Raw genomic sequence first — 72,089 nt, 5'->3', positions numbered from 1 at the left:
CCTTGGTTATATAAAATCGACACTTGTGGAGGGTGTGACCTAGGGTCGTTTATCATACTCCCCCTCTTTTCAAAAGATGTACTCATTTACTATAAACTAAATTTTTATTATTTAATACTCCATCGTCTGTCCCAAAATAGCTGACACGATCAAGTTTAATTTATATACATGTCAATGCATTAGTTTGACTTTACTTTTGTGTAATTAAATATTAATGAAATTTACCTTTAAAATTATATTATAAAACTTTATGTTAATAAAAATCTAACAACATATTTTATATATAAAAAAAATGTATTTATTATATTAGTAAAAAAATTTGGTCAAACCTTATGCATATATAGTGAAGAAATAAAATCTGTCCTAGTTATTATGGGAAGGAGGGGGTAATATGAAATTAAATATATATATATATATATATATATATATATATATATATATATATATATATATTTTATTTTGACAAAAGCTGAATATATTTATGTAATCAGGTTTACAAAATACGAAATAAGACTTACCAATACCAACTTCAAAATTAAAACAACTTGAAAATTGAAAATCTGGCTTTTAACACTTAAGCCTTTACAACATTTGATATTGAAAACAATATTAAACTGAAATTGGCTGGACATGTTGAAAATCTGGCTTTTAACACTTAAGCCTTTACAACATTTGATATTGAAAACAACATTAAACTGAAATTGGCTAGACATGTTGTAGATGAGGACCTCCTTACAGAAACATAATGCACACCATAAAGAGAGTAGCGAAGAGAATCGAAACTGTTTGACCATGGCTAATTTTTCCTTACTTGGCGGGATCAACTCATCATCATCAAGTAAGTTCTTCAAATGGGTCACTTGAAACTGTGACCTTTCCTTCAATAACTTTCCTTGTTGGTAAGAAAGCTTTGACAATGTCGAGGCTTGATATGTCTATTTTATATAGTGATTTACCCCCGTCTCTTGGTCATAATTAGGAGTATTTTTGGCTCTTTAGAGCCACTTTTATTACTAATGTGTGCTTTCTAGTGTTTTCATAGTTTTGGTAGCGTTTTGTAGGAAATTGCATATTTAGAGCTTTTTCCTAGGATTATTTGGAGCGACTACGAGCATTGGAGAAACACGACCATCTTTCATAGCCCAAGGCAGGTTAGAGTCATCAAACTGGTGATTAAGGGCTCGACATATGAGAAGTCGAGGCATTGGACCGAGTGATTAAAGCCCCAAGGAGGAAATTAGCGTTTGGGCCAAGTTGTTAGCCCAAATCGAGAGTCCAAGGTTGTCCAAGTGGCCTTGCCTGGTCAGGCTCCTCGCCCCAAAGGCGCTCCCGGCCAGGCGGGGCGGAAGATCAAGAAAGGGCATGCTTCGCCCGATCTATTACCAACCGGGCGTGAGAGATGTGCAATGAGAAAAAGGCGGGCTCGACCGGGCGGAGTTGGCGCCCGATCGGGCGCATGTCTCGAAGCTTGATTTCGGCGATTTTCTTACTTAGATTTTAATTAGGATTTTTATGTTTGTATAAATACGTTTTAGTTGCTTTGATACAATTATCTCTCTCTTTCATTAGTTTAATTTTTTTTCCTAAGCTTAAACTTCTCTCTCTCTACAACACTTGGTTTAGTTCAATTCATTATTTCAGTTAACTTTGGTAACAATTTCTTCCCTCTTTATTTCAGTAATTTATTTGCTTTTGTTCATCATGTTGTGCTTAATTGATTTGATTATTTTAGATTTAATTATGTGTGAGTAGATTATTTTCTAAGGTTGTGGGGATCCATAAATAATATGAAGGAGTAATTTATTATTGTTGATTGTCAATGCTTGATTAATTTCCTATTGATTGATTTAATGCTATACAATTAGATTAGGCCTGGTTTAATTGTATGAGTTTTGTAATATTGATTTGAGATTCGACAGATGAGAATTGATGTTTAGGCTTAGTTTCAATAGGCAGGTTAATTTATAAATGGTTAAGTCAAGATTGGAAAGATGCGATTTAATACCGGTAGATTAATTCTATGATTGTAATACGTAGCGAAAACCCTTTATGATCTAATTAATTAATGCATTGATGATTGATTATTGTGTTTTACCCTGAAATATTATTTATTGGTGAACCTATACCCTAGGCTTTTATTAATTGATTTTCTCCTAAAACTTTAATCTCCGTAGTTTAGTTCTTTTCATATCAATAATTTGGTTACCTAATAATTTAGATTATTTAATTTAATTAGGAATAAATCGAGTCGTTTCCCTGTGGTTCGACCCTTCTTCCCTATCTGCTTTAGTTAGAGGATTTAGGAATTATTTTTGATAAGGTGATACGACTTTAGCTTATCAAAATTTTGGCGCCGTTGCCGGGGAAACGGTTTTATTTTATTTCTGATTGTTTTTGTAGTCTGGATTATTCCCTCTAGTCTCAGAGAACGCAAGTTCTTTGAGACAAATTTCTCATATTTGTTTGTTTAGTTCTGTATTTATGCCCAGGGGTTCTAGATCAGGTTACATTCCATTCGATCCTGAAATCGAACGATCCTTTCATAGACAGAAGAATCTTTACAGATAGATACGAGACACTTCCAAAGGTACACTAGTAGAAAAAACCAATTTGGAAGCGGTTCAAACCCTCAAAAGGGAAGCGGTTTTGAACCGCTTCGGCTTGGGGGGCTTCCCTTTAGGCTTTGGAAAAGGAAGCGGTTCAAACCGCTTCCCTTTTTGGATGAAAGGGAAGCGGTTTTGGCGCCAAACCACTTCCCTTTAAATTTTTTTTTTAATTTATTATTTATAATAATAATATAATAATTATATTAGTGACCTGTGACAATAATAATAATATTACTGGTTAATAGTAATATATATTAATTATTATTAATATTAATATTATTATTAATTAGTAATATTAATTAATAATAATATTAATATATTATTAATTAATATTAAATACAACAAAAATACAAATAACATGTAATTATCATAAATATCAAAATGAGTAACATCATTTATATATTTAATTAAAATTATTATGTCATTACACCAAAATATATAAAGATAACACTCACAAATACTTCGTACGATTTAATTATAAGTAATTAACGTTAATATATAATTGACATAATAATATTTAAAAACATAACTAATAAAATAATGTTCACAAGTAATCTAAACTAGCTCGATCTCACTAGATGCCATCAAATGTCACGAAAAAAGCCCACATGTTGCGAATTTCATTGATTTCTTTGCTTGTTAACGGGCCTTCCCTTTGAATCTTGCAAACCTTTGGAAAAAAATCAACCAACCATTATTATATATCAGTATATCATGCGTATGACATGAAAAAATTAAAAAAATGTTTCTTTCACAAACTTGTATGTCATGCGTTGACAAATCACATCAAATATAGCAATTTACTAAGTTTTATGACGCATTACATCCAAAATGGGCCATATAAGGCCTATACGACTTCTACTTTGCCCATTTTCTATATTTCTTATCAAATGAAGTGTTTCTTTCTCATAACATGTCAATATTACCTAGTCTTAAATGTCTAATGTTTGAAATCACATCAATATAGCAATTTACTAAGTTTTATAGGACGCATTCCATCCAAAATGGCCCATATAAGGCCTATACGACTTCTACTTTGCCCATTTTCTATATTTCTTATCAAATGAAGTGTTTCTTTCTCATAACATGTCAATATTACCTAGTCTTAAGTGTTTAATGTTTGAAATCACACCAATATAGCAATTTACTAAGTTTTAGGATGCCTTACATCCAAAATGGGCCATATAAGGCCTATACGACTTCTACTTTGCCCATTTTCTACATTTCTTATCAAATGAAGTGTTTCTTTCTCATAACATGTCAATATTACCTAGTCTTAAGTGTCTAATTTATGAAATCACATCAATATAGCAATTTACTAAGTTTTAGGACGCATTCCATCCAAAATGGCCCATATAAGGCCTATACGACTTCTACTTTGCCCATTTTCTACATTTCTTATCAAATGAAGTGTTTCTTTCTCATAACACGTCAATATTACCTATTCTTAAGTGTCTAATGTTTGAAATCACATCAATATAGAAATTTACTAAGTTTTAGGACGCATTCCAGCTAAAATGGCCCATATAAGGCCTATACGACTTCTACTTTGCCCATTTTCTACATTTCTTATCAAATGAAGTGTTTCTTTCTCATAACATGTCAATATTACCTAGTCTTAAGTGTTTAATGTTTGAAATCACACCAATATAGCAATTTACTAAGTTTTAGGACGCCTTACATCCAAAATGGCCCATATAAGGCCTATACGACTTCTACTTTGCCCATTTTCTACATTTCTTATCAAATGAAGTGTTTCTTTCTCATAACATGTCAATATTACCTAGTACTAGGTGTCTAAGGTTTATAATCACATGAAAATTATGTCACATCCACTCTTGAAATAAATGCGATTGCATCCTCATCATAGTGGAACAACGCCTTAGGTAAATTCACTTCAATAGATATACCAAATGGCAACTCACTAACGCGGTTGTGAAGAAAAGCACAAGCCTTAGAGAGCGAACGGAGGACATCAGCTTCAACTAGTGGAGTACAGCTCAAGGCAGAACCTCTCGAGCTCTTCTTCGACAAGTGTTCACCCTTCAACCCTTGTCCTTCTTCCATGCTGTTTGGAGGTTGGACGACCTTGGATCTTGTCTTCTCCACCTTCTTCCTTTTTGAGGGTTGATTTTCCTTTGAAATTTAGTAACATAAAAGCACATGTCATATTACAAGATATGTTATATTTGTTTTTTAAAAAAGGTATTTGATACTTACCCCTCCTATCAACTTCACCCAATCACGTGGCCATTGCACAAAGTTGTCTGTCGAATCTTGTAGCTTAAAGAAGTCATACTCCTCTCTAGGCACCGGTAGTGATAAGTTCTCAAAACCAGGTAGTAAAGAATTGATACCGACCGAGATATACCGGGTACTAGTATTAGACTTGAAATGGACCTTGTCAAACGGTTGTGCGCTACCATACCACACCAACTTCAACTTTCCATCCATGTTTTCCCCGGGGTAAAGAAGCTCACAAGGTGTCTCTTCCTACATATTAGATTAGGACATGAGTTATGAAGTGACCGACGTAAGTCTAATAGAAGCACATTTGATTAGTTACTGACGTTTACCTTAATATCTGGAAAAGGATCAGGTGTTGGATGTGCAATCTCCAATGTGTCTGCATGCATAGGACTAGGAAACTGCAATAGTAAAATAAGTAAATCGCTCTCAACAAGTGTATGGACCACGTTCATATTTTCACCAAATTTGATTGTAATAAAATTACCTTGCTCTTAACAACTGGATCATCCCCGACGCCTTTTGGATGACTACATGAGTCCACTTGAGTATTCGAGGGCAACGGCAAGATAGGCAAGTTCATGTGCTTCAAAATGGCATTGAATTGACTTTGCAATTGTTCTTGCACCTCTTTGCGTATCTCTGCCTTAATTGATTCCTTTTCCTTTTCATTCATACGGTGTGGCAAATTAACACTTGATCTACTTCTTCCCGATCTGGTGTATTCTGGACCCATCACCTTTTCCCACCCTAGTTGTTTACCTCCCGATCCAATAACTCGCCCAAGGTGATATGGTTTTCCAAGAGCTAAGGTGAAAGGATCGTTGTCTATGCTTGGAGTGAGCTTGCCTTCAACCACTTCCGACATATGCTCGAGCTGTAACAACACCAAAAAATTCCAGTTCAAAGTTAGGTTGTAGTTTATATGAAAATACATAATAATAAGGTTGTAATATTATCATAAGTATCATAGATTGCTCACAAGTGCATCTGCTACGACTTTAGTATCCGGACACGAGATGACATACTTGCCGGTGCCCTTGTCGATACCATGCATAGCACACCACCAATCAATTGCACGACATACCAAAGTGAAGACCGTGGACGACAATGGTTTATCAGATGTTGATAGCTTTGATGTGGGGTATAGAACCTCTTTGATCCACTTTGGTCTACTTTCCGCAAATGTCTTACAACCCATATGATGGCTATACAATTTCTTCCCCGCATTGATTCTAGCTTGCTCACTTTTTTCCTACACATTACGAAATGTTAGCATCATTATTTGTATTGAACCATATTTATTTGTCAACTCTAATTGATAGATAGATAACTACATACAAATGCAGTAAAACTAGTTGATTTCGCCACAAACTTCTCCCACTCCATCACCGTTATTTGTGGATATACATCCCATGGTTTCTTCTCAATTTCCTCCTGTTCTCCATTAGCTTTCACTTTTTTCTTTGAACTTTTCCGTCTTGTCTTATGGATCCATCTTGTTCTCAAGGAACTTTTGAACTTTTTGAACCTCTCTTGTACAAATGCGAAAAAAGATTTTCTCTTGGCCGGCTCATCAACAATATTGAACACACTCTGGAACATTATATGAAAACGTCCTCGTTAGGCAATGGCAAAATAAAGAAAAATAATAAAACAAAAAAAAAAAATCGGGACCACAAGCTGTAGCCCAGGCAGCTGCCCACGCCAGTGTAGTAGCCCAGGCAGCTGCCCAGGCCAGCTGCAGCAACCCAGGGAGCTGCAGCAGCACCCCAAGAAACTGCCCAGGCCAGCTGCAGCAGCCCAGGCAGCTGCACAGGGAGCTGCAGCAGCACCCCAGGCAGCTGCATAGGGAGCTGCAACAGGCCCGGGCAGCGGCAGAACCTTGCCACTTGACTTTTTTTTTCTTTTTTTTTTCCGTGCAACATTTGCCACTTCACTTATCATTTACATATACCAAGCTAATCGGAAATAAAAACCACTTACCATTGTATCATCCCAAAACGTCTGAAGCAACCCTTCGGGTACCTCGGCCCAATCAAGTGTAATGGGTATTTTACGAGTAAGTATGCTAATGTGACTAGAATATTGGTGGAGCCATTGGCCAGTAGGTTGATCAAACTCATCCCACTCGAGAACCATGGGAACCCCGGGTTTCTTAAAAACTTTTGTTGCACCCCGTCCCTTTCTCTTCACCAGTGCCTTTACCCCCCCTCCACCAACGGTGGTCTTCAATTGAGTTTGTGTTTGCCTTTGTCCTTGTGAATCAGTTACAAACTCGGTAACAACATTATCCGCAATAGGGGGGCACATTCAATTGATCTCTCATATTCGTCAAGCCTGCGTAGCAACTCATCGTGAGCTTGGTCTTCTGGTTCACCCAAATCTGTCTCCTTATTGATATCATACGCCTCGTCATCAGATTGAGAATTCCCATGGTCTTCATCATCCATATTGTCATCACAATGAAGGTACTCATCATCATTGCCCATTATATATACACACCTAACATCACAAGCAAACCAAATCATTAGTCATCATTAAAGACAATCAAATTAATGGTGAGTACCCAAAATAGCCAAATAGTTACCCAACTTCTTTGTTTTGTAAACAAATTCACATCTAATTCATCTAACAACTCCTAATTGGTTTATATAACATGTTTATAAGTACAAAATGCTCACAAGTAATTGTTTTCAAGCTGCAAAAGCTCCTAGGAGCGAAATAAATTCAAAATGGCTCAAATGAGGTTCTAACTTCCCTAATTCTAAATAGTCATTAAATGTCTATATCTAATTCATCTAACAACTCATATTTCGTATATATAACATGTTTATAAGTACAAAATGCTCACAAGTAATTGTTCTCATGCAAAAACAAGCTTTTAGGAGCAAAATAAGTTTAAATGGCCTAAATGAGGTTCTTACGTCCCTTATTATACATAGTCATTAAAAATCACATGTAATTCATCTAAAAACTCATAATTGGTATACATAACATCTTTATAAGTCCAAAATGATCACAAGTAATTATTTTAATGCAATAACAAGCTTCTAGGAGCAAAAAAAGTTCAAAATGGCCTAAATGAGGTTCTTACTTTGAATAAAGTTGAAATTGCTTACAAGTACTTGATTTCATGCCCAAACAAGATTGTAAGAGCGAATTAAGTTCAAAAACGCAAAAATAAAGTACCTCATTTGAGTATTCCCTCGTTGTGGTCACATCGAATATAATTTGCATCATTGTCTACATCATTTGCTATATCAACTTTGGGAGCAGTGAAAGGGGGAGAATCATCAAACGCATCATATTCTTCCTCGTCTTCCACATCTCCAACCCCTAAAATCCTTCGTTTGCCAGCTAAGACGATAGACCATTTTGGATTGGCTGGGTCGGTTACGTAGAACACTTGCTTAGCTTGTGACGCAAGGATGAATGGTTCCAAACTATCCCGCAAATAGCCAAGGTCTACAAGAGTGAAGTCGTCATGTCTTACGTTGCGCCTATTATTATCGATCCATTTACACTTGAAAAGACCTACCTTGAACTCACGGTAATCTAATTCCAATATTTCCTGAATTCGACCGTAGTAGGATAATAGTGCGTCAACTGGTGATGTATCCTTTGCACTTGCAAACTCTCTTGATGAAGCCACTAGAGTCACACCACTATTTTGAGTCGATGAGGATTTCTGATCCCGACGCTCAGTCCAAAATGTATACCCATTTATGTCATATCCCTCAAATGAATGAACATCTTCCTTTGGACCATAAGCTAGCCACTTTATTGTATCAGAGACACTGTCATCCAATTGACGCATCACTCGATCATGGAACCACGTCACAAACGTCTTATTATGCAACTGTATTAGTGCCCTTTCCCCTTTTGATGGAAATTCAACTCGCAAACTTTCCATGTGCTCTTTTAAATATGGGTGAACCTCCGCAACTTGATGAAGCACAAATAGCTGAGCTTGCAAGAATTGCTCTCGAGTGGGTGAGATCCGTTTCGATCCGATTGTGCCATGGCCATCAAGTCTCCCTTCATGTCGGGAAGTGGGAAGCCCAATATGTTCGACAATGGCAACATACTCTGCAATAAAATTACCAATCTCCTCAGCAACAACCCCTTGAATCATACTACCTTCCGGATGGGCTGGATTTCTAACTTTATCTTGCAATGTATCCATGTGTCTTTCAAAAGGGTAGCACCATCTCATAAAGACTGGACCGCACAACTTAATCTCACGGACCAAATGAAGAATCAAATGCACCATTATGTCAAAAAGTGACGGCGGGAAATACATCTCAAATTTGCACAAAGTAACAACAACATTCGCCTGGAGAGCATCATGTGTAAAAGGATCAAGCACTTTGCTGCATATAGTATTGAAAAACAAACAAAGACTAGTAATAGCTTCTCTAACGTGAGATAATAACTTACCTACATATGCACCTAGAGAACAAGGTGGGAAAAGGATAAGCCAGGATATTCCTTAAAATCAAAAAAGAGACATACATTCACTACCTAAGTGAGATCAAACGTCTAAAAACAGTCCCAACCGGGGACTATTCAAGACTTTCTCCTAATAAGAAAGACCTGATCGGGTATCTAGGCAAATGATGATGCAAGCATTCAATAATTTGCATTCATTTGACATTCAACAACACATAAGTTCACTCATTTATATAGTGCTAATTAGAGTAACTACAAGCAAACTAATGTTACTTTACAATCCATACATTCATTCATAACTATCCATTCATAAATTATATTTTACTAACCAATTTTAACAAACTAACTAGTTAAGTAACAAGTAATATATTCAATAAAAATTACTTTAAAGCTACTTTAATTCACACAACATATAAATATATAACATGTAAACAATTGAACAAAAAATTAACAATATGAAACAATTATATCAAATGAAAGTAAAATTGAGCAACAACTCACCCTAATTTGAGAGTGAGAAAGAGAAGGAATGTGGAGTGAGAGAGGGAGGTGTAGTGGTGGTGCTAGGTACTTATGGCAGGGAGGAGAGGTGAACACCAACAACAAACCCGAGCAGCAACACCATGAACATCACCAGCTTCCGGCTGCAGCAACCCACCCACATGCAGCAACACCACAGCAACACGACTAGCTCTACCACAGCACAACAACCCCGCAACCACCTACGAGCACCAACAACCCCGCAGCAACAACCATGACCAGCAACAACACCCACGAACAGAGAAGGAGTGGTGTTGGTGGTGGTTGAGTCTCGTCGGACTGAAATGAGAGGGGAACGAAAGTATGAGAGGAGTGGAGGGAAATGTGAATTTGGAATGAAAAATGAGAGAAAGGAGATCGAAAAACAGAGAATGGTTTTTGTGCTGGGCGGCAAATTTTTTTAAAAAAGGAAGCGGTTTGAACCGCTTCCTTTTTGATTTATGGAAGCGGTTCGGTTCTTCCCATTGCAAATCTTTGGTTTTTTTTGGAGGGTTTTTGTGGGTTTTTGGAAGCGGAATTGAAAAACAGTTTCCAATATAGGGCTTCCAAATTGGTTTTTTCTACTAGTGGTAATCCACCTTTGGAACCCCCATCTGATTCTAGCGATTCGGATGTTTCTTCAGAACCTGAATCAGAGATGACGACAGCACCACCTCCTACACCTCGCAAGTTAAGCGATTATTCGCAGCCGTCCCTGACGGATTTTCCACATCTTACTCCTACTCCGGCTCTTGATGGAGTGCAATTCGAGATGAAGACCCAATTTATCACGATGATCGAAAGAAAGCAATTCAGTAGTGCTAAGGGTGAAGATCCTAATCTTCACATTGTAGATTTATGTCAGTATTGCAATACTATTAGGTAAGTTGGGGTCACGCAAGACCAAATCAGGGAGATTCTTTTTCCCTTTTCTTTATGTGGTAAAGCTAAATTGTGGTATAATGGATTGAATAGAACTGCACTTGGTATTACTGACTGTAGGGAATATTTCAAGCATCCCACACTTGAGCCCCACTGTGATCATACACTTAAGCATGGTGGCGTCCAAAAGGAAGGAAGCTAGAGCAAAAGAGTCGCCAACAAGTTTTAGGAACTTGTAAACCGTTCACAGGGTGAAGGTTACACCCCTTCACGATCCATGAGTTCGCTAACTCCATAGTGGTCCTGAATCATGACTGGATATTCGGGGATGAAGGTACAAATCCAACCTAAAAGAGATTAAACTTGCCCTAAGTAAGCCTCTACTTTATTCTTCTCATATTCATGTGCGCTTTCTGACTAACATACAATCAATATATTAATCTTAAACCTGTTTAATTTATGTTGGTTGAATATTAATGCACAAACAAATATATTATTGGCGATCACATGAATTAAAATCACATTAGCCTAAATAAAATTATTAATTATCTTATTAAGCGTGATTTCAAATACAAATTCCCTTTAAACCTTCAAGAGAGGGTGTGATCGAGCAATGACAATAATATCAAGCAACATAATAATTAACAACAAATCATCATCATCATAATAATAATATTCAATCTCAATAAAGCATGATAATATTATTAGCAAGATCCTAGGCATGATACTAACAAGATTAATAACAAATCCTAGCATGTCACTAAATATTAAAAATCAAAGCTTTAGCCCTAACATGATAGAAGAAATAGGAAGCAACCTAAGCATGATACTAGAAAGCAATAAATAACATCCTAACATGATACTAGGAATTAAAATAATATAAACATACTTTCTAAAGATATAGAGCAATAAACAACTTACTTCGTTGCCTCGTATCTCTTTCTATCAAAACAATACACACGTTAGTAACTTCAAGGAAAATACTAAATTAAACAATTAATTTAAATAATTGAAATAGGGATTTGGACCAAACCCTCAGAAATTATCAACCTTTCACGTCTAGGGCGAAGGCAACTTCGAACTTGGCTAGGGGCGTCTAAGACTCGTGAATGCGGTCTTTTATTTGAAAAGGGAAGGCTTAGAAAAAGGGAGAAAGAATAAGCTTCTAGCTTAGAGAGAGAAAGAATAGAATTAGATGATTGTTGATTATTGTTGGTGATTGTAACAGGCTAAAGTCGTATCACCTAATCAAAAGTAATTCCTAAAACCACTAACTAATAATAGATAGGGAAGTAGGGTCGAATCCACAGGGAAACAAGTCTTTCTATTCCTAATTAATTACTATAATCTAAATTATTAAGTAACCAAAAGTTGTTATTTAAAGGAACTATACTTCGAAGAATATGAGTAGGGAGAAATAAAAGTAGGGAGAAATCAAGTAATAAAAGACCTAGGGCATAGGTTCACCAATAAATAATATTCCAGGGTAAAACAAAACAATCAATCATCAATGCATCAATTAACCATATCATAAAGGCTTTCGCTACGTATTACAATCATAGAGTTAATTTACCGGCATTAAATCTCATCTCTCGAATCTCGACCTAACTATTTATAAATTAGTCTGCCTATTGAAACTAAGCCTAAAAATCAATTCTCATCTCTCGAATCTCGAATCAATATTGCTAAACTCATACGAATTAAATCTGGCCAAATCTAACCGCATAGCATTAAATCAATCAATAGGAAATTAATCAAGCATTGACAATTAACAATAATAAATTACCCCTTCATATTATTTATGGATCCCCATAACCCTAGAAAGAAAATTACTCCCACATAATTAAATATAAACTAAACAAAGCAATTAAACAAGTCATGATGAAAGAGAGAGAATAAATAACTGAGATTAAAGGAGAAGAAATCGTTACCAAAGTTGAAGGAAACAAGAGATAGAATTAAACAAAGAGTTGTAGAAAGAGAAAATAATACTAGAGTTTAAGAGGAGAGAGAGAGAGAGAGAGAGTAAGGAAAAGGGAGAGAATCCTAAACTCGCTTAACAAAAGTGTATATATACTAAGCTCGAAAATCCTAAGTTGAAACAACTTAAACTATGCTTAAACTTCTCCTCAGAAACATGCGCCCAATCGGGCCCGCCTTTTTTTTCTTCGTGGGCTTCCCTTCTCGCGCCCGGTCGGGCGCACCTTCGGGCGGAGACCCTTGCACCGGGCGGTGACACTTCGGGATACTTTGACTTCTTGTTTGGGCTTGTAACTCGGCCCAAACCAAATATCCTCCTTGGGGCTTTAATCATTCGGTCCAATGCCTCATCTTCTCATAAGTCGAGCCCTTAATCACCGGTTCGATCACTCTAACCGATCTTGGGCTAGAAAGATGGTCGTTCTCCTCCGATGCTCGTAGTCGCTCCATAAAATCCCGGGAAAATGCTCCAAGAGTGCAATTCCCTATAAAACTCAACCAAAACTACGAAAACACTAGAAAACACATATTAGTAATAAAAGTAAACACTACTAATTATGACCAAGGGACGGGGGTAAAATACTATATAAAATAGACATATCAGATTGAAAACGGGGAATAAAGACCCTATTTATAGAGAAAATAGTCCCGAAACGATCAGAAAAGATCGAATTCGATTCGGAGTAAAACTACTTCCATCGTGGAGCGACAGTGTCCATCGCGATGCGATAGTGTCCATCGCGGTGCGACAGTGTCCATCGCGGCGTGATGGTGAACGCGTTAATTTAAAACCGTACGGAGTCCTTAATATAATTAAATTAGACTAATTAACGCCCTACTTATCCTATAAAATCAGATTTAATCTTTTAAAACATTTGTTTTATTTCAAATCAAATTCTATAATTATTAATCCTAATTCCACTAGAATTTAAAATAATCTTCTAGATTATTCTAGAAAATTAAAGTTAATCCTAATGATTTAAGGAATAATAATTAATGGGCCTTCTACTTGATCATTGGGCCGTACATAAAACTCATTTCGGGCCCAATTTAGTATTTTGGCCATAAGTTCCTCATTATTCATCGGAATTGGGCTTATAATATATCATTGGAAAGTTTTTTTCAATCCCCATCCAACTACACCATTATTGAACCCTTATCATGGACCAAACTAAACAGGATTGGAAATTTTCCATAAATAGAGTACGAAAAGAAGTATTTTCGAAAATAGAAAGAAGTATTTTTATTAAAACGACCGCATCACAAGACTTTTCACATTTCACCTTGTTCGATAATCAATGACATGAAAGATATTCATCACTGGGTTTGGTTATTGGGGAGACACAATCAGGTGTCTACACTGACTAGGAAACTCTTGCTTTGAATTTCTATAATAAATATTACCCTACAGAAAGAATAACTTTGTTGAGGAGTGCAATTCAAAACTTTGCTCAAGAGCCAAATGAAACTCTATATGAGGCTTGGGAAAGGTTCAAGGATCTGCAGAGAGAGTGCCCCCATCATAATTTAGCATAGTGGCAATTAATCCAAGTCTTTTACAATGGGATTGAAAATTCATCCAAAAAAATTTTAGATTTTGCAGCTAATGGTAGATTTATGAATCTAAATGTAGATGATGCAGGTCAGGTTATCGAAGAGATGGCGATTTTCATAATTCCCAATACGGGAATCCTAGAGGTTTTGCAAATAAAGGCAAACATAATGTCGATTCACTATCCTTTTTGCAAGATCAATTAACTTCTATTGGCCAAAAATTAGATAATCTTAGTACTGCTATTCCTACTTCCATAGCTAATGTTTCTGCTGTTAATAATTCTAATGAATCTTTTTGTGAAAATTGTGGAATTGTAGGACATTGGGAGTAAGATTGTAGGAGTTTTATGGAGCAAGTTAATGCCTTCCAATTTTCCAAACCTATAGGCAAAATAACCCATACTCCAACACTTATAATCTCGGCCTCCGGAACCACCCATATCTTTCGTACCAGAGTACCAATGTGCAAAATCCTCCACCTCCACAACAACCACAATAACAACCACCACCACAGCAGAAATATTACCATCCTAACTCTGGTCAGAAAACCCAATCACAACCCTCCTCATCTTCTGACCTTGCTTTGATAGAAATTAGAGCGATGCTATCAAATATCGAAAAGCACATGGAAAGTAGGGATACACAAATTGATTCGATCCTAGCTCATAATAAAATTATGGATAATCAAATTGCGCAGATTTCGTCTTCTCTACAAACCCGTCAGCAGGGAGCCCTACCATCACAACCAATCCACCCTACAGATCATGCCAATGTAATTACTCTAAAGAGTGGTTCACACTATGATGGGCCTCCTATGCCCAAAGATGATGAACCTGTTGCTAATCCTGATTCCCTTGTACCAAGTACTAATGTTACTAACCCTGTAGGGCTACAAGAGAAAACTAACTCTTCTAATGTTTCTTTGCAGGGTAAATCTTAGGACAAAGGTGGAGATGTGCAGGGTCCAGTCATCAAACTTCCATTCCCAAATAGACAGTTCCTTTTACTGATTTAATCACTTAGGTTCCTGCATAAACTAAATTTATGAAAGGTATTTTGACTAGGAAAAGGGCCTTTGATGAGGTAGAAACTGTAGCTTTTACAGAGGAATGTAGTGCTTTATTGCAAAATAAATCCCCTCCTAAATTAAAGGATCCTGGTAGTTTTTCTATCCTTTGTCATATTGGTAATGTCTTCATTGATAAAGCATTATATGATTTGGGTGCTAGTGTTAGTGTTATGCCATCGTCTGTGTGTTCTAAACTTATTATGGGTGATTTAAAAGTTACTAACATTACTTTACAGATGGTAGACCGTTCTGTTAAATACCCCTTAGGTATTCTAGAGGATGTTCCTGTCAGGGTTGGTAAATTTTTTATCCCTGTAGATTTTGTTGTCTTAGACATGGCTGAGAATACACAAATTCCCATTATTTTAGGTAGGAATTTCCTCCACATTGCAGGAGCCATAATTGATGTGAAAAATGGAAAACTAACCCTTTCTGTTGGAGATGATAATATCACTTTAAATTTAGGGAAGATTTTGAAAGGACCTATGCTAGAGGAAATTTGTTGTTTAATTGATGTGATTGATATAATGGATAATATTTGTGAAGAAAGCTTACCATAGGTACTGGTAAGAGATCCCTTGGAGGAAGTTCTTTGTGGCGAATTAACTGCAGGTAATGCGAGTATTTGGAGTACAGAGGTGGACGCTATAGAAAAAGCTCTCGCAATTGAAGAACTTGATCCTTTAAAGAGCAAGAAGGTAGTAAAATTAGTTCAGGAATCAAAACCTGCAGAGGTCAAGAAACCTGAAGTAAAACCTTTCCCTTCTCATTTAAAATATGTTTTTCTTAATGAGCAGGAATTGTACCCTGTGATCATTAGTACTGCACTTGATGACCCACAAACTTCCCAACTTCTAGAGGTTCTTCGTACCCACAAAAGGGCAATAGGGTACAGTATTGACGATCTCAAGGGTATTAGCCCTGATTTTTGATGCACAAGATACATCTAGAGGACACTTATAAGCCATGCATTCAACCCCAAAGGAGGTTGAACCCCAATATGCAAGAAGTAGTCAAGAAAGAGGTTATGAAATTACTTGATGCAGGTATTATCTATCCTATTTCTGACTCAAAGTGGATAAGTCCTGTTCAGGTAGTTCCTAAAAAGGGTGAGATGACTTTTATAAAAAATGATAAAAATGAATTATTCCCACTAGAACTGTTACATGGTGGCATATGTGCATTGATTATCATAGATTAAATATCGCCACTAAGAAAGATCACTTCTCTCTCCCCTTTATTGATCAAATGCTTGAGAGGTTAGCTAATCATAAGTTCTTTTGTTATTTGGATCGGTATTCGGGATTTTTCCAAATTCCAATTTACCCTAAAGATCACGAAAAGACTACATTTACATGCCCTTATGGTACTTTTGCTTATCGTAGAATGCTCTTTGGTTTGTGTAATGCCCCTGCCACCTTTCAGCGTTGCATGATGAGTATCTTTTCTGATTTCATAGAGTCTATCATGGAAGTCTTTATGGATGATTTTAGTGTGTATGGTTCTTCATTTGATGCATGTTTTATTAATCTCACTAAAATTTTGAAAAGATGTGAAGAATGTAATTTGGTTTTAAATTGGGAAAAGTGTCACTTTATGGTGAATGAGGGAGTAGTTCTTGGTCTTATTGTTTCTGATAAGGGTATACAGGTAGATAAAGCTAAAGTTTATGTGATTGAGCAATTACCTCCTCCAGTTAACGTTAAGGGGGTTAGAAGTTTCTTAGGTCATGCGCGGTTTTATCGTCGCTTTATCAAAGATTGTTCTAAAATTGCTAAACTACTAACTCAGCTTTTACTCAAGGATGCCCCATTTAATTTTACTGATGAGTGTCTTGAGGATTTTAACAAGATTAATCAGGGTTTGATATCGGCACTTATCATACGTGCTCCTGATTGGGACCTCCCTTTTGAGATCATGTGTGATGCCAGTGATTTCACATTAGGATCCGTGCTAGGACAGAGAAAGAACAAGGTTTTTCATGCTATCTACTACGCAAGCAAAACTTTGGATGAAACCCAAGTTAACTATGCCACTACGGAGAAGGAGTTTCTTGCTGTGATTTATGCTTTAGAAAAATTTAGATTATATCTAGTTAATTATAAAGTTATTGTTTTTACTGACCATGCAGCTTTGAAATATTTAATAGCCAAGGCAGAATCAAAACCTAGGCTCCTCCGTTGGGTTCTCTTGCTCCAAGATTTTGATGTAGAGATTAAGGATAAGAAAGGTGTAGAGAACGTTGTGGCAGATCACTTGTCATGAATCAGGTATGATGAGGATAAGGATTCTCTTCCTATATATGATTCTTTCCCTGATGACCACTTGTATGCAGTCGTAGAGCAACATCCTTGGTATGCCAATTTTGCAAATTATTTGGTGGGCGGTACTCTACCTCCTGACCTGTCTTACCAACAGAAAAAAAAATTCCTTTCTGATGTTAAACACTATTTTTGGGATGATCCCTTTTTGTTTCATGAGTGTGCAGATGGACTATTTCCCAGGTGTGTTCCCGAATGGGAAGTTCACGGTGTTCTTACTAGATGCCACAACTCACCTTATGGATGACATCATGGTCCCACCAAAACGGTGGCTAAGATCAATGAGTCAGGATTCTACTGGCCTACCATGTTCAAGGATGCTAACTCTTTTGTGCAGGTTTGTAACTCTTGCCAGAGGACTAGCAACATCTTGCGGCGGCATGAGATGCCTCAAACAAACATATTGGAAGTTGAAATTTTCGATGTTTGGGGTGTTGATTACATGGGACCTTTCCCATCTTCATGAGGGAATCGATATACTTGTCGCTGTTGATTATATATCCAAGTGGGTTGAAGCCATTGCCACACCTACCAATGATGCCAAGGTGGTCCATACGCTTTTCAAGAAAACTATCTTTCCCAGATTTAGAGTACCTAGAGCGATAATTAGTGATGAAGGATCTCACTTTCATGAGCAGAATTTAGACACCTTTTTCAAGAAGTATGGTGTATACCATAAGACAGGTTTAGCATACCATCCCCAAACTAGTTGCCGAGTTGAAGTTTCTAACCATGAGATCAAGGCCATTCTAGAGAAGGTGGTAGCAAAATCTAGGAAAGATTGGAGTGACAAGTTAGATGACACCCTTTGGGCGTATAGAATCACATTTAAGACCCCAATTGGTACTACTCCCTTTAGACTTGTGTATGGTAAAGCATGTCACCTCCCTGCGGAATTAGAGTACAAGGCATATTGGGCTATTAAAGAGCTCAATTTGGATGCTAAGCTAGCGGGAGAAAAGAGGCTCCTACAACTCAATCAATTAGATGAGTTTAGGTTGATGGGCTATGATAGTGCACGCGTCTACAAGGAGAAGACTAAAAGATGGCACGACAAGATGATCCTTCCAAGAGATTTCAAAGAGGGTGACAAAGTTTTGTTGTTCAACTCTAAACTTAAACTTTTCCTAGGAAAGTTGAGGTAAAGGTGGTCGGGTCTTTTTACTATCAAAAGGGCAAATAAATTCGGTTATGTGGAATTATACGATGATCATGGTAATGAATTCAATGTAAATGGTCAAAAACTCAAGCTATACCATGAAGGGGCTATGATTGGTGCAGTTGAATTACTTCACCTGATTCTGTTCCATCTTGATAAACATATGGTAAGAAGGTCGTGTGGAACCTAGATAAACCAGCGCTTTGCGGGAGGCAACCCGTACTTTCTTGCTTTTTAGTTTAGTTTTCTTTCTTTCTTTCTTTCTTCCTTTTTCTTGTGAGAGGAGAGAGGAGGGAATTTAATTAGTTTTAGAGTTTTTGTACAGGTTTGGAGAAAAAGAGTTAGCAAAATATTGAGAAAAGAAAAGTAAAACTCGAACCCCCTTTTGCTGTAGCACACCTGACCGGGCGAAGCTCCACCCGACCGGGCGCGAGAAGGGAAGTCAAAAATCCAAGAATTTCGCCCTACCGGGAGCAAGACGTGTCGTGTACGGACATTTTGTTCGCCCGATCGGGCGATCTGGCGCCTGATTGGGCGCGACAGATGAAGAATTTTGAAGGGTAAGGCTCGCCCGATAGGGCGAGATGGCGCCCGACCGGGCGAGAGCGCGGCAAAAACTATGAACTTAGATCGTCCGACCGGGCGAGGTGCCACACGACCGGGCGCGACATACTCCGGGCCCCTCTTCTTCTTCTTCTTTCTTCTTTCTTTCCTCCTTATTTCTCTTTCCTCCATTCTTTCTCTCTCTAAAAACTCAAAAATCCTCTACCTTCTCTCTAAGATCTCCTCTCCATCTCTCATGCAAATCCAAAATTTTTTACATATTTTTTCTCCTCCTTTCACCCTCTACATCTCTATACCACTTTTGTTTAATTTTAAACAAATTTTTCCAACACCCATTCTCAAAAATGGCATCAAAGAGGCCAAGAACTCAAGAGGGGCGTGGTTCAAGCTCAAGTCAAGCATATGATCCGGAATTACAACTCTAGGAGTGGCCGACAATCCGAATTACAACACAAACCCAACGGGAACGGCTCATCAAGCTCTATGAGCGCGAGGTAATTCATTCTCGGTGGCTACACCGATCTTCTCTGAGTCTCTAGGTTTGTATGAACATGTTAGACAATTCACGAATGATATAGGAATAAGAAAATTTGTTGATATGCACTATCCTACATATCGTGAATTAACATGTGAATTCTTGTCATCTTTGAATGTTGTTAACACTAAAAATGGTCCTAATTTGCATTTTTGATTCAACAATAGAAATGTTAGTTTAACTTATGTCGAATTTTGCAAATTATTTGATCTTGAACCGCACACCCTACGGCTTGGCATGAAAACTACAAAATGGAAGATATATACTCTATTTTAATTGGTTTACCGACCCCAAATTCCCAACATGCTAGTGCCCGACCTATTCACCATCCCATCCCTAAAATCTTTCAAAGATTTCCGGGCGCTTGTTTTTTAGGTAGGTATGAACCGCACAATGCACAAACCAATGAACTAGCTATCATAGGACACTATGTGTTTGGGTTTGGTAAATTGAACATAGGTAGGTATATCATCAACCATTTGAGTAGACATGCCACCGCTAGTACCACCACTAGGACTCTTATCCGATTAGGAGGCCTTATCACTAGGATAGCGGTTAAGAAGGCCGGGTTTAGTGAAACTAGGGCTGAGGGTTTCACTAACTATAGGGGGGATACTCTTATGACCACTAGGTATTTGCAGAGTCTGGATTGGATAGAGCTAGATTGTCAGCAAATCCCCCATTGGTGTGTCAGGATAGGAAATGACCCATTGCGTATCTTTCCCCTACCTAACCCTGAGTTGACCGCGTTTCCCCCTAGGTAAGAGAAATACACTTACGACCTTTTAGTTGCCCATGCCTAGGGGCTAGCACCACCACCACCCCATAGGCATGATCCCGAGACCGTTTGAGACATGCAGAGTATAGGGCTAGACATAGGTCGTATTGAGGGGTCCCATGGGGAGCTTAGGAGGATGGTTGGCTCTATAAACCAACGGTTAGGGTACATTGAGAGGAAGCAGGGTAAAGCCTTGTATCCTATGTTTGATGACTATGCTCCTCGGGGTGCCATTCCCGACGATGCTCTTCACCCCGATTGGTTTCAGGCACCACCTCAGGGATATATAGATCCCACCTCCCATGGTATTTACACTAATTATTCGGCGTTGCATGGATATGGCTAGGACATTCCTTTTGGGGGGCCTCTGGGGGGGGACTTTTAACCCTAACTATTTTGGTGGCAGCTCTTCTGGTGGTGCAGGTGGTAGTGGCGGAGGATTTGGCTCGGTGGATGAGGATGAGGATTAGCCATGCTAGGCTAATTCCCGAGCCAATGAGGACATTGTCTGATGTTGGCTTGGGGGATATTTTTGGATTTAGGTATCTTTTTCTTCTTTCTCTTTTATTTTTGGTGTGTTTAGTTTAATTTTATTGCTTTCTAGTATAGATTTTATTGCTTTGAAAAAATTGGAAAATACTAAAAAATTAGAAAAATAAAATAAAAAATAAAAAATACGATCCAATGAATGATAAATCATGCTTCCCTGTGCCCCATACATATGAAAATTGTTTTGATTCTTGGTATATGATGATGAGTATTGTGGATAGGCTAGCTATGATTTGATGTTTGATTGCTTGAATGCCTTAACATAAGTCAATTTTGCCCAACTACTTGTGAATATAGTGCTTGACTAGTTGATTTGGTAAGGAATGAGTGTTAGTTCCTGGTATGTCAATGAATTTTAGTATTGGTTTGCAACTTTGAGTAGTGTTTGTATGATTCATTATTATGCACATTGAGGAGGACGAAGGCATTTGTTCTTTTAGGTAGCCTTCAGATGAATTTAGATACATTTGTTCCCTTCTTGCTACCCATGTTGTGGCCTTGACTATTTGTTGTTTATTAGCCACATTACAAGCCGATTTTTGCCCCATTGGTTACTAGTCCCAAGCTTGGCTTAGGGGAGCTATTAGTGAGTGAGGTGAGGGAGTTTGTAGTGTGCTTATCATTTGCACAATTTGGGTGGTTATGAGAAGTTGATTTGTTCTTGATTGTGTTTTATTTTTGAGGGTTTTGAATGTTGAATATCTTGAGGAAAAAAAATAAAATAAAGCATGATAGTGAAAAAAAAAGAGAAGTTCAAGGGGAAAAAAAAAAGAAGAAAATAAGTGAACTTCAAAAAGGAAAAAAGAAAAAAATTGTTTGATGATCAAATTTTCTATGTGAAGGTTGAAAAGAAAGAAAAAAATGAGTTTCAATAAGGAAAAAATTCAAATTGAAAAGTTCAAAGTTTGTTTAATAATCATTCAAGTTCTAATTTGTTATATTTTCACGAGTGAAATTGTAAGTATTGGGAATGTTTCATATGATTGGATTATTTGTTTGGTGAAATTTTAGTGAAGTTGAGTTATGTTGGAGATGGTTGATCATTATTTATTTTTGACCTTGGTTTTATTAGGATTATGGTTCCCTTAAGCATGACTTTACTCTCACATTTTCCCAAATTTATCCGACCTTTTACCCTAATCCTTACATTACAAGATTTAAACACGTTTCGACCTTTGTGCATAGAGTTGTGTGAATGTGAAATTAGTTGTTTATCAATGCAAAGAATGATTTGATGTATTTCGAGTCGACTATTTAGGTTGAGTGTATGTCTTTTAAACACAATAGTGTTGTGAGTTGGGAGGGCATTGTTCACATAAAAGGGTTGGGATGGTGAGTGATCGGATACATTTTATATCCGCCACATAAATGAGATTTGAGTGCATGAGCACTAGTCTAGAGTTTTATATGCTCTTGTGGTTTGCTCTATTTGACAATTGTTAGGGAGGAAGAGTGATTGGATGGATTTGATTGGTTGGTTTTGATGCATACTTGTTAGATTTTCCTTGAATTGGTCATGTTTGTTTTTGATCGATTTGGGGTGAAGTATGTTTTATTTGTTCATTGATGAGCTCTTTGCTTTGGGACAAGCAAAGGTTTGGCTTGGGGGAGTTTGATATGTCTTTTTTATATAGTGATTTACCCCCGTCCCTTGGTCATAATTAGGAGTATTTTTGGCTCTTTAGAGCCACTTTTATTATTAATGTGTGTTTTCTAGTGTTTTCGTAGTTTTGGTAGCGTTTTGTAGGAAATTGCATATTTGGAGCTTTTTCCCGGGATTATTTAGAGCAACTACGAGCATTGGAGGAACACGACCATATTTCATAGCCCAAGGCCAGTTAGAATTAACAAACTGGTGATTAAGGGCTCGACATATGAGAAGCCGAGACATTGGACCGAGTGATTAAAGCCCCAAGGAGGAAATTAGCGTTTGGGCCAAGTTGTTAGCCCAAATCGAGAGTCCAAGGTTGTCCAAGTGGCCTTGTTCGGTCAGGCTCCTCGCCCGAAGGCGCGCCCGGCCGGGCGGGGCAGAAGATCAAGAAAGGGCATGCCTCGCCCGATCTCGCGCCGGGCCGGGTGCGAGAGAGTGCAATGAGAAAAAAGGCGGGGCCGGCTGGGCGGATCTAATACGTTTTAATTTCTTTGATACAATTATCTCTCTCTTTCATTAGTTTAATTTTTTTTCCTAAGCTTAAACTTCTCTCTTGTGTCTCTCTCTACAACTCTTGGTTTAGTTCAATTCATTATTTCTGTTAACTTTGGTAACAATTTCTTCCCTCTTTATTTCAGTAATTTATTTTCTTTTGTTCATCATGTTTTGCTTAATTGCTTTGATTAATTTAGATTTAATTATATGTGAGTAGATTATTTTCTAGGGTTGTGGGGATCTGTAAATAATATGAAGGAGTAATTTATTATTGTTGATTGTCAATGCTTGATTAATTTCATATTGATTGATTTAATGCTATCCAATTAGATTAAGCCTAGTTTAATTGTATGTGTTTTGCAATATTGATTCGAGATTCGACAGATGAGTATTGATGTTCAGGCTTAGTTTCAATAGGCAGGTTAATTTATAAATGGTTAAGTCAAGATTCGAAAGATGTGATGTAATACCGGTATATTAATTCTGTGATTGTAATACGTAGTGAAAGTCCTTTATGATCTGATTAATTAAAGCATTGATGATTGATTATTGTGTTTTACCCTGGAATATTATTTATTGGTGAACCTATACCCTAGGCTTTTATTAATTGATTTTTTTCCTAAAACTTTAATCTTCGTAGTTTAGTTATTTTCATATTAATAATTTGGTTACCTAATAATTTAGGTTATTTAATTTAATTAGGAATAAATCGACTCGTTTCCCTATGGTTTGACCCTTCTTCCCTATTTGTTTTAGTTAGAGGATTTAGGAATTATTTTTGATAAGGTGATACGACTTCAGCTTGTCAAGGCTCGTGAAACCCCAAAACAAAGTTTGGGCGTCTGCTTTGGATAGTAATTTTCAAGAGTAATGATTACAAGAATCATTACAAAGAAGGGGGGAAAAAAGACACCAAATACCACTCCAACTAAACACACACTTCACCTTAATTAGCCAAGGCCAACATCTTGTTCATCCCTCTAACAACATAGCCTGTAAACTCCCTTAACAGTATAGAAAAATCAAAATCCTTAACAAAGGACCTGAACTCCTTTTGCACACAACCATCCAAAAGACTATAGCCAAAGCAACCAAAAAGCATAAAATAACTTAAAAAGACAAGCAAACTCTAATTAACATCAAGAAAAAACATACTTAGGAAAGAGAACAAATTAGAGGAAGAGCACCGTCCAAATCGAAAAACAGCAACCACGAACACAAAGAACCTCGAAACCTCAATCCTAACTTTCCCGTTCCTGTCATGAATTCCTCCCGACGGCGGCGTAAGGCCTAACCCTCCAGAGCAAGGATCCACGAAACCCTATCTCTAACTTATCGTTTTCGTCAGCGTAAAAATTACTAATGACCTTTGACGGCAGCATTAGGCCTAGTCCTTAGACCTTGTTTCCTGGCAAAATCCTTTAAACGATATCCTTCCACGCTAAGGTAGGAAGGGTGACAGAGTCCAGCATTCGAAATTACTCCCCTCAAAACCGTCTTTAACAGGGATATGCTTACACAAACACCTTCAAAGTAGGATGAATTGATCTTGAGAAGGTGAGGGCGTCAAATTTTATAGTGTGAGAAAGACGCTTAATAGAGGAGGGGGAAAGGGAGAAGTAAGGAAAAGAAGAAGAGAAGAAGAGGAAGAGACTCGCCGGAGTACGACCTCGGTGTCGGAACTCCGGCGAGTTCCTAGGGTTAGAGGGGGGAGGGTGTTTTAGGGGTAGAGGAGAGAGATCAAAGCTTTTGGTTTTTTAGAGAGTATGAAAGTAAATATATTGATGATTACAAAAATGCATTGGAAAATCCCAAATGGGTATTGACGCGGGTGCATGGAACTTGGTGGAGGAAGTTGAAAACATGTTAGGTGTTGTGACACGTAGCCATGCTAAACTCCTTGGTGGTCACCTCTTGGGGTTGACTACCATTAAACTTGAGTAAGTTTTGTTTTCTTAGAATAAAGCTCCAAGGATTCCATGTGTTAGCCAAGAAAGAAACTTATCAATGTATGATGTAACTACTTCAATCCGCCATATCTCCTTTTTTATAAGGAATTTTTAGGTGATTCAAGTTGGAGGTGAAAGTAGAGTTCAAGAGATTTTCAACGATAGGTCACATACCAAATTTGAGCAAGAAACGAAGAAGTTATGAACGTTTGAAGTTGAGCTATCCAGGCAGTTGCGAGGAGCGCCTGTTCCCCCAGGAGAAGCGCTTGCTCCTCACAATAATGGAGCGCCCGCTCCTATGGGATCACTTGAAGTTTCAGTAGTGAGGAGCGCCCGCTCCTACCCTTAGAGCGGCTGCTCCCGAGGTCCTGTTTCGAGCGGACAACTTTCTTTCTTTTTGCTATCTTTTAATCTTGGCCTTTCATTTGTAATCCAAGGGGTGTAATTTAAGAAATTTAGGGTTTATTTGTAAAGCCTTTAAATAGGGCTAAGATTTCTTTTGGGAGCAAATTTTGCTTAATATTGAAATCAATGAGATTTTCTCCCTCTACCCATAATCTTTGTGATTATTTGCTTTATTTGTGATTGCAACTTTGTAATCATTGTGGTTACATCTTAATCCTAGTTTTACTTTGTTTTAGCTTTGATTAATAACCCCTATTTCATATATCTTGGTGATTGTTGAGATAGGTTTATCTTATTTTGTTGAATTGCAATTGTTATTAGTTGATTTTCCCCCCCTTTTCTTGGTTTTCTTGGTTATTATTTCATATCAATTTGGTATCAAGAGCCTAGGTTATTAGCCTAGAAATATTCTACCTTTTGAATTTCTCTTTCCTCCTCTCAAAAGATCTCATCTTTTTCCACGAACTTTGAATTTTTCTCTCAAAGATACAAGCTTTTTATCTAGAAACATGGATTATAGGTACTATTATGAAGATGATGAAAGTTACAATGAGCGCTCTAGATTAGATGCTCTAGAAAGGAAGTTTGATAGAGTTCTTGATGTATTGGAGAATAGAAGAAATCCTAAAAGGAGAAGCCCAAGTGGAGAAGATGGTTCTCACTTTCCTCACCGGAGAAGGGAACACCACCAACGACACCATGAGGACAACGTGACCGAAACATCAAGTTGGAATTTCTGGATTTTGAAGGTAATCTTGATCCTAATGAATTTCTTGATTGGGTTAGAAGTATGGAGAATATGTTTGAATATAAGGTTTATAATGAAGAAAAACATTGCATATTGGTCATCCTTAAACTTAAAAAATATGCTTCTTTGTGGTAAGAGAACTTAAAAAATCGTAGGAGGAAAGATGGAAAATAAAAAATCAGTTCTTATGAGAAATTGAAGAAACATATTAATAGGACTTTTGTGCCTAGAGATTATTTGCAAATTGCTTATCTTAAATTGGAATTGAAGCAGCACCGGAGCATAAGATTGCTAGGTACATTGGTGGTCTTGAGAGAAAGATTAGGCAAAAGGTTGATGTACATGCCCATGGAAGTTTTGATCAAGTTGTGCTAAAGGCTTTGAAGTTTGAGAATTATGACAAGATAAATAGTGCTAGTGGGTATTCTAAACCTACCTTCAAGAATCCTTTTACTCCAAAGGGTGAGACAAGCAAGCCCATTGCCAAGGATGACAAAGGCAAGGCTCTCATGCATTCTTCTAGCAAAGATGACCATAACAAGATGAGTAATAGGAAGGCTTGCTATAAGTGTAGAGGCTATGGACACTTTGCTAATGACTGTCCAAATAGTAGAGCTATGATGATTCGTGAAATGGATGATGATGAGTACAAAGATGAGAAGAAGGATTTTGAGGACCCTATATATGATGAGGAGGATGAGGTTTTAGTAGAAGCCGATGAGGGTCAAATCCTTGTTGTTAGAAGGGTGCTTCGCTCCATTTTCACTCCTTTGGCGGAAGAGCTAAAGGAGAACATTTTTCAAACTCGTTGCACCATCAAAGATCGAGTTTGCAACCATATCATTGATAGTGGCTCTTGCACTAATGTGGCTTCAACAACATTAGTGAGCAAGCTCAATTTTGACACTACCGATCATACTACTCCCTATAAGCTTCAATGGCTTAATAATCACAATGAGGTGAATGTAACAAAACAAAATATTCCTTCTTTTTCAATTGGAAAATAATATAAGGATGAGGTGTTTTGTGATGTGTTGCCTATGAATGCTTGTCATATTTTACTTAGCTTGAAAGGCCTTGGCAATTTAATAGAAATGTGTTGCATGATGGAAGAAAAAACACTAATTCATTCATAATAGACAAGAAAAAGATTGTACTCAACCCCTTGTCCCCCACAATTAAACACAAAGAACCCTTGAGTATGGGAAACACAATCAAAGAGAACCTTCTCATTGGGGAAAATGAGATGGGAAAGGAGATAAATCAAGGACAAATTGTCTTTATTTGTCTTTTAGGGAAACATAGTGAGCGGCAAGAGAACCCAATCCATCCCCTTGTCAAGGAAGTGTTGGTTGAGTACCATGATGTTTTCCTCGATGATCTCCTACCCGATTTGCCACCTATTAGGGGAATTAAGCATCAAATTGATCTTATTCTTGGATCACAAATCCCTAATAGACCGGCTTATAGATGTACTTCCGATGAAGCAAGAGAACTTCAAATACAAGTTGATGAGTTGATGAAAAGAGGATTTGTGAGGGAATCCCTTAGCTCTTGTTCGATTCCGGCTCTTTTGGTTCCAAAAAAGGATGACACATGGAGGATTTGTGTGGATAGTAGGGCCATCAATAATATTAACATCAAGTATCGGTTTCCTATTCCCTGACTTGATGACATGCTTGATGAATTGCATGGTTCCAAGGTGTTTTCAAATATTGACTTGAGGATGGGGTACCACCAAATTCGCATGCGTGAAAGAGATGAATGAAAAACCGCTTTTAAGACAAAGCAAGGCTTGTATGAGTGCCTTGTAATGCCATTTGGGCTCTCAAATGCTCTTACCACTTTCATGAGACTCATGAATGAGGTACTTCGCCCCTTCATTGGTAGATTTGTTGTTGTTTATTTGACGATATACTTGTTTATAGAAAATGTGAAGTTGATCATGTTGAACATTTGAAGCAAGTATTTGAAACATTGAGAAGTAGGAGGCTTTTTGCCAAGTTAGAAAAATGTACTTTTATGGTGGATAATGTTGTTTTTCTTGGCTATGTGATTTATAATGTAGGGATCTCAATAGACCCTAGTAAGGTGGAAGTCAGGCCATTCAATCTTGGCCTACTCCTACCACTCTTAACTAAATTAAGAGTTTTCATGGTCTAGTTTCTTTCTATCGAAGATTTGTGAAAAATTTTAGCACTATTTTGGCTCCGGTAACCAAATGCATGAATAAAGGTACTTTTGAGTGGACACCATTGGCTCAAAGGGCTTTTGCGACTCTCAAGAAGAAGTGTGTGAGGCTTCAATCTTGGATCTTCCAAATTTTGATCAACCCTTTGAAGTTGAATATGATGCTAGTGGAGTTGGAGTTGGGGTAGTACTTTTTCAACTGGTTTTCTTATTTTAGTGAGAAGCTTGGTGGGGCAAGAATGAGATATAGTACCTATGACAAGGAGTTCTATGCCATTGTGAGGGCTCTTGATCATTGGTCACATTACTTGAGGCATAGACCATTTGTACAATTGTATTACATTCCGATTATGAATCGCTTAAGTATATCAATCTCATAAACTCAATGCAAGACATGCCAAATGGGTTGAATTTCTCCAATCTTTCACTTTCTCTTCTAAGTACAAAGAAGGAAAGAGAAATGTTGTGGTCGATGCTCTTTCTAGGAGACATTGTATGATCACTATTCTCGATGCGAAGTTTTTGGGGTTTGAGTTGCTGAAAGAGTTGTATGGTGATGATAAGGATTTTGGTGAGTTAATGAAGAAGTGTGAGGATGGGGTCAATGGCTCTTTCATGATGCAAGAAGGTTTCCTTTTCAAGAGAAACAAGTTTTGTGTTCCGAAATGTTCTCATCGAAAGTTACTTGTTAAAGAAGCTCATTAAGGAGGCCTAACCGGACACTTTGGGGTTGCAAAAACGTATGACATCCTTCGAGAACATTTTTATTGGCCTAAAATGTTTGGTGATGTGCAAGACGTAATAGCTTGTTGTGGGGCTTGTCATAAGGCTAAGAGTCAATTCCATGTAAGACTCTACTCTCCTCTCCTCTTCCGATTCCTAGTCACCCATCGGATGATCTTAGTATGGATTTTGTGGTTGCTCTCCCTCGCACTTCAAGGCAAAATTATTCCGTGTTTGTTGTGCTTGATCGTTTTAGCAAGATGGCTCATTTCATTCCTTTCACAAGACCGATGATGTTTCTCATGTGGCTACCTTGTTCTTTAGAGAATTGGTGAAGCTTCATGGCATTCCAAAAAGCATTGCGTCGGATCGAGATCCTAAGTTCTTGAGTTACTTTTGGAAGACCTTGTGGAAATTAGTAGGAACCAACCTCTTTGTTTAATACTTCTAGTCACCCTCAAATCGATGGGCAAACGGAGGTGACTAATCATACCATGTCCACCATTTTTCGAGCTATCATTAGCAAGCACATGAAAGATTGGGATGTTAAACTTCCTCAAGTTGAATTTGCTTACAACCGCTCTCATTGCATAGCTACCGGAAAAACACCATTTGAAATAGTGTGTGGCTTCAATCCTCGCTTACCACTTGACTTGTTGCCTAGTATTCCTCAAGAGGAGTTGAGTTTTGAGGAAAAAGATAGAGTTGAAATGATGAAAAAGATTCATGAAGATGTCAAGAAGAGGATTGAGAAAGCAAATGAGAGTTATAAGGCAAGAGAAAAAAAATTCAAGTAGCCAAGGGAATTCAATGTAGGAGATCTTGTGTGGCTCCATCTTCGAAAGGAAAGGTTTTCGGCTAAGAGAAAGAACAAGCTCATGCCAAGATCCGAAGGCCCCTTTGAAGTTGTGGAGATCTAATGCATACAAGCTCAAACTTCCGTGATATTTTGGAGTTCATGATACCTTTAATGTTGGTGATCTTGCTCCTTCTCTTTTTGAGGAAGATGTTGGTGATAATGATCCGAAATTGAGGGCAATTCCTTTTGAAGAGGAGGGGTTTGACGCGGGTGCATGGAACTTTGCGGAGGATTTGAAGACGTGACACGTGTTGTGACACGTAGCCATGCTAAACTTCTTGGTGGTCACCTATCGGGGTTGACTATCATCAAATTTGAGTAAGTTTTGTTTCCTTGGAATAAAGCTCCAAGGATTCCATGTGTTAGCCAAGAAAGAAACTTATCAACGTATGATGCAACTACTTCATTCCACTATATATCCTTCGTTATAAGGAATTTTTAGGTGATTCAAGTTGGAGGTGAAAGTAGAGTTCAAGAGCTTTCCAACAACATGTCACATGCCAAATTTGAGCAAGAAACGAAGAAATTATGAACGTTTGAAGTTAAGTTGTCCAGGCAGTCGCGAGGAGCGCCCGCTCCTCACAATAATGGAGCGCCCGCTCCTGAGCCCCTGTTTCGAGCGGACAACTTCTTTTCTTTTGTGCTTCTTTTTGCTATCTTTTAATTTTGGCCTTTAATTTGTAATCCAAGGGGTGTAATTTAAGAAATTTAGGGTTTATTTGTAAAGCCTTTAAATAGGGCTAAGCTTTCTTTTGGGAGCAACTTTTGCTTAATTTTGAAATCAATGAGATTTTCTCTCTCTACCCATAATCTTTATGATTATTTGCTTTCTTTGTGATTCAACTTTGTAATATTTGTGGTTACATCTTAATCCTAGCTTTACTTTGTGTTAGCTTTGATTAATAACCCCTATTTCATATATCTTGGTGATTGTTGAGATAGGTTTGTTTTGTTGAATTGCAATTGTTGTTAGTTTATTTTTCCCCCTTTTTCTTGGTTTTCTTTGTTATTTCATATCAGGTATTACAAAACAAAACAAATGGATTTTATCAAACCCTATGATTATTATTACTTTTTTTTTGTTTTTTTTTCTTTCTATTTGCACAATAAAATATCATTCATTCCATATCTTTCATATAATCCAACATATTATTTCCTCCATAAGTTTTTAAGGAACATTTGCCTTTATATTACCACCTCTAAATAGCCACTTATTGGATTTTACCAATTTTATATTTTAGGAAAAATACACTTTAATAATCCCAACTATAGGCGTAGTTTTAACAATCCCAACTAAGGTTTATAATCTAATAATCCTAACTATGCTATGTGTTTGCCTCTAATAGTCCTAATGGCCGGTAATCTGCTGAAAAGTTTTTTTTTTTTTTAAATTTGGTTTTAATAGCCACGTGTTAACACATGATTGGTCCAAATTTTTAAAAAAAAAAAAATAAAGAAAAATTAAAAATAAAAAATAAAAACCAAAAAATCCAAAATTCTAGCCACCCTATCCACAGATTCCATACTGTCAAACCCTAACCCCACACCTGACCTCACCGAAAACCACCGGCCATCCCCCTTAACCACCTACACTGGCCGGTCGACCCCCTTTAGCCCACCCCCAACCCCCGAAACAACTTCCCAGCCAACCTCGACCTCAAAAACTTGAATGGTTGAAGCTTTGTAATGAGGCTCTGACGACAATTTTTGTCACCAAATTTGTCCGGGATTTCGCCGTCTACGTCGAATCCCTCGCCAAGATCAAGCCCGCAGTCACACCACCTCCGTCGATTAAAAAATCGCTGCAAAGATGTAACTATAGGTGGTTGCGGTGAATTTAGGAGGTTTTTGGGGTCGACGTTTGCTGGCAGGTGGTTTTAGGGGTTGCGTTCGGCTGGGTAATTAGTTTTGGGGGTCGGGATCGGCCGGGCGGTTGGTTTTGGTGGCTAAAAGGGGGTAGCCGACCGGTCTGGCGAGGTTAGGGGGGTAGGGGTTAGGGATTCACGGTGGTAAGGAGTGGCTGGGATTTATTTGGTTTTTTTTTTTTTGTTATTTTATGTTTTAATATTTTTTACAAAAAAATAACCTTGGACCAATTACGTGTTGACACGTGTCATGGTTACTTGTTATAACATGTCATTGACTTAATATTGACCGGTTGGGACTATTGGTAGCAAACACATAACATAGTTGGGATTATTAAATAATAAACCTTAATTAGTTTGGGATTATTAAAAGTAAATCGCCCATAATTAGGATTATTAAAGTGCATTTTTCCTATATTTTAAAGTTTTATTTTACCACCTTCATATTTTAAAGTTTTATTTTACCACCACATAAAAAAAAAAAAATAATAATAATAATTTGGCTTTTACCACCAATCACCCCCAACTAACGAATTTTGTCCATAAATCCGTTATTGGGGCCTACCATGTACACGTGTCACCATATTATTGGGTAATTTTTTAAAAAAATTAGAAAATAATAAAATAAAAACAAAAAAAATTAAAAGAAAAAAAAAAAAACCCAACCACCAACCGGCTCCCAGCCCTAGCCTCGACACCCCTCCCCTACTGATTTCCGAGTCCCTTCCCTAGCCTCACCGGATTCCAACCACCTCTCATCGAATTTCGACCCCAAAACAAGCTGGCATCCTCGTTGTTTAATTTTCCGGACGGATTTTATGGAAGCTCGCCCTAGCCCTGACACCGGATTCCGACCCCCTTTCCACTGATTTTCGACCCCAAATTAGCCATCGAATTCCGACCCCTCTCCCACCGATTTCCCACCCCAAAACCATATTCACCAAATTCCGACCACCCATAAAAACCCCTTGTACCGGATTTTAACCACTCCTAAAACCCTAGCCAACACCAATTTTCGACCCCAAAACCTTAGCCACCACATAATTCTGACCCCCTCCCTAGCCCACACCAAATTCGACCCCTCCCTAACCCCATACGAAATTCCGACCAACTGAGTTGGAGTTGATTTCGTTCCCGGCTGGTTGGCATGGAAGATTGAGGGAGATAAAGAGGAAATGTTAAAAAGGTGGGTCTTACTAACAGATTCATGGATGGAATTCGTTAGTTGGTGAAATCTAATTTTTGAAAATTTTGTTGGTGGTAAAATAAAACTTTAAAATATGGTGGTGGTAAAAGCCAATAAGTGATTATTTGGAGGTGGTAAAAGTCAAAATTTTCATTTTTTAATTAAAACATTTTGACTTTTGACACTATTTATTAATTCTATTTAACTAGCGTCTGTGATGTGTATTATGGTAAAACATACAAATAGTACTTGTGTGTGAGATTTTATTAGAATCGTTTAAATGCATATACCTTCATAGTATCAACTTTTACATATAGTTTTTCCTTATTAATAATTAGACATATTAATCGTTAAACTTGTATAGTGACAAACATAATAAAAGAACTGTGTCAATGAAATGCAACATTGGAAGTATGTAATGGCATGTGGTTTTTAATATATTACTCTAGTAGTCTAGTTATTAATCAACATTAAGTTGGTATATTAATAATAGTATAAATGTTAAATATTGTATTGAAAAAAAAAGGATGAAATTTTCAATAGCCAGTGTAGTGTAGCCTCTCGCTAGTCTACATCTATTCCAAATTAGATAACATGCCTTTATGAACTTAGTAAAGTCTTTTTTTCTTTTTTTTTTACAAAAATAATCTTTAGAACCATCTATTCCTGTTCTTCTCTCTCTTTTTACAGTACATCTTATTAAATAGTTTTATGTCTCCCATCTCTAACTCTATCTCTATTTTTATTTTACTTGTATATAGTTGCACTACTTTAATTTAATGGAGTGTATGATACTCATATATAGAATAAGCGAATAGAAATAGAGATAGGGATAGGCCGATAGGGATAAAACAGAAGAGATATACGTAGTAAGAGAAATTAATGGTCAAAGTTATGTGCATTAGTACGTGTGTGGTGTGTCAATTTAAAGTCATAAATGGAGAATCGTAACTTTAAGGTTACTTGAATAAACGGAGGTGAATCTTCTACCATGCAAGTGTAGGCTTTGAGCTACAACATAATTGGTTGGTTTTAGAGGGAAAGAGTACTCGTCCTTGTTCCACGAATGAATTTATAACACCTTATTGGCACTTAGTAGTCGGCAGGTAGCAACTGCTGCCACTATTTTATCCAAGTACCTATTTGAATGGATACAAGTTTTGTTTTTTTAGGGGCGGGGGGCATGTTTTGGTACTATTAGCTTAGGTATCGTTGATTCATTTTCTAATTCTAAATTTATAAGGGCATGGTAAAGTTTAATGCTAATTTTATAAAGTTGTATGCACAACATTGTGAATTTTGCAGTGGATGTGTACGTGTTATAATGTTGATAGGTGGTAGGTATGAACATTAAAATTGAAATTGTACCTATTAACAATTTGTTATGTGATGAATATCTATAAGACAGATTATTTGTTTATTTCATATCTATCATCGTATTAGGTATTTATGTTCTTAGTAATAGGTTGATGATTATCTTAGAAATTTTTTATAACGAGTACTTGTACTTAGTATTTGACAATTACCACTCTTCTCCCCGTTAACAAATTTAACCCACTATATACACTAGCATATTGAATTAAATGTAACAAAAACAACCCTTAGCCTTAAGGGTTTATTCTGTTCAGCTTAATTTCACTTCAATTCAGTTCAATTCCTAATTTCCTTCTCTCATAAACAATTCATTTTAGTTCAGTCCAGCCCCAATTAGTTCAATTCAGTTGTTTTCAGTAAATCAGAACAGGCTCTAAGTCTTTTTTTTTTTTTTTGGCAGGCCATTATTTAATATAATTCACTGCAATTGTTTTGATAGTTTGTATAGGTTAGTAATTTGACTAGAATTATTAAGACAGTCGTTATTACAAGCTGAGGAAAACGATAATAGTGTAGCTTTCGTTCATGTAAAAAAGAAATAAAGTAAAATGCCCCACAAATGATGATTATTGATGAAAAAAGGAAGTAAAATGCCAAAATATGAAAGACAGTGTTTTACGATGATGTGGACAATACTCAATATCGACAATATGGAGAATGATTTTTGTTGGACATAAAGGAACACACCAAGCTATAAGCCGCCTTAACTTTACATAGACTAGCTCCTTCCTTCATTATTCAAAACGTGCACCTTTATTGCATAGTTGCATCATGTTATCTTGTTTGATGTGTGTGTGTTTTTTTTTTTTTCCCAAAAAAAAAAAAAAAAAAAATCTATTTTTCTATTTATGTAATTGACCGGTGGAAAAAATGATCACACATTTACGGGAAATGATTTTGGTACAACTATTTTGTACTCATTTATCCAGTTTGATATGTAGGCATGTGAGTTTGGAGAACTGACGTTGGGATAAGTAATGCAAAATATGTTGTGAATTTATAAAATTAATACCAATGCCTTGTTTGGTAGTTAAATGATAATAGGTAAGAAATACTTGTATATTTTAAGTCTACAAAAATACTATTACTAAAATTTCTTCTTGTATAATGGCATATTGGCATTTAGTCATTTCTCACCTATTCTAATTCCCATCTCCTAATACTTGCCCCCTTGGTATTATTTTGTTGGGAATAGAACATAGATGGTATTTAATCCCAATCACAATCCCAATCTTTAGTTTAAAAGCTAGAGTTTGTATGTGTGAACCCGAAAGGATTAGAATGACGTCTCAAATATTTTGGGGGCCAAAGCGGAAAAAAAAAAAAAAAAAAAAAAAAAGCACTAAACAACGGAGTCGTATTTTGTAAAAAAAATTCATCAATAAATTTTCGTAAACTTTAAATTCAACCATCAAAAAAGAATTATGTTGGTCATTGCAATTGTTTAAAAAAATAAAATGTTGGTAACTATAGAACTTGAGATTGACGGCATTTTAAAAAAATATTTTGAAACATGAAAATTATTGGATCCTCGTTAGATTTTTCAGAGATGAAGTCTGTAACGATTAAAGATCGTATATGGAGTGACCAACCCTCCTTCTGTCTTGTCGGCATAAATCATTTGCTTGGTTGCACGAGGACAAGAGTTGGTAAGAAAGAGAAGGAATGTGAACAAAGAAAAAAGATCGTATATGGAGTGAATTAGGAAGTTTAATTTGTATAATAAACTCATTTACACCTATAACAAGTTGTCCAGAGTTGTTATTTATTTATTTATTTATCTTCCAATTTTGCTTGATAAAACATTTTTCGCTCATTTAAAACTCTTGAAAAGTTGATATTACCCATCTCTAGATGTTCCGGAGTATACAATAAAGTGACAAGTTTGAAACTTTTGAACAAAAAACTATCTAGATTAAGATGTAAAAAATGTATTTATATATATAAAAAAGAGGTCACTAACATTACAAGTGAACTTTGCTAGCATTGATTTAGAACGGGAACAAACTACTAGAAAGAAAAATGCACTATATGGCAGTCCCCTTGTGAACAAACCATTTGCAACGGCTGTTGAAGATAGTTTAACATACATTCAAGGTTTCGTAATTATCACAATCTTGTACGGGGGTTTTATTTTCGAGTCTTTATCTTGATTCGTAGTTTGTGGCCAGAACCACCTCCTCCAGGTGCTCCAGATTTACTGTCGCTTGCCTTAAGGACTAATTTTGGTCCATTTGGTTCGTTTGGTTTTAATCTAACAGAGTCCTTCTGGTGTTCAAACTCGTCCCTACTTCTTGACAATGTTGGCTCCAAGGGTATCTCCTGACCGAAAGGTCTATGCTCAATACTTTCCATGTTCAGTGTAGGTGCTTCATTCTTAGCCAGAGACTCAGTCGACACAGCCTTTGTGTCATTACTAAACAATCTTTTCTCATTTTCTAATCTACTGCGCCCATCACAAGATACAACATTCCTTTCATCATTCAGCAATTTTGCCATCTCCTTTTCTTTCTTCTTCTTCTCTTTCTTTAGACGTTTCCTCTCCAAATATTCGGGATCATCTCGGTGGCTCTTATGATCATCCCCCCGCTTTCTTTTCTTTTCCTTGTCTTTCTTCTTCGATTTCTTTTTCCCATGCGATTCTGGATTTACAGTGCTCTGTGAAACATCTACCTCTTCAGCTGCAACTGACAGTGACTGTTGTACTTCTTGTTTGTGCACCTCAGCCTGTGGAAGATTATCTTTGGTAAAATTGGGTGATAAGCAATCATCAAGCTGTTGTAGTGCTGGAATGGCGCTGGAATCAGCAGTGCACAAAAGCTCTTTCCCAACCTCATCACCTTCTGTAGCTAGCTTGGCGCTGCCAATACTGGCTGTCACATGCGACCCACGACCCTGGCATGAATTCACTTCTTCTGTGATTTGATTGCTTCTGCTAACAGCTTCCGTTAAATTTTGCTGGGGTGCATCAACAGAAACAGAGCTGCTAGCTACCGGATGAATTTCATTATGACCAGCCTGAGATTTAGCATGAGTCAAAATGTCAACTTTTTCACTTTTGTTAGAATTTGCTGTTTGTTTGACCCTGATTTTAAAAACTGCTGTCTTTCGATCCTGACTAATGGATACAGCATCTGCCTCTCTGGAAAATTCTTGAGCTCGCACTATATGCATCTGACTGTTGGAGAGAGTCTCTGCTTCCTTCGGAGCTTCTAGAGCTGGAATTATGTGCATCTGAACATTGGAATCAGTAACTGCACCTTGAACAGCTTCCTGAGCTGGAATAAAGTGCACCTGAACATTGGAATCAGTAACTGCATCTTGAACAGCTTCCTGAGATGGAATTATGTGCACCTGAACACTGGAATCAGTATCTGCATCTTGAACAGCTTCCTGAGCTGGAATTATGTGCACCTGAACATTGGAATCAGTAACTGCATCCTGAACAGCTTCCTGAGCTGGAATTATGTGCACCTGAACATTGGAATCATTAACTGCATCCTGAACAGCTTCCTGAGCCGAAATTATGTGCACCTGAACATTGGAATCAGCAACTGCATCTTGAACAGCTTCCTGAGCATCTTCAAATGCATCTGAAGCAGGTACTACATGCACCTGAGTATTGGAAATAGTATCTACATCTATTGCATCCGGAACTGGCATTTTCTGCTCCTGACTATTGGAAATGGCATCCACATCTTTGCACATTTCTTCAGCAATATTTCCATCCTGAAAAGGGCTCTGAATTTCAATAGGATGCTCTGCTGGCTTCATTTGATTGATAAAAGCTAGGAAAGTATTCCTCTGTTCACTGCAAATCTCTGCATAGCCAGTTTGACGCATGTGATCTCTGGGAATAACATATAGAGTTGGGCGCCTGAAAATGAAGGGAAGTGTTACAAACTATTAAAAAAAGAATGTTTAGTGAATGACCAGCCAGCCCCTTCCAGCCCGCAAATAAAAGGCAGTCAATTGCAAACCAAGTCTTTTACAAAAATTCTATAAAGAAGCTCCATGAAGTCTCGTTTCAAGTCAAGCAGCATCAATATCAACATAAAAAAACGCAATGGTGCAGAACCAGGAAGGTGGGGGATTTTTTTAGCTAAACAAACATTGAATAAAATCATGCTATGCAGAGAAAAGCAAGTGCACACACTTAAATTGTATCAGTAACAGTTGATGTAGAGTACCTGAATGGATCTTCAAGAGAGTATCAAGTCCAATAGTATTAATTCCTGTTAGCTTACATGTGCAAACATTTAAGCAGGAACAAACCAAAGAACCAGTAATTTTCCTTGTGAATGACAGTTTCGTGGAATAGATAGGGTTTCAAAGTATCTAGGGGCTTTGGTCCTTTTGGGTGAGGAAGAATAGATTGATAAGAGCAGAGGAAAGAGACAGGGGATTAGGGTTTCAAAGGTTTGGGGAGAGGAAGAAAAAATCTACTAAAATTAAACACACGACATCAAACATCCTGTAATATTTTTAAACAAAATATATTTTAAGGCTGAGAATTGCCCTGGATAAAAAAAAAAGAAGAGGTGGGAGCCTTTGAGAGGGAAGGATATTCATTAAGTTCAATTCATAAATTCAGATCCTAACTTGAACTGCCTGCATTTCCAATTATCAAAAAATCTCTAAAGCCAATTCGGAAAGCGGTAATAAAAGGTGGTAAAGGTGATGTGTTAATATGTAATTTTGCAAGGCAAGTCGGTAATAAAAGGTGGTAAAGGTGATATGTTAATATGTAATTTTGCAAGGCAAGTCTCATCAAGTCAATGAACATAGTGAAGATTGTTATCCCATAAATGTCAATTTATATCATTCTTTTTTTTTTTTTTTTTTTTTTTAATTTTATTATCACTGATAGTAATTGAAAATTCAAAAAGAAAAGCAGAAGTTCAAAGATGGAGTCACAGCAGTACTACAGACTTTGGCACTGGATATTCCTTACAAAATTACATCAAAACTCATTATCATTACCTTCATTAATACTGCCTGACAAATGGGTCACAAAAGTATTCTCCATGAATAAACAAGTATTATTTTCTTCCCAAGAGCATTATATATGATTTTGAATGTTTAACTATAAGGTATATTTGCCACCAACTCACCTGCCGGACAAAACTTGTAAAATGCAGAACAAGTGATGCCTAAGAAAGACATTGCGGAATGCTACACAGCTTTCAAGCAAACGAAGCAAGGCCACAAGAGTTTGGCTCCTGACATCATCACTAGATCCAGACCCAGCGCTAATTTGGCTCAGCCGGATGACATGTACACCCAACTTTGCCTGCCCTGATAATGTGAAACATAAAACATATATGAAGCAGGAAAAAAAATGTAGCATATTGTTAAGTTCAATGAAGCACAGCCCACAAGAAACACGCAAAAGTCAATCACAGGGCAGCTTAACAAAAGGATCAACCAAAATACTCTCACCAAAAATTGTAATAATCATATCATACTGCTCATCCATCATCAATAAGTTAGAAAAGAAAAACAATGGGAGTTTCCTCAATGATATGTTCCAACTTGAAAAAAAAAAAAATCATCATTAGCATCACGCAACTAACACAAGAGTGATATTCATTCTTAAAAGTATTAGCTTCTATATCCCAACACAGATTTGTTTTAAAATAAAACCTCCATTAATGAGGTTTACATCTAGTACGACAAAATAGAATCAAACAACTCATCCATCTTGGAAAAGTAAATGAGAACTCCAATAATTGAAGTGTCAAAGAAAGGTAAAAAAATCGTTGCTTTTAATTAAAGCAGGTAAGCATCAATCGCCTGTACAAAAAATAAGAAAAAGTAGACCTCTTAAGGATGATTCTTCCTCCAGAAATTTGATGAACAATAACAATGCTGCATCTATGCCTTTAGAGTAGAACTCAATATCAAGAAGGCTTCTCCTAGCCTCAATTCTTACTTGCCATATTGCCTTACAGTCTTGAAATGGTTTGATGAGTTCTAGAATACTATCCTGCAACAAGTAAGAAACATCAAATAGAGCTAAGAAATGCAGGAAGACAACAAAGATAACAATACAGATGTCAAGCAACTCACAAGAGGAATGAATTCCGAAAGCTTCAATGCCATTTGTGTTATTGCTCTAATGCAACTAATAGTCAGGATCCCATTATAGCTTGGCATTAGCCTGATACATGTCAAGTGCAGAGGTAGAAGATTAAGTACAGGTAATCTATAAACTACAGCAACACATTGAATAAGTAGCAGAAAATAAGTTACCTATCATATTGCAGCAGCCGGTCAATTCGCTTGAGCAATGATGATAGAAAAGCTATGTTCTACAATTCAAACATGAACATACATTAGACCTTGAAACTGAGAAATACGCAGAGAGAGACAATCCAGAGTTGTAAGCCCAGAGTTATGAGAAGCATCTTGCAGACAAAATATATTACGCGATCAGCAGAAAGGGAGCAAAACCTGTTGTCCAAATTCAAGTTCTCCAATTGCTTCAACAAGAGCAGCCAACCAAAATACATCAGAATAAGGATTACCACTATTATCATTATACTGCAAAAGAATCCAAACAAATCAAGAGTCAGAAGATAACTCATACTTCACCATATAGCAGTTCACAGGATTGGCAGAGAAATCGTTTTCCTGAAAGCACATATAAGAGTAACATAAAGCCCAGGACATGGAAATTTTTCTTAGGGCATTGATTCTAGAGTAACAGAAAAGACTACTTGAAATTAAGGGAAAACACATACTTATGTTTCTGACACTGCCTTAATTACTATATATAGTGATTCAATGAATATTCTGTTTTAGCTAAAAAAAAAATAAAATTAATTCTATATCATATACGCTACCCTAGCTCAATGAAGTCAATACCTACACAATTTTTTAAGAAAAACAGACGTCCAAATCAAAACCTCAACCCACCTCCCATCCATGCTTTTTCTTCAGAAAAGAAACATTCCAATCATCTATACATACTATCAATTGTCATAAGAGTTAGCCCAAGGTAGTCCAAGACATTCTTGAAAGAGTAACATAATTACTTCTATGATTTAACAAAACTAACAAGATCACAATTCCAGCAATATTTGATCTCAAACATTTACTCCCTCTGTTCTTTTTCATCTTCCTACTTTTCGTTTATGGTTGTTCTTTATTCCTTTTATGCAAATAAAATCTTTTCCTATACCCTACCATAGGGCCCACTTATGGAACCCACTCTCATTTCCATGGTTTCAATGGCGATAGTAAGTAGGGGGAAAAAAAGATGAAGTATGGTAATAACAATAGTTTTTTTTTTTTTTTTTTTTTTTTTTGAAAACAATAACAATAGTTAATATCACAGGGATTAAATGAGCAATAATACTTTGACTATTTATGAAAAATAAATAAAATGATAAAAAAAATGATATAAAAGAATTTTCAAGTAGTAACACTCCAAACTGAACACCATACTAACATTCGTACCATAATATTAGAACATGTGATAAAGGTCCACAAAAAGCTTTGCCAATACTAGAGAACAGTAGATATTTAGTAGATTAAGACTTTAAAGCACACAAAACATCCCTTAACAAATACTCCCTCCTCACACTAGTTGCTACATTTTGTCATTTTGCAAAAGAAAAAAAATAAAAAAAATCAAGTGAAGATCATTCATTGTGATGTTTCTGACTATTACAATTACTATTGAGTATTGACCAATAGGCAATCAGTATTTTACAATTTATTATTGGTGGAAACTTGATACAAGTAGCAATGTTAAAACAGTTAAAAAAAAAAAAAAAAAAAAAGAAAAGAAAAAAAAAAGAAGAGAACAAAAACAGGGTGAAGTGATAAAACGTCAACAGAAATATGAATGAAATGTTGGTCTTTCCTTACAGCAAGAGGAAGAAACCCATTTAAAGTGTACTGTAATTAACATCATACAGGATGCACCAACAAAGAAATTTACCTTTAGAACTTGCAAGACAAACTCCACAGCTTCTCTTGGGCTTTTTTCATCACCAGTTCTCACTGTAGCTACAGCATGTGGAATGGCCTAGACAAACACACGAAATCAAGACCCACACTTAATGATGGCAACAACTCATAACAGGTCAAAGGCCAACTAACTTACTTGATGCTACAATCAGCAGCAACAACTGGTAAGTGAGGTGACCCTAAGGTAATTAAATAGATAAATTATAAAATTAAGTGATAAACAAACCCACATAGTTTCAAAAGCGTATCACAAATATCTTGGTGAATTTGGAAATCTATAAATGTCAATTTCAAAATAAGGATTCAGAATTAATATCACAGTACAATAATTGACAGTATCCCAGTACATTAGCAAACTCACATATACCTTCATACCTAATTTTCTGCAAAGCATACCTGTAAACTTTCAATTACCTACAATGCACACAACGCCATATACTGTTATTGCATTGTAGACTTGTGGTAAATGAGGTCAGCAATCTAGGATTCGTTTGGTATTGCTGTGGTTTTCTGTTTTTTGGTTTTTTGTTTTTTAAAAGTATATGATATATGTCCCATAATGAATCAAAAATTATTTAAACTTATTAAAATCATGATAATTTTTAAAACTAACAACAGAAAAGTGGAAACACCTTTTTCTTGTTTCCTGTTTTTGGTTTTCAAAAAAACAGGAAACTGAAAACCAAAAACCAAAAATGATGCCAAACAAACCCCTAGTTAGTTGTTTGGCACAAACCAAAAATTTTTGACACATTTACCTCAATGTAGGAGTTTTTGCTATCAGTTTCACATTTCATAATATAATGCACATGCGCTATAACATTTTTGCATAAGATATTTGTAACAACACTTTTGCTCGTGTGGTCATTACTACACACATCCAAATTACTACATTTAGTACGACAATTTCTGAATCTTGACAACAAATCAATGGAGAGAGATAGAGACATGGAAAGTTCTTGACTACAGAAAGACAAAGAGAATGAGAAAGGGAAACCTCATCTCAGACCATCAATTATTAAAAAAATGTTGGAAGCCAAACAAACATTGGATTTTGATACAAATCCTACCTCATAGCATTACCTCAAGAACAAAGTACTCAGAAAAATCATGGAAGTCATTAGGCCTGGCACAAAAGATATTCAACTTGAGTCAGTAGCAAATTTGTGGCAAAACACGTTGAAACTGCAATAATTATCTGCTAATGCAGAAAGCTTACTTGGGCAATCCAATTGAAGGATCAAATCTTTTAGCTTTGTAGAATTTAACAAGATTAAGCATACCAGCCCAACCAGTCTCCTGAAACCAAAAAGGCAAACAAACTGAAGATCAATTGTTCATGAAAATAAATAATAATATAATTTTGTTATAAAATAATAAGCCTACATCAGAATTATGGTGCAGGTAGAAAGATGGAGTCACTGTGAGCTGGTTTTCACAAACTTAAGCAGGAAAAGACCACTTAATCAAGGTCGGCATCTTAGAGTATTTTCAATCCTAAGTACTTGAACAAGGAAAGGCAAGCCAACAACATGACTTGCCCTGTTTAGAGAATATTGTCAATAGGATTACAGCAATTTTTTATTTTTTTTTTTATTTTTTTTTTTTAACATTTAATATGAAACGATGCCATGGAGAGAGCTTTAAGTATAAAAAGACATGGACTTAAAGAATATCATAAGGTTCATAGGTATAACAATAAGACTGACTAATAACAGACTAATATGTAATCTGTTTATTGCCAATACGAGAATTTGTCATTAGTTCTAGTACTCTTTTCTAGTAGCTCATTTACGAGAAAACTTCTTTATCAAAACTAATGCTAAATAAAAACAAAGTACTAAGCACAACATACATTGCTGACACAAATATCAATCACACAATTTTCTCCACATACTTTTGGGATGATATGAAGTTTTGGGAAAGATTTATAAATCATACAGTATATAGTCTATATACAAGAGTACACAACAACACACACACACACGGGAAAAAAAATCTCTCTACCACAGCCTCTTGCCACCACCATTACCAAAGGTCTACTCCATAACGAAGATAATCCCTACGTCCTATAATATGTAGCGTAGTGAACCTGGGCAGTCTCCAAGGCACATCTCTAAACACAAATATATTATATATTTTACTGTATATGAAATTATATAAAGTGGATATTATGAAATGAGATAACTGCCATTAATAATTCAGCCGTTGCTCCATATTCTGAACAAAGTCCCACCAATGCTTTTTTTTTTTGTCAGAAGCTCCAACCTTATTATTAATCGGATAAATCCCTAATTTGGGGAGTGTCTTCCCCATATGGTTCTTGCATGACCTACAACCCATCAAACAGGTCATGCTATCTAAGGAGAAAGTAAATATTGAAGTACAAAAAATAACAAGAATACAACAGATTAAACAAAATTCACACAAATGACCCCACGCACATAAACTTATCAGCAATAATAATATTGGTTTCACACAAGGCTATGTTAGAAAATACATGGAATGCACAGGCCAAATTCTACTTCAGAACGGAAATAATATGGACAAGAGAATGAAAAGACATTTGGCCTCCATCTGAACTCCACCAAGGACATCACTTTATTATGGTGAAAAGAGAAAGGCTAATTATACCTCTGATGCAACTTTTGCCAGTGCAAACGCCGCTTCAATCCGGACTCTCCAGAAGACCTTCCAGATAAAAGAAAGCTAAAGGTGACTTTCATAAAACTATAATTGAAGCAAAAATATAAGAGCAACAAGATTCTTGCTGACCTTTGAATCAGCAATAAAATTATTCAGAGCGTTGACAACAGGGAAGGGGATATTTGATAGCTCCTCCAATGTTGCAATTGCTTGAGCTTGAGCAACAACATCTCTGTCCTTCTCTAACTGATTAATCTACAAGAATATTAAATATTATGTCAGACAGATTTCAGGCTTGAAGGCATCTATACCAATATATTTTAATATACCATTATGTATGTGCTATGTCGCACTCTCCTAGTCACCGCTCATGCAAAAGCTTCATTCCCAAGACAACCCATCAATAAGATAAAAAAATATATTGTCCTCCATTATATAATTAACACCTCCATTTTCTGAGGAAGAGGATTCTTGGAAATGTTGGGTTGGGGGATACATCAAGCACCTTATCTTTAAATTCTTTTTTTGGCCTACCTTTCTTCACCGGCAAGGAACTCCCCCCACCCTTTCCCGGTCCATTAATTTATCAGGAAGGCCAAAGGTCCTATTAAGGTGACAGCATTTGTGTGGACGTTGGCGTTAGGGAGAATCAACACAAATGATATGCTGCAAAGAAGAACTCAAATGGCAATTTTGCCATATGAGTGTGTGTTGTGTACTTGTGTCATGCTAATAATGAGACGAGCCCACACCTCTTCCTTCGTCTAATCGTGAGATGGCTAACAATATTTAGAGGCATCCCATAGATCTACTGCAAGTCTGTATCATGGACTTTGGAAAGGCAAAGGAGAAGATGTGGCAAAGTGATTTTATGACAATGTTGTAGTGTTTGCGAATAGAGCGGAATGTGCGAATTTTCAATAAAACTGTAATAGTTGTGGAGAAGGATAGCTTATTTGCAGCTAAGGCAGCGGGGGATTTAAAAATTACAAAAATAGGGGAATATCCAACAGAATTTGGATAATCCTTGATTTGTTTTTTGCTATCACAAGGACAACTTGTCCTTTGTCTCAGTTCTTAATATTTGTTCATTTATCACAAATACAAGTGACTGTTACAACGTATTGAACACAAGGCTTTTGAAATGAAAAATAGGACTATCCACCAATCCAAAATAATATCATTGTTGAGTACATCAGAATGAAAGACATTAAAAGTCTTTAATATCTCTTTAAAAAGCTTTACAAAAGCAATTAGATCTCTTAACCAATTATGGTAATATCAAGAGAGTATTTTAGGCATCATCTGTTACCCTAGTCCTTAGAGAAGTTCTATTAATTTTAGCTATATTTTTATTTTTAAACTTCACAGGTGTGTCTTTTTTTTCATATTTCATGCAAATACTTATTAAGTACTCCCTCCGTTCCTAAATGTATTTTCCATTTTGAATCTTGACACTAATCACAACTTAAGAGAATCTTCTAAATTATTTCCAATATGTAAGGAAAAAAACATAGTCAAGTGGGATTTTGTTTAATTCCTCTCGATGAGTACTTTAAGAATATCAAACTTAAAAGGAACAGTCTTTCAAAAGGGGAGGAAAAAAAAAAAAAAAAAAAAAAAAAAAAAAAAAAAAAAATTATAAGGAACAAAGGGAATTTCTTTTTTCCAAATGTCATGCAAATACTTGTCACTTTGTCAGTTGTCAAATCAATTTTTCCTCACTAGACAAGATTTTAGCAGCCAACTCATATTGCATTATAAACATTTCCAATGGGTAAAAAGGTTCAGGGACATTTGGTAGGAGTATTCAAAAAGGGTACGGGAATAAACACCAGGAAAAGGGAATCAAGTGTGTTAATTCCCCTACCCTTACCCTTTCCTGAATACCTTGTACCAAACGCCCCTGAATCTTTTCATCCATTGGAACTGTTTATAAAGCAAAACAAGTCAGGGCTCTGAATTTCTTAAATTCTACAAGTATATGTCTATCTCATCATCCAAGCCAGAGATTCGATTTGTGGATTTGATCCTGATTGCAATATGAATTTTTATATCAGCACATTAGTAAGTGGCATCAGCCCAATCTTTATCAACCCTATTGAAAGATAGGTAAAATCCCCATATGACTCAAAAGAGAAATGTTTCATAACTTAGGGACCGATATATATAAGCCGTACATAGAGTATCAGCCTACATTTTCAAACACCATAAATGGAAGGATTGAGTAAGCTTGATCATTCCAATGCAACTCCATAAGGAAAATTGATTATCCTTCAGGCTTGCTTTAGATATCGCAACTAATTTATTGAGCTATTGGTACATGAAAATAGATTTTAAAAAAAAAAAAGTTGCATGCAGACAAGGGTTGCTGAGCACTCTTCACTTTTGCACCAACTTCAGTAAGTTATTCACATCATGTAATGGACAAAAACCCTAAGCAACTGACTCAAAGAATTTATAACAAAGTTACTTATTAAAGAGGTATTATAATTCTTACCCACAACTGAAGAGGCTGGTTGAAGTGAATTTCAGCTAAATATTCCATCTCCGGATCTGCTCTGACCCATAACAAGGGAGAATCTGTCCTGCAAGAAGCATAATTATAGTCAGACAAAAATGATGACCGGTAATCTTGCCACCTTAGCAGGAATTAGTATATATAGTACCCAGAGCGTATGTCCACAGTGGTAACAGTATCACCATTGTCATCAGAGCCATCGGGTTTGGAACCCTTCTTTGGCTTTTGGAGACGTTTAGCAGCAAGCCTGGAATGACACTTAATTTCTAAAAGCTGCCAAGCATCACCAGCCATAGGTAAGAGATGGTCATGTGTACCATCAAGTTCGTGAACCTTAATCGTCATCATGCCAGGCCAGCCATTATCGCCTTCCCGATTTTCAGAATCCATGTTACTGTTTGTATTAGGAGTAATTGCACTTGGAGTAGCTGTGCACTCACGAAAAGCAGCCAATTCAACCAAATTCTTGCGTTTATTGTAAGAAAACCCCATCCTAGATATATATATAAAAAAATAAATAAATAAATAAAAATTTAGTTTTGGCTTAGAAAGAATTAAAACAAGCATGAAAAACTAATTGCTAGGAGAATAAGAGAACTTATCGATATAAAATTTTATAGGGAAATCACATATATACCTTAAGATAGGGCAGCCACAAGTCTCCACCCAACGATGAAAAAATTCTTTAAGAAAGGGACGTTCAAGATTACCAACCTTATTGGCAAAATGCCGGAACTGCAAACGCAATTATAATCATCTTGCATTTGAAAATAACATCAATGACATGAAAGGTGAAAGCAAAGTAAAGCACAATATAACTAAATAATATAAAATCCAAAGATAAGTCATATTTCATCACAAAAGATGAGCTAGACAACTCAAGTATCTAGAGGATAGGTGATGCCTATGCTCAAGAACAGTAATGCACAATACCTCTTTCGTACTAAGCGTCCTCAATGAACGAGTAGCACCCTGAGCACGGGAAACAATAGTTCGCAAAATCTGCAATTGCAAAGCAAAATTAGACCAAGCCCTAGGGAGTTAGCAATAAATCATTTAGGAACTAATGTCTGAACTAATAAGAAGCATGAATGTAGACAACAACAAAATCAACTGGAATGCTTTTCTTGAAAAAAAAATAGATAAGAGAATCAAGTGAAGCCAAAGTACAACCAATTATTTCCGCCTATGGTTCTTCAAACCAAACAGACAGAAGAATCCATGGCATCAAGAGAAAATTAAAGAAAAGATTGAAGCCAAGCCGCGACACTCACTAACCTAATTGATTTAGTGCAAAGTTATGGACCACTCGAGCAAAACTATACATCCTACACAACAATTAAACCCACTACTAAAAAGCATAGGCCTTTTTAGGTGAAGAGCGTTTTGATGAAAGTTTAGAGGTTTGAAACCACTTTAAAGGTTACACAAGGTAAATCCTCTAATTCATGTGTTTGTTGGAGAGGATTTCAAACAGCATTTCAACCAAAACCTCTGATTTTAAAAATGCTGCTCATCCCAGCGTTACCTAATATCCAAATAGAGGTTTGCATTTTCATTTCCAAAATGAAATACAAACCCACCTTGGCCACTAATTGACAATCAATCATACAGAAAGCAAAAGCTGTAGCAGATCAAATTGAGGATTTTGTTTTTTTTTTTTTTAATAATTTGAAAGAGCCAACACAAAACACACACACACACACACACACACACACACAAAAAACAAAAAAAAAAAAAAAAAACAGAAATCAAACAAAACATAACATACCACAAGAAGAATAAAGTAAAGGAATGAATTTTGGGAATTTACTCTCATTGTTTTGCTGGAAAACATGTAACTGAATTACATGTCAAATTTATACCTTTGGTATTTGAGTCTTATTTGACATGTAAGTCAGGTGTTAGAGTCAGTTAGGGCTAATTTACTTTGGGCTTTGGGTCTTATTTGACAGGTTTTAATGTTATTCAAAAAGAATGGAATGTTGGAACTATAAAGTTGAGGTAACACTTAAAAATTCAGAAAAAATAAATTTTCATAAAAACCATATTGACCTAAAGTTAACTCTTTAAATAATTTGGAGAACAGATATAAAAGAACTAAAATCATTTCCGTGTATTTTTTTTAGTATGTATGTAGTTAGTACTAAGCATATTAATATGAAGACAAAAATTCTCCGACAAATCATTGTGATTTGGGCCTAAATGGATTGGTTATGTTATCAATTTCAAGTCACTTCTGCTAGAGGGTAATAAAATTTTGGTTCAATTCAGGCTGGATTTATTAGCTAACTTAGTGCTCTGAGCTATTATTAGAATACCAGTCCCTGTTTCTAAACTAATAACTTGCGGAAGACTGACCACAACATGGCAATATAATACTCTTCAGAAAGATTGTTCCAGACGAGCAATCTACAAGCTGCAGTGGCAGCCACTATATCTGCGACGTGACCTCATAGAACACAAGTGCATACATGCAATAGTAACGGCAACATAACAAATCAAAAAAAGAGCAAACATGCATTGCTTCAACAGTCAGTATACAGACCAGAAACAATTACACTGCTGGAATAGGTTGTTCAAAACTGGGGCTAAGATCTTTAATAAAATCCAGATATAGAATACCAGAAGACCCATAGACATATAAGAGCAGTGCCTTACCCCTTTAAACAAGTCTGGACCCATCTGCTTTTCCAACATTTGGAGGATAGCCACCTATTAACAAAAAATATATAAATAATTTACATAAGAAATGTACAACAGCATATATGCAAAATAACCTAATAGGTCCAATCTAATCAGGTACATGTATAGACTATTAAGCTCACTTACAGATTTCCATGAACGAATTCTTCCATAAAGACCAACTGACTGGGTACCATAAAGATCTTTCGGAGAGCTAGAGGGACTCAAAGTTGTTGCCCCACTATCATCAGCCTTGCAAACAGCACAATTTGCCTGTATTTATGGAAAAGTACCAAACTTCACATCAATAAGCAGGCATATGTAGCTTTAATACAGATATACCTGACAGATAAATATGATGAATGCTGAAAAAACATTTAAGATATCATTGTACTCAGCTTCTAGACGGTCTCAAGGTCCACCAAATAACTCTTAGAGAGACTAGCAGAACTCCAAATACAGAAATGGAGTAGATGTTATATCCACAAAAAAAATATATACTCCATAATTGATTAGAATATAAATACTCCTTTGGTGGAAGTATGAAACAGAGATGAAAACCAAAATAGAAAGTTCTACAGTAGCACTAACCTTATACCGTCTGTAGCGTGCTTCATTATTTCCCAGAAATTCTTTAATATATGTATCAGTCAGGAAACCAGCAAGGCCCTCAACCAACCACTCTGCCAGCACAACAAAAAACATGACAAAAATTAGGACCCATTTAAGCATACTAATGATTTTATATCTAAGCTACCTACCATCATTTGGTGTCTCAGGAGTTATATATACCCCAAACCACTGTCTTGCAAGGGCATGAGCAAGCTTGATCCTTGTGTCTATGGTCTGCATGATATAAATAACCCATCAAGACGGAAATATGAGAGTGTTGAGGTGTGTTCCAGATACAGACATTTCAAACTATGCTACAAAAAAGTAATTTAATCAGCTACAAGGCGTTCTTCGAGCATGATTACAGAAAATAATATTAACTGGCATGGAAAGCCATAGATAACGTACGTGGATCTCCATCGGATACATTACTTTGTATTATAAACTTCACATGGCTTACTCAAATGCCCCACCCCTCGACACTACTAATATAAATAAATAAACATACATGAAATCAATGCATATTAGCACTCTGAGGCCTTTGCAGCCAGAAATGACAGATTAGAAAATTCCGCTTTATCATTAAATTCTAGAAGTAATTCTTTTACAATACACTTGAAGATATGCTGTTTAGCATATCTAACTTGTTATATGCAGAAAATATGAAGTTCTCAAAAGTTTAAAATAGGATATCATGGAGTGAGTTAATATACGATATCATGGAGTGAGTTAATATACGATATCATGGAGTGAGTTAATAACATAAACTATGGAATGACGTTTCTCAGAAGTCGGAAAAAATGGCTGAAATTCCATTATTGAACCTTTACATAGCTCAAGGACTTGATTTAATTCCATTAAATTACATTATAAAGCATATCAATACCTATGATAACTTTATTCTAAATGGACTTTTGATCTATTTAAAAACCAGTAATCTAGGCCCTACACACTTCACCTGATTTGTACTAGCATGAAATTATTTCCCTGACTAAATTTGACTTGAAAGAATGAATGCGTTTACTCATGCAGAAATGCTTTGGTACTAAAAGAAAAAAAAAAAAAAAAAAACAGGTTTTACTGCATAAATCTCTTATAACTTGAAGAGCAGGGCTTTGTGCAATTGCTGATGAATATTTTTGAAAAATATTGTTGAGATGCATAAGCTTATGATTACAGGCACACACATATACTAGCAGGACAAAATACAAGAGATGCTTGCACACTTTCTCTCTCTAACTTCTGTCAAAAATTGTACTTTTCACTTTCATTAATGTACTCATATACTTTCTCTTCCTATTTCTTAAATACAGTGAAAAAACACAAATCGGAGCTAGATTATGGGACGGGGGGAATACATTTTTCTTCTCATCTTCTATTATCTGCAAAATAATTTGACTGAACCATGCCAAATTATGTCATTCAACAGTAACTAGATTTTATAAGACGTTGGGTGTGATAGTGTTTTTGTCTTTAATTTTGTGGGACTTTGTTAGCTACTCTGTTCTAAATTTTATTAGCATTTTTGGTGAAGTTTTTTGCCTTTTTATCAAAATTTTGTTAGATTCCATGCCATTTTATTTTTTTACCTTTTTGTCTATACTTATCTATTGCTGCTTTTCTTTTTGAACTTGAAACTTGAAGTGATAAATGGTACTAATATAAAAAAGTTGCATCAGCTTTGTTTATGTTATGTGCACTTTGATTAAAAGATTAATACTTCATATATGATATGCTAAATATTTCACTATTATTGTTTCATGTTAGGTTTCTTCCATCATTATCTATATGTTATAATTGTACATGCATGCTTTATAGTCTTTCAATCAAGTGCATAAAAATCATTAAAATGTTAGTTGTCATTTTAATAATTCTATTATGTTTGATTGTCCATCCTAAATATTACCTGGGTTTCAATGAATTGTAGGAGATAGTAGATATTATTGGATTAACTTTTGAAGGCTCGACAATGCTCAACATGCTCATTGAATCTTCTAATTTGTTGATTGATCAAATCCACTAATTTTAGCTAGATCAATACTTTTGAAATATTCTAATTTTAGTTTAATGGAAATATTCTAAGCACATCGTATACATGATGATTTTTGCTATTTTGAATGACAAAGGATATGTGTATCCTTACTTTTGAATATTTGTAATTGACATTGTTTTAAACTATATATGATATCAATGAGCAAGTTTGAAGTTATTATAAGGGTGTGCTTAATTACAAATTTATAACTATTTTGATGAGTATATTATTTGTACAGGAATTACATCTAAAATTTGGAAAATTTGAATTTTAACACAAGAAAGAAAACAAGAATTTGATTTTTAACACTCCAAAAAAAAAAAAAAAAAAAAAAAAAAAAAACTTTTATTTTAACACCACCAAAATTTTAAAAAAATTGGCTTTTACTACCACATAACTGATTCATGGATAGAATCCGTTAATGGGGCTCACAATGCCTATGTGTCAGCATATAATTAGTCCAAACTTTTAAAAAAAATTTAAAAAAAAAAAAAACAAAAAACCTAAAACTACCCCAGCCACCCTACCCCACCATCTGCCCCACCTCCGGCAGCGCGCCTACACCACTCCCTCCCCTTAACAGCCCCATACACCGGCAAATCCCATCCCTTCCTTTTCCCCTCCCCAAAACCAGCAGCCCTCCCACAAAACCCACCGAAAACGGCTGCTGTTTTTCAAACCCCATAGAAACAGCCACCGAAAACGGCCGTAAGTGGTCGAAATCGGCCACTTCAGGGCCAAAATGGTTGATTTCGACCGTTTTGTAGTTTGTTTGAAAACCGAACGACCTTAGATTGTGGCCATTGGGGTGTGATTCTCGGTTTCTGGGAGGGGGAAAAGGAAGGAGGGGAGGGTAATGGTGGGGCTGTGGTGGCACCGCGGTGCCGGCTGGGGTGGCTAGGTTAGTTTTAGGGTTTTTGGTTTTTTTTTTAATTTTTAATTTTTCTTTTTTTTAAACTAATAATATAGCGACACGTGGCACAATGGACCCCACTTAACGGATATTTTGACGGAACTGGTAACTGGTGGTAATATCCAATTTTGTGAACTATTTGCGATGTTAAAATAAAAGTTTTTTTTTTATAGCGTTAAAAACCATTTTTGTGTTTTGTTGAGGTGTTAAAAATCAAAATTTCCTTATAATTTATATAAAAAAAAATTTGCGACCACAAAAGTGGACGTTAAAATTGTAACAACCAACCGGTGATCTTGTTGTCTATAAGGAAAATGGCAACAAGAAATCTAGTCGTAATCATAAAATTTATTCGTTGTAAGTAATTAACATTAAATTGTCTGAACAATAATTACGACAAGTAATCTGGTCGTGAATGTGTACAATGACGACAAGTTTTGTACCTGGTCGCAAAAAACTTAATTACAACGAGTCTTCTAAACCAGTCGTCAACTTTTCACAACCAAGCTTATAGCAACGACCGACGACCATACGCGTTTCTCGTCGTAAAAGCCCTTTTACGACCAAATTAAGCTCATTAGCAACAAGAAAACTCGTAGATGAGCTATTTTCTGATGCTCACATATGACGTATGCAATGTAAATATACATGTATCAACGTATGTATAATATGTAAACAGTAAAAAATAACCTATAATCATGACCATGGAGCATGACATTTAAGATAAATTTCATCACAACGAATCCATAGATGTCATGATTTATCATTAGTGGGATTTAATCATTTGCCAAATGTTTAGTTCCAATTCACCAATTAATTGCTTAATATCTTATATACTTCCTCCATTTCTTCGATATTGCAACGTGTACCTCTATAGGAAAATAAGAAATTTCAAAGATATTGCAACATACCCGTTATAGGAAAACAAATTTCTTCTCTTACACTACAATTACAAATATACACATACTTTCTAATACTTTTTGTTTTACTTAATGCTTGCAATCACATGGACAAGTATGAAACTTTACCCCTCTCTCTTCCTTTTAATCTTGTCCACTCCCTTCATGTTACAATATTATACCGGACAGAGGAAGTAGAACATATTTTCAGAAAATTTTTATTAAGTTTTTACATATAAGACTAAATTACTCCCCCCATTTCTTTTTGAAATTCATGTTTTGACATGCACATTTGTCACTTGCCAGTGCACATGATTGACAATTTATATATCTAATTACATATTAGTTAAAAGAAAATTTGCAAATTACAGTCATTTAAAATTAATATTTTGCAAATTGCAGCCATTTAAAAAAAAAAATTGCAAATTGCAACCCAAAAGTTGTTATAAATTGTAAATTGCAACCCAATTCAATTTTTCTCTCAGTTTACGAGTCGAAAAATGTTTGATTAAGGTTTTAGTGGCTATTTTAGTTCTTAAAGATCCAAATTGAGCTCGGAATTGGCAAAAAGTTAACGTAAGTGCCTCATTTTTACAGCAAAAAATAATTGCCCAAAAATCGATACATTTTGTACATTTTTGTTACGCTGGTAGCACTTACGTTATTTTGTTGCTAATTCCGAGCTCAATTCGGATCCTGAAGAGCTAAAATGGCCCCAAAATCCTTAACCGAATATTTTTCGACATGCAAACCGATGAAAAAATTAAATTGGGTTGCAATTTACTATATATAAGAACTTTTGGGTTGCAATTTGTTCTTTTTTTAAATGGCTACAATTACAAAATACAAACTTTAAATGGTTGCAATTTGCAAAATTTTCTTAACTAAAATGAAAAATTGACGAGAATAATCCCAACTTTGGATTATTTTTTAATAATCCGAACTTTGATATGAATTTGCTTTCAATAGTTCCAAGTGACCGGTAACTTGTTGAAAAGGTTAATGTTTTTTTTCAATGTAATTTACGCATGAAATCACATGATTGGAGAAAAAAATTATTGGTACAAATTAATAATTAACTGATTATTTTAAAACTAACTATTTTACAATAATTAAAAATTAATTTTTTAAAAAGGAAAAATTGCAATAAATAATACAACCTTTGGCCTTTTTTTTTTTAATAATATAACCTTTGGATTATACCTGAATATTACAACCTTTAAGGGGTCTCTATTATAAACAAGACATAACCGGTTGGTAACCTGTTTTTTCAGGTTACCGTGACACGTGGCGTTGTTTTATTGGTTTTGTCAATTTAATTAATTATTTTTTAATAATAAGGTTAATAATAATAATAATAATACTTATTATTATTATTATTAAAACCCACCGGCCACCACTTCAATTCCCTCACCACCCCGCAGCCACCTTCTCTCGCATTTCCCCCATACGCAGCGACCTCCATAAACACCACCCACCGACCAAAATCCCGTCAACTAACACTCCCAATCCCTCCTTCCACCTTCGGCCATCAATCCCTCCTGCCAGAAAAAATCAGACCCCAAGACCTTTCCGTTTGATTTTTTTTTTTTTTTTTGGTGATATTGAAGTTTAATTGAAGAATTTTTTGTTTAATTTGAAATTTTTTTATTGTTTTTGGCTCAATATTGATTGGAAAAAGAAACTAATTCAATTATTTTGTGGTTTGTAGGAGTTCAACATTTTTAAATTAATTGATTTTATTTGGTTTTATAGGGTCTGACATTTTGGGGCTGAAAATATGGGGCACGGCTGCCTGTTCTTTGAATTGGTGGTTGTTAAAGCTATTGACGCGTGGTCGAGGGCTGCACAACTAGGATTGTGCGTGTGAGAGGAGATGTGTAGGGAAGAAGATGAATTATTGTTGTAACCTGTTGCTGTGGGTGTGTGTGAGGAGGTGGAGCTGCGTGAGTGCAGAGGCAGCTTAGAGTTGTTGCTATTATTGATGTGGTGGTTGTGAATTGGCGTCAAATGGGGTGGCGAGGTGGCTGAAATGCGCAGTGGCAGTAGCGAACTGGTGGTTTATTGGGTTGCTCCGTTGCTGAGCGGTGCTAGCTGTTAGGGTGGTGCGACGGGGGAACGGTGAGGTCGGGGGAAGGGGGAGGTCAAAGTAAGGGGGCAAGGAGTGAGTGGGTCAGCCAGCGTTAGGGGAGTTGAGCGTCGGCCGCACTGTCTCCGGGAAGTGCTTTGTGCGGGGGAGGGGGGAGGAGGTGGCTGCATGGTGGGGAAAGTAGTGGCTGGGTGGTGGGTTGGTTTTTAATTTTTTTTTATTTGTTAAAACATAAATCATAATTAATGTTTTTTTTCCTTAGGAAAATCATAATTAATGACTTAATTAGAAGTTAATTGAATGTTAAATAATTTAATCAAAAAGTAAAAATCTAAAATTATTTATTTTCTTAAAAATTTAATATTTAGACCAATTGTATAACGACACGTGTAATGGGTAACCTGTTTAACCAGTTACAAGTTTTTTGTCTTGTTTAAAATAGAGACCCCCCTAAAGATTGTAATATTCAGGTATAATCCAAAGGTTGTATTATTAAAAAAAAAAACCGGCCAAAGGTTGTATTATTTATTGCAATTTTTCCTTTTAAAAATAATTTTAAGAAAACCACTATCAGCCAACTTCCCTGCCCTCCACCTCCACCAGCGCCCGCTCCAACCCAACTGCCACAGCCCCAATGTCGCCTTGAATCCTCCCGCCGGCGTCCCCGCTCACCGCTGCGACACTTTACTACAACCCCAAACTCTCCCTTTCCCCTCAAACCCTTTTTGCAACTAATTCACTCCCACTCGCAACCCCTTTCGGCAACCACAAAAATGGAAAGGGCTGGGGGGTTTGGGTGAGATTCCGACAGGGCTGGGTCGTGGCTCGAGGGAAGGCAAGGCTGAGGGTTCGTAGTCGGCAAGGTGAGGGTTGCGGGTGGGTTCTGTGGTTGATGGAGAAATGGCGAAGTGAATTCAAGGAAAGGGATAGGTAGGGGTGTCGGGATGGGAAGAAGGGAAAAGAGCTGGTGTCGTCGGCGCGGGAATGTGGTCTGGACGACGGCCTGGCTAGACGGTGACCTCGCTGGGTGGCGATCTAGGCTGGCAGGGCGCTGGTGGCTGGTTTAAGTTAATTAATTATTTTTTTTTTCTTAACTAAATTCTTAAATTTGTTTTAATTTTTAAATATATTAATTTTATTATCAAATCATATGCTGACGTCAAAAAAAACTTGTTATAACAAGTAAGATTACTAGTTGGGAGCATTGAAAGGAAATTCATATTAAAGTTCGAATTATTAAAAAATAATCTAAAATTGGGATTATTTTGGGCAAATTAGGCAAAGTTGAGATTATTCTTGTCAATTTTTCCTAGTTATAAAATGGTAAAAGTTATGATATTTTTAAAAAGCTCATTGACACAAATCAAACAAGACCTATGTGACTATTTATTTTTATATGAAAACTTTGTAAGAAACCACCTTTTAAATATTTGATTTTGATAAAAACCACCTTTAAAAAAAATGTTTTGTAAAAAACACCCAACTCAAAAATTTTTGTTGTAATTTGCCACCAACAACAGAACAAATAACGATTGAATCATTTATAGTAAAAGCTCATATTCCTACAATAGGTGGTGAATTACAACAAAAAATTTAAAATCGGTGGTCTTTACAACATGTTTATTTCAAGATGGTTTTTCACAAAAACAAGGATTTAAAAGGTGGTTTTTGACATAAATTCCTTTTTTATACATACTGGCAATAATCTAGAAGATTGCCTCAAAGTGTAAATAGTTCGAAGATTCCAAAATAGAACAACAAAAGGAGCAGGAGTAGTAGAAATTTCTACTTGTAATTTGGAGAGTAAGTTGAAGTGAACCCTTTCCCAAGGTGGTGGGTTTTTCGCACATACTTCGGTTTTCTTACTAGTGAGTGGATGGTGATTTTCCCTATAGGCCTTACTATGTATAATTAGTGCTGCCAAATTTATCTCTTCTTTTTTTTTTTTTTTTTTTTTTTTTTTTTGTATTCTAGTTCTTATAAAACAGACACAAAATAGATGTACAAAGTCTACTAACAACCAAAATAAGACAAGTCAATAGTACTGAGAACATATAAATTTCTGCATATGAACCATATGAGTGAGCAGCTGACCTGATCTATAACCTTCTCATCAAAAAGGATTTGAGAGCTAAAGATACTCATTGAAGCTCCCAAAGTCACAGAGGATATCACCATCTCTGGAGCTATAAACACTTGCTTATATGACCCAAATGGAAATGGACATTTGAGGTAAATCTCATAATGTCTGCCAAAACAAAGGAGAAGAAATAGCATTAAAGAGAATAAAATGAAAAAACATAAGGTATCTTTTCAAAACAAGCTCATTGACCTGGGGAAATAAGAGAGGGAAAAACAACAGAGTAGTTGGACTTAAAATTACGCAATGTCTTTTCTGCAGATAAGGGTGGGGGCTGGGACAGTAAGCTGCTTACAATTTTTTATTTTTATTTTAATGACAACTTTGTAAAAGCATTTGTTGACTTACCTGAAAGCACTCTGAAAATACCCCACAGTGTTTTGAAGTTTTAATACATTTCCCGGCAAACACATATGTGAAAGAAGGCTATTATGATAGTCTGGAAGTATCTGAAATGGTGCTATTGCCAAAGATATCCACTGTGCAGAGACTGGGACATCCAACTTATATACAAAAGTTTTACGAGGAGGATCATCCTTGCTTAAAACCTACATCCAAGTAATTAGTATTTATTAAATTTGAAAACCAGCATCAGGAGCTCAAGCATAAAAATCAACAGCATAAGATAAGCAAAAACGGTCTGGATTGCCACAAATCAAATGGTTGTAAATCAACAACAGACGAGCAGAGTACTTCTGTTGGGTATTCTGCTGGGTAACTAATCTTGCCAAAATGTAATTCACTCAACAGATCACATGATGAAATTCAAAATGTATACACCCTTAGAAGCTTCATATTTTCATTGCTCACCTAATTTGAATTGATAAAGCACCGCAGGCCAGTTTTTAGAGAAATAAATAAATCAGCAACCCGGCAAGCATAAAAGAAACAATTACAAAAAAATTATCTAGTTCATTACATCTCTTCTTACTTATATCATGTGATGATAACATTTCATAACTCAAAAAAAATATTTTTTCCAATTGGAATTTATCTACACTGAGAATATGAAGCAGATACTTCATATACAAGGAGTTATGACATTAAATATCAATTAAGAATCAATAAAGGCGAATATTTTTAGAAAAGAAAATGTTGATAAAAAATTTTAGGACAATACCAAATTAAGAGGACAAATTGTACTCTACAGAAAATCGAAACAGAAAAGTGTGCTAATTACACTAAGTACCGCTTAGGCCTGCTCATGGAAGGCTGAAGCCATTTACCCTTTTAAGGAAATGTGCTTGGACATGAAGATCCTGAAACCAAGAGCACCCTCCAACCTATAGAGACCACAAATATAACTCTCTAAGCCTCTAAGAGACAGAGAGAATTAAAAAGGAATGATATGCAGACAAAACTTCATAAGAGTAAGACACACCCCCGTCCACCCCATCAAGCCTCATAAATATTCTATCCATCATTGGGTCCTCAAAGAATCCTTTCTTAGAGGATAACATACACAACATGATAAAAGGTCTCCCAAAATGCCACAGAAACAGAGCATAACAGTAACAGGCATCAAAATTTGCAGCATAATGTAGAAAACATACAGAACACATAAAAATTCAACAAAAGGTTCTCAATGTCATACCTGATAAAGTAACTTTCCATTGCTAACAGCAACAAAGTTATGAGGAACAGTAAACTCTAGATCATAGCTGGGGTAAGAACATAAATAAATAGCATTAGTATAATCTGCTCCTGTAAAATGCGAGTTCAATTCAAAAGTAAACAGATTCAGACAGTTACCAGCAGCATTGTAAACTGTCGTCCATACAAGGAAACCAGCAGTGTGCACGTCTTATCTGGCTATTGGTATGTAATACACTATCATTAAAGTGCATTCCTGCCTCTGCCTTCTCCACCCAGTAGTCAATTCTAATCAACCTTACATTCTGCACCCAACATTAACCTACATGAGAGATCAGAAATACACACCTCATTACATGACAGCTTCTGCCAGAACAAACCTACTGACTATGAAGTATAAACCAATAAGTTGAAATATGCCATACAGAGAAATAGTTCAAAACTATTGACCAGATAAACAGAATCGTTCAAGAGAAGACGTATATGACATGAGTGCTTTGGGGATTGAGGAAAATATGGTGTTGGACAGGGCGGAGTGGAGGGAGAAAATTCACGTCAACCGCAAGTCATGATTATACATATTTTTTAAAAAAAAAAAATTTATCTTAGTATTTACTTATAAAATTTTATCCCACTAGTGTTTTATGAACTATATTGATTTTCTTTGCTAAAGTTTTCTCAAACCTTTATGTTTTTAAACTCCAACGTTTTAACCACTCCTTTAAAACTTTCTTGAATTTTATTCTCAGTTCTTTTTTAAAATTCCCTCAATCTTTCTTGGATGCTCTTTTTTTCTCACTTCACTTGCCTTTTCTCAAACTCTATCAACTGATTATCTAGTTATGTCCCTTTCTTTATATCGTACGGTTTCTTATGACGATTCATGTTAGCCGACCCCAAATCACCTAGGGCTTTGTTGTGTTGTTGTTGTTGTTCATGAGAAGACGTATAAGTTACCATTTCAAGAAGTTGACAATTTAACACTGTTTTTTGGGTCATTATGAAAGGTTTAAAGGTATGATAATCATTGATTTTTTCAGGAAGTCAACCACTTAACACTGTTTTCTGATCAATTTAATGGAAGAGAATGCTGGGTCTTTGGTTGTCTATTTACATTTCTTTGTGGGAGAAGGTAGCACTTCCCTGCTTTTAAAAAGTTAAACCTAATTCGAGATATGGTTGCTCAATTTTAGTGTTCCCAGTTCCTCTTATAACAATATTATAAGCAAAACAAATGAGAGATAGGAAAATAGATCATCAAATAACATCAAATAACAGCAAATTCCATTAACTTTTTTCCTCTTTTTCTTTTTTTTTTTAATATATTTATTGGTGCGTATGTGGGTGAAGGGGGTGTAATCTCAGTTCAAAATTGCAAGACAAAACAGTGAACCAGCTTACATAAGACATTGAGCGTCCAGTACATACAGGCAATTTCACAGAGCAAAACTCATCTAAATCACAACATAAAAATATAACCTGCTTCACTTCGCTGTTTGATTGGCCCCCATTTTCTAGGCCATCTAGGATCAGTTGTCCCTCCTGTTGGTTCCTTGTGTCAATTGACTTGCGGCAAAGGATCAGCAGGTTCGGAACTAATTCCCTTTCCAAGGCTGATATGTAAGTCACACCAGCAGCATCCGCGGCAGAACTGACAGATGACACAGAACACCACCTATTCTCAATTTCTACAGGTTGATAGTGAGGGAAAACGTCAAACTCTGCTGGCTCACCATCCACAGAAACTCTCTCGATCTCCAAATTCTCAGCATGCAAGCCAATAATTCCACTATCAGGGACAGCAATCTCCAACTCAGTGTAACTACATAATTAGAAGAAGCAAATACAAATGTCACGAAATATATATAAACTCTCTTGAGCAGATAAAACAGAACTCTCCCCATTCAAAAAAAGACATTGCACATATGGAACATCTTACAGGGTTACAACGTGTAAGTTACTAGTACAATCAGTATAGTTGTATCACCATTATGTTCAAATATGACTTGTTACATACTCCATAATTAACTAATATGGAAGATCGGGGGGGTTAACCGCGCGCTCGCGGGGTGGGGGGGGTTAACCCAAAATACTCCTTAAGAAGCACATAGGATAAAAGGAAACTGCTATTTAAGATACTAATTATCACAAATCTCGTACACATTTAATCTCTTACCGTACTTAAAAAAACTGAGCATTAGCTAACCCAAATACTCCTTAAGAAGTAGATAGGATAAAAGGAAACTTCTATTAAAGATACTAATTATCTCATCTCCTACATGTTTCTTCTCTTACTGAACTTAAAAAAAATGAGCATTAGCTTTAAAAAAACAGAAGTACAGACCACCTCATAACTGTAAGGCAACCAAAGTGCTAGTCAACGACCTCATCGTCAATAAATAAGGAGCAGCAAACATGGAGAATTTGATAAATAAGGTGGCCTAGAGGGATCAATAAACGAAAGGGCAATGACAATGAGAAAATGGCACATATTTTTACATAGTTGAAAAAAGTAGAGAGGAAAATTGGATGGGCCTATATAGGGCCTGAAGTTCAAATAAAAGTAGAGGGAAAAAAACTTCCCCAAAAAAATAAAAATGGATCAACTGATTTGAAACATCCAATATAGTGAAATGGGGAAAGTAATTTGAGCCAAAAGGGAGTATTTTCTCATAATAATACATAACATATATATTGTCCATATAGTCACAAATTCATAATATTATAGGCCATAAACCCCCTTCCCCCCAAAAGCTCTTTGCTAGAAGGCCATAAAACCACTATAAAGAACTTCAAACACATACTTCCTGTGCTCCTTTAATATTGCTTTACTTCATTAAAAAGTTTCAAAAATATTACAACAAACCCATTTCAGGAAAACAAAAATCTCCTTTAATATTGCAAATATTCAATATACCCTTGCTAATGCTTGTTGCTTTACTTAATGTTTGCAATCCTATGGACAAGTTTGTGATTTTTCCGTTTTCTATCTTTCTTTTTCCAATCTACCTAAAATCTTGTGCACTTCTCCCATTGTTAAAACATTAAGGAAACGAAGGAAGTAAAAGATTCCAAAACCTAAGCAAGCATATCCAATCTATTAATGTTGTGTTCTTTACATCCTACATTGTACTTTGTAGTTATGGGGGTTATTTGCGTTGAACTTCACTTGTGTGATCTTAATTTTCCTAAAATAAGTGGTAATAAAGTAAGAGAATAGAGCCTAATAATTTTACTAGCTCCTTAGCACAACATCCTCCCACTCCACTCCAGTAACATGTATGCTGATACGTTCCTACTCCAAGGCTTCGATTGTTATGATGCAAAACATTTTCTAGAAAAATGATTTTCCCAATCTATATTGTTTGGTTGGTAAAGGGTGGAATATATTTCCCAAATGTGGATAATAGTTTTCCAATGAATGGAAAACATTTTTCATGTTAGAAGGAAGGAATGCCACATCCCTTTCCCCGAAACAAACCAGGAAAACTATTTTTTACACCTATGTTTTCCCTTGAAAATTGATTTCCATGGAAAACCATTTTTCGTCAAAACAAATACAGCCTAAAAGAGGGCAATCCTCCCATTTCCCCAAACTCTCCCATGTAATTACCCTAAGGCACACTAGCGCAATAATCGGTACGCTTTCCAAATCAAAATTATGCACTACATAGCACAAATCGTTAACCACTTAAATTAAGTTATTCAACAAGAATTTATATTAAAAATAAAAAAACAAAAACAAACAAACAAACAAAATTTCTGCAAAAAATCAGTAAAAATAAAATACTTCCGAAATCCGATAATTCAATACTTCAAAACATGTTAAAACAAAATTCTCCACTTCACAGTTCACACAATTGAATCAAGAACCAAGCTACTCAGCATAAAATTTCCAGAAATTAGGGATTGAAACAATTTTCAACATAACAATCAAAAAATTGCGAAAAAACTAGGGATAATGAAAAGAATGAAAGACAAACCCATGAATTCGATGATTGTTGACGTCAATCGAAAGACAAAGCTTCTGGTGAAGAACGAGGGCTTCAGCGGAGGAAGAATCGGATTTGGAAGCTTCATTTTTGGGGGGTTTTCGAGGTTTCGCCATTTTTCTCTCTCTTGAATTGAGTGAGCTGAGCGCGGGATCGAACGAATTTGTGCACGGTGTGTTGAAATATAAAGGAAGAAGAGGAGCACGGGATGTTGGTAGTGTTGCGAGGGGAATCTACTCAACTGAGAGCTACGGTTTGGTTCAAGTATTGCAGGATGAAGGACGTCACAAGTCGAAGATATATAGACCAAATAAGAAAATGGATTAGGTCACGAGTCACGAAGACTCAACATCAATACTATGTAGAAATAATGGAAAGGAAATTTTTGAAAATATCACCAAAAAAACTTAAAAATTGATTATAACATAAAATAAAATAAAAAATAAAAAAAAAAAATCAATATATTATTATTATTATTATTATTATATTATTATTATTATTATTATTAAAACTCAACAACAATACATGCAATTCTGCCATGTGTCAACAAAGGCATGTAATTGTGCCATGTGACGTCATTATTTGGTATATGATGTGGCGCCATATAATAACATTAATTATCCCATTATTTTCCTATTCATTACATCATTATGATTTAATTTTTACCACCACTTCAATAGTGAATTACGTTTGTAAATTCCAAACTTTAGTTATATATGTACAAATTTTATTCAAATACATTTAACAACATACATTTGCTCAAAACAAGTATATAGAATATATAACAAAATTAATATAATAACAAAATTAATCTCATCTCTTACATTTGCTCAAACATACAACTCTATAACTATATAGAATATATAACTAACAAACATGTAGTACTTTTTCATGCTAATAATGTTTTTTTTTTAGGAGAATTCTTATAACAGTTGAAGAACTTTGGATACTCACTATTGGATAATGAATTTTGGTGTTCAATATTTTTTGAAAAACAAATACAAGTGCTTTTATGGGAAAAAAAAAACAATAATCATGTAAAAAGATTAACTAATCAATAATTATATTTCACTTAATTTATCATATTAAAATTTAGTTTTAATATACATACAATTATTCGGGGCATCGCCCAAGCTAAAAACTAGTTTATTATAACAATCCAAAAAAACCAAAAAATTGATTTCACCACCACTCAACTTTGCCATCCAAAAAAACCGTTAAGTGGGTCCCACACGGTATACGTGTCAATCATCTATTAGATTAAAAAAAAATTACAAAATAAAAAAAAAACCTAAAATGCTAAACCAGCCACCACCATTGGTGGGTTCCCACTTCCCACCACCGTCACCCAAACCCAGCCCCCGAAGTTCCGAAACCGTCGCTGAACCACCACCGTCACCCATACCCAGTCCCAGAACCTCCAAAACCGTCACTAAATCATGTAACCCTAGCCTAAACCAGCCAGAACCCCAGCCCACACCGTCGCCGAACCACCATAACACAGCCGAAACCACCGTCGTCGAACTCCTCCGCCTTACTCATAACCGTCGTCGAATTGCAGAAACCCCAACCCACACATATACTCAAACCGCCCTACTCCTCTCACCCTCACCCTCAACCCACACCTATACCCAAACCCACAAACCGCCCTACTCCTCTCACCCTCACCCTCACTTGGACCCAAACCCGTGCCCAGAAACCAAATCGGGGCTACGAATGAGGGTGGTCGGCTGGTTTAGGTTGAGGTTATGGTATGGGATTGGATGGGCTGGTTTCATCGGTCGAGGGTCGTTGGCTGGGATTGGGTGACTGCGGTGGGGGCTGGGTTGGGGTGACGGCGGTGGGAACTGGCGCCGATGGTGATTGGGTTAAGATTTTATGGTTTATTCCTTTTTTTAAATTATTTTCTTTTTTTTTTATATTTTTTGTCCAATAACTAATTGACACGTGTACAAAATGGGGCCTACTAACAGTTTTTTGGATGGCAAAGTTAAGTGGTGGTGAAATCAAGTTTTTGGTGGTGTTATAATAAAAACTAGGATTTAGCCCGTGCAACGCACGGATTAGCTTACTTGCTATTTTATTTTTTGGAAGATTGTTAATTGCATTTGGATTGAATTTAAGCCAAAAAAAATGTGTGTAGATACAAATTGTATTATAATTAGTGTTGCGGGGAATCAATCTAAACTTTCTTAAAATTTCAAACCGTATGTAAATAATAGTTTTAATAGGAGATCCAATATTTTCATAATGTAAATTACATTTTTTTATGGGATTTTTTTTTTTTTTTGAAGAATTTTTATAGGAATATTATTTAAATAAATTCTATAAAATTTAAAAAACAATTTTGAGGTAGTGGTTAGCGTTTTGACCAGTCAAAACACTACTAGAAAAAAATTTGAAAGTGTTTGGCAAGATAGCAATTCTAGTAGCGGTTAGTGATAGAGGTAGCGTTTAGGTGACTTTTCTCAAACGTTAAAAATAATAGCGTTTAGAAGTAGCGGGTAATGTTTGACAAATTTTTTTTATTACTTTTTAAACAATATTTATATGAGTTTTGATATATTTTGATATATTTTAATATTGCAACCGCTACTTTTGTCAAACACTCATACTATCAACTGTTACTTTGACAATTAACCTCAACCCACTACTAAATTAAACAGTTACCCGTTACTCAACCGCTAAAAACTACTCGCTATCGCTACTTTTGCCGAAACAGGACCGAAATTTAAGCGGACTCGCATCCATTAACAAAACTTATTCATATTTAATTATAAACAAAACTGATACTGTAAATTAAATTCCACAACAAAACTATAAACTAAAAAATTGCAGAGTAATCTTATTCATATTTAACCCAGATCAGAACTCAATTGAAGTGAAAAAAGAAGTTCAACGACACCACAGCAAATTGATGATCCTATTAAATATTTATAATAATTTTAAAAAACAAATAAAAATAAAAATAAAAACATGCAAAATTGGCCTGGACAAATTCCTATCGACAAAATCATTAGTAATTGCCATTAAGAAACCAATGGATTTTAATGCAGTAATATTTGACAATCTTATTCATATATCTTGGTATTAAAATTTTAAATTACAAAAACAGTAATGTGAATTGTGGAATTGAGGACATGCTTATTGCTTACCCCACAATAATTTGTTAACGACAAAAATGCTGATTAGTGAATTTAAGTTTGTTATAGTTCCTGTGAATTGAACAAAAAAAAAATGGAAAGAGAAAGAGAAGAAGAAATACATCTAGATCAAGCAAAAAAAAACCTTGATAAACTGGAAAAACAAACTTGAAAATTTGTCTTACGAAGATTGGAAGAAGAGTAATTGCAGCAGCCCAGTTTTTGCCTCTTTTTTTTTTTTTTTTTTTTCCGGTTCTTGATTATTTTCCCCGAAACTCTAATTTGACAATACAAGCAATGAAAAAAATTGGATGATTTTGATGATTTATTGTGGTTAAAACAAAAATTTGATCATTACTGAAAATCAAGAAAACAAAGATGATTGATTAAGGCCCTGTTCTTTTGAGCTTCTGGGCAGAGCAGATTTCAGCAGAGCAGAGCAAAGCAGAGCAGATTTCAGCAGAGCAAAGCAAAGCCGAGCAGAGCAGAGCAGATTTCATTAATATTAATATTATTATTATTACTAATATTATTATAATTACTAATATTATTATTACTATTATTATTATTATTATTTTTTTTTTTACTATTACTATTATTATTATTATTACTATTATTATTATTATTATTATTATTATTATTATTATTACTACAATTATTATTATTACTACTGCTGCTGCTGCTGCTGCTACTACTATTATAATCATTAAATTTTATTATTAAATATTAATTATAATATTATTATTAATATTATTATTATCAAATATTAATTATGTTATTATTAATATTATTATTATTAAATATTAATTATATTATTATTAATATTATTATTATTAAATATTAATTATTATTATTATTAAATATTAATATTTAATAATATTATTATTATTAAATATTATATATTATTATTATTAAATATTAATTATATATTATTATTATTAAATATTAATTATATATTATTATTATTAAATATTAATTATATATTATTATTATTATTAAATATTAATTATATATTATTATTATTAAATATTTATTATTATTATTAAATATTATTTATATATTATTATTATTAAATATTAATTATATATTATTATTATTATTAAATATTTATTATTATTATTAAATATTATTTATATATTATTATTAAATATTAATTATATATTATTATTAAATATTTATTATTATTATTAAATATTATTTATTTATTATTATTATTATTAAATATTTATTATTATTATCATTAAGTATTAATTATTTATTATTATTATTATTAAATATACATTATTATTATAATAATTCAATATTAAGTATTAATTTTAAGCAGAGCAGGGCACGGCAGAGCAGAGCAGATTGAAGCAGAGCAGAGCAGATTTCAGCAGAGCAAAGCAGAGCAGAGCAGCTCTAAAGAACGGGGCCTAAGCAATGAAAGAAGCGCCATTTGATCAAGAAGCTTTTTTTTTTCTTCTTGTTTGTTTGTTTTGTTTCAAAAAAACTGAAAAAATGGAAAAATGAAAAGTGACAAACTGACATGTGGCACATTTCCTTTGAATTTTCTTGTTATTAGATATTAGTTTTAATTTTAAAATTTATGGTGTTATAATCAAAATTGTGAGATTTTTGTGTTGTTATTTTCTAAAATCTTATAATGGAAAATAATAATTCTATTTTTTTTTTTATTTCTGCTCAAAACTCATTTTTTCGAAATTTGGAAACAATTCCACTTTACCCCTTATCTGCTCAAAATAAGTCTTTTACCGGTTTGTGAAATAAGTAACTTGTTTTAAAAGTGACTTGTCACGTGATTGGTTATTAAAAAAAATAAAAAAACAAAGAATATTTTTTTTTTTTAAAAAAAAAAAAACCTTTTCTTCTTCCGTCTTCCCCAATTACCTCCCTGTTGGAGCTCCCCCCTCCCCTTGCTGGGCCTAGCCGCCCTTCCCTTGACCCTTTTCCTATTTATTCTTCTTCCTTTTTACTTGTATTTTCCTTATGTAATGTCTTTCAAGTCTTTCTTTTTACTTCTAGGCTCTAGGTAGAATTATTGTGTTATTGTTGTTTCAGTGTTCACTAGTAATTATCTATGTATTCAATATAAAGCTCTTTAAGGAGCGAATGGTTAATAAATCAAAGCTCCTTACCCTGTTGCTATTGCTTTAAGACTTGTGTGTTGTTTTAAGCCTTTATAGATATTGTGTTTGCCTTGTTTTAAAGCATCCCCCACCAAATCAAGAGACCCTAAAAAAACACCCTTATTTCGTCGGTTCTACTTGTGCCCGCTTCGAAGTATCGGCCGTCACAAGCCCCGACTCAACACCCGTTGTTGATGTGTGCTTCCTTAAGATACCCTTTGTTCCGTGTTGCTGTGTGCTCACGAACCTCTCCTGTTCTAGGCTTGCGTCCTTGTCGCCAAAAGACAAGCGCGCGCCGCACTATCCAGTGTCAGAACTCTCGGACCGTAACAGTTGGTATCAGAGCCAGGTTGCTTGAAAAATGGCGCACAAAAAGACACCAAAATATACGTGGGAAGAAAAACTTGCTTGGCTTGAAGGCAAGTCGGAAGAGTGGGCTATATTGGAAGAAAGGTTACCCAAGCTCGAAGATATTGTAATAAAGCAAGCCGAGCAAATAGAGAGGCTTGCGTCGACGGTTGATGGGTTGACGGAGCAGCTTAACTTTGTTCAAGGCATAGCTGATGAGGCACAAGATAAATGTGCAACCTTAATACATGCCCAAAGAGGACTCAGGGGAAGTGGAGGTGCTAAGATAAAACCCCCCAAACCTCGGACCTTTAGTGGCACGAGAGATTCAAAGGAAGTTGATAACTTCATCTTCGACATAGAGCAATACTTTCGCATATGTCAGTTGGAGGACAGACTAAAGGTGGATACTGTCATGATTTATTTAGTGGACGACGCTAAACTTTGGTGGCGCACTAAATATGCCGACATCCAAGCTAAGAAGATGTCGTTAGACACTCGGGAGGACGTAAAGAAAGAAATGATGGCCTAATTCTACCCCAAGAACACGGAGTTCGTTGCTCGCACCAAGCTTGCAACCTTGCAACACAAGACCTCCATTCGAGAGTATGTAAAAGAATATTCGACGTGCATGTTGGAGATTCATGACATGTCGAAGAAAGACCGACTATTCAACTTCGTGCGAGGTCTGAAAGATTGGGCTCAAAGGAGATATGGCGCCAGAAAATTGATACCTTGTCAGGTACTATAGCCACAGCTGAAAGGTTGATGGATTACTCATCAGAGAGGGTGTCTAGCCAGAAGAAGGGAAACAGTGGTTCAGCTTCAAGTACCCCAAAGAGCACCAGTGGTAATTCTCAAGTTAGCTCGAACAGTGTGGGGAATAGATATAGGAATGGGGGAGAAGACTCGCTGAAGAGCAGAGCCGCCGCGTCTACATACAAAGGTGGGTCCTCTGGCTCATCATCATGGAATAAACCCCTCACTTGCATACTATGTCGTGGACCTTACAAATGGTTCGAGTGCTAACACAAGGCGGAGATAGACAACCTCCAGAAGAAACTCTCCTCAATGTCCTCAGAACCCACCAAGGGGGATGACAAAGAGGAGGATGTAGTCAGCGAAGAAGAACCCTCCAAGTTAGGGGCAGTGTACTGTATGTATGCTATGGGAAAAGAGACGTCAGGAGATAAGGGTCGAGCTACTAGCTTGATGTACGTAGATGTCTTGATCAATGGGAAGAAAGCTCAAGAGATGTTGATATAGGAGCTACTCATAGTTTTTTCACAAAGCGTGAGGCGGACAGATTAGGCCTAAAAGTCGTGTAAAGTGGTGGTCGAATGAAAACCATGAACTCTGAAGCACAACCGACTTGCGATGTGGCAAGGAATGTGAATACTAAGATTAGGGACCGGAGTGGGAGTCTAGACTTCAAGGTGGCAACCATGGATGATTTTGAATTGGTCCTTGGGATGGATTTCCTGTACACCAGTAAGGCTGTCCCGATGCCCCACCTAGGGTCCTTACTTGTGAACAGCCACCAACCGTGTCTCTTGCGGACACATGCTCGGACTGAAGAAGGAAACGAACTGAAAGGTCCCCTCCTATTAGCAATGCAACTCGAAAAGGGGATGAGGAGAAATAAGCCTACGTTTCTCGCCACCCTCTCGATGAAGGATGAAGAGGATGGGGGGGACATCCCGG

At 35.8% G+C, this 72,089-nt stretch overlaps 3 protein-coding genes and 1 non-coding gene across 5 annotated transcripts in view; 2 read left to right on the top strand and 2 right to left on the bottom strand.

Annotated features, from left to right (window-relative positions):
• Positions 1-14,111: 14,111 nt before the first annotated feature.
• LOC145569749 (small nucleolar RNA R71) lies at positions 14,112-14,218 on the bottom strand. The gene has a single exon (XR_014096284.1). It is a non-coding gene; the product is annotated as a small nucleolar RNA R71 (small nucleolar RNA).
• Positions 14,219-25,179: 10,961 nt separating this feature from the next.
• Positions 25,180-29,361, top strand: LOC145566291 (uncharacterized). Its single transcript, XM_081625753.1, has 7 exons — positions 25,180-25,304; positions 26,239-26,597; positions 26,740-27,425; positions 27,533-28,110; positions 28,395-28,568; positions 28,664-28,840; positions 29,049-29,361. Exons 1-7 carry the CDS (start codon positions 25,180-25,182, stop codon positions 29,359-29,361), a joined length of 2,412 nt encoding a protein of 803 aa, XP_081481879.1.
• Positions 29,362-36,578: 7,217 nt separating this feature from the next.
• LOC145567386 (transcription initiation factor TFIID subunit 2-like) lies at positions 36,579-65,147 on the bottom strand. 2 transcript variants are annotated; one of them, XM_081626650.1, is made up of 25 exons: positions 64,757-65,147; positions 62,253-62,595; positions 60,933-61,078; positions 60,775-60,841; positions 59,529-59,728; positions 59,135-59,288; positions 51,257-51,341; positions 51,087-51,178; positions 50,643-50,768; positions 50,472-50,525; positions 48,744-48,812; positions 48,448-48,545; positions 47,959-48,303; positions 47,790-47,877; positions 45,419-45,544; positions 45,278-45,334; positions 43,863-43,942; positions 43,727-43,769; positions 42,615-42,701; positions 41,120-41,209; positions 40,919-40,977; positions 40,736-40,826; positions 40,487-40,652; positions 39,778-39,961; positions 36,579-38,540 (listed from the first exon to the last, which is right to left on the bottom strand). In XM_081626650.1, the coding sequence occupies exons 1-25, from the start codon at positions 64,879-64,881 to the stop codon at positions 36,794-36,796; spliced, it is 4,722 nt and encodes a 1,573-aa protein (XP_081482776.1). In that variant the 5' UTR covers positions 64,882-65,147; the 3' UTR covers positions 36,579-36,793. The 2 variants fall into 2 exon arrangements, with proteins under 2 accessions (XP_081482776.1, XP_081482777.1); XM_081626651.1 differs by lacking the exon at positions 64,757-65,147 and having other exon boundaries at positions 60,933-61,095; positions 62,253-62,384.
• Positions 65,148-71,734: 6,587 nt separating this feature from the next.
• Positions 71,735-72,089, top strand: part of LOC145566290 (uncharacterized) — a 606-nt gene continuing 251 nt past the window's right edge. Inside the window, exon 1 of the mRNA XM_081625752.1 lies at positions 71,735-72,089. This exon is cut by the window's right edge and continues 251 nt beyond it. Within this exon, the coding sequence (XP_081481878.1) occupies positions 71,735-72,089 (355 nt within the window).

This window comes from Chenopodium album, chromosome 11 (genome assembly GCF_948465745.1).
Source record: "Chenopodium album chromosome 11, dcCheAlbu1.1, whole genome shotgun sequence".
In the NCBI taxonomy this organism is placed as follows: Eukaryota; Viridiplantae; Streptophyta; class Magnoliopsida; order Caryophyllales; family Amaranthaceae; genus Chenopodium; species Chenopodium album.
The sequence above is the reverse complement of the archived record's forward strand: the minus strand, read 5'-3'. Positions and strand labels throughout refer to the sequence as shown.

Bases quoted from the DNA above. Each gene is read 5' to 3' on its own strand.
- LOC145566291 (XM_081625753.1), top strand. From the start codon at position 25,180: ATGGGTATTGACGCGGGTGCATGGAACTTGGTGGAGGAAGTTGAAAAC. The intron at 25,305-26,238 runs GTAAGTTTTGTT...CATGGATTATAG, and splicing joins TTGACTACCATTAAACTTGA to GTACTATTATGAAGATGATG. The intron at 28,111-28,394 runs GTATCGGTTTCC...ACTTGTTTATAG, and splicing joins ATCAATAATATTAACATCAA to AAAATGTGAAGTTGATCATG.
- LOC145567386 (XM_081626650.1), bottom strand. From the start codon at position 64,881: ATGGCGAAACCTCGAAAACCCCCCAAAAATGAAGCTTCCAAATCCGAT. The intron at 51,342-59,134 runs GTCAGCTGCTCA...TATATCATGCAG, and splicing joins ATGAGAAGGTTATAGATCAG to ACCATAGACACAAGGATCAA. The intron at 47,878-47,958 runs GTACTATATATA...TGCTTCTTGCAG, and splicing joins ACTGTGGACATACGCTCTGG to GACAGATTCTCCCTTGTTAT.